Source organism: Vanessa atalanta, chromosome 2 (genome assembly GCF_905147765.1).
Source record: "Vanessa atalanta chromosome 2, ilVanAtal1.2, whole genome shotgun sequence".
Classification (NCBI taxonomy): Eukaryota; Metazoa; Arthropoda; class Insecta; order Lepidoptera; family Nymphalidae; genus Vanessa; species Vanessa atalanta.
In genome coordinates this window covers 3,754,770-3,815,717 of record NC_061872.1, presented here as the reverse complement: position 1 = coordinate 3,815,717, position 60,948 = coordinate 3,754,770, and the positions used below count along the sequence as shown (strand labels likewise).

At 32.9% G+C, this 60,948-nt stretch overlaps 4 protein-coding genes across 5 annotated transcripts in view; 3 read left to right on the top strand and 1 right to left on the bottom strand.

Moving 5' to 3' along the window:
- The first annotated feature begins 1,072 nt into the window (after positions 1–1,072).
- LOC125069054 (gustatory receptor for sugar taste 64a-like) lies at positions 1,073–8,026 on the top strand. The gene is made up of 9 exons (XM_047678438.1): positions 1,073–1,135; positions 2,212–2,398; positions 2,993–3,205; positions 3,433–3,537; positions 4,091–4,275; positions 4,709–4,872; positions 5,225–5,393; positions 7,073–7,162; positions 7,934–8,026. The coding sequence occupies exons 1-9, from the start codon at positions 1,073–1,075 to the stop codon at positions 8,024–8,026; spliced, it is 1,269 nt and encodes a 422-aa protein (XP_047534394.1).
- A 1,377-nt stretch (positions 8,027–9,403) lies between these two features.
- Positions 9,404–16,298, bottom strand: LOC125069038 (gustatory receptor for sugar taste 64e-like). Its single transcript, XM_047678437.1, has 11 exons — positions 16,232–16,298; positions 15,941–16,100; positions 15,274–15,398; positions 14,395–14,574; positions 13,331–13,476; positions 12,959–13,081; positions 12,317–12,471; positions 11,566–11,610; positions 10,784–10,946; positions 10,180–10,269; positions 9,404–9,505 (listed from the first exon to the last, which is right to left on the bottom strand). Exons 1-11 carry the CDS (start codon positions 16,296–16,298, stop codon positions 9,404–9,406), a joined length of 1,356 nt encoding a protein of 451 aa, XP_047534393.1.
- Positions 16,299–26,247: 9,949 nt separating this feature from the next.
- LOC125069023 (gustatory receptor for sugar taste 64f-like) lies at positions 26,248–33,136 on the top strand. The gene is made up of 8 exons (XM_047678435.1): positions 26,248–26,369; positions 27,137–27,255; positions 27,883–28,068; positions 28,194–28,354; positions 29,943–30,065; positions 30,371–30,519; positions 32,195–32,357; positions 33,035–33,136. The coding sequence occupies exons 1-8, from the start codon at positions 26,248–26,250 to the stop codon at positions 33,134–33,136; spliced, it is 1,125 nt and encodes a 374-aa protein (XP_047534391.1).
- A 20,295-nt stretch (positions 33,137–53,431) lies between these two features.
- Positions 53,432–60,948, top strand: part of LOC125070188 (gustatory receptor for sugar taste 64f-like) — a 12,629-nt gene continuing 5,112 nt past the window's right edge. For both annotated transcript variants that reach the window (XM_047679932.1, XM_047679922.1), the window contains exons 1-5: positions 53,432–53,657; positions 54,156–54,300; positions 54,819–54,937; positions 58,824–59,003; positions 60,356–60,504. In XM_047679932.1, coding sequence (XP_047535888.1) covers positions 53,546–53,657; positions 54,156–54,300; positions 54,819–54,937; positions 58,824–59,003; positions 60,356–60,504 — 705 coding nt within the window. In that variant the 5' untranslated portion in view covers positions 53,432–53,545. The remainder of the gene's footprint in view (positions 53,658–54,155; positions 54,301–54,818; positions 54,938–58,823; positions 59,004–60,355; positions 60,505–60,948) is intronic.

The following is a 60,948-nucleotide window of genomic DNA, read 5'->3' as shown; positions in this document are numbered from 1 at the left end:
GATGCAGATCATCTATTTTTACAAATTTATTTTATGGGCAATTCAGATGCGGAAGTTGGTAAGCGTTGTGCTCACAATCCAACAGTGAAGAGAACCATTGTCCATGAATTACAATATTTTCTTCATCGGAACAACGATTTAGTAAACATGTTCAAAATAGCATTGGATCGAATGCCATCCGAAAGCCATAGTTCGTTCGAGCTGACAAAACATCTGCCGATGAGCCCACAAGGAGGTTTAATTCGCTCACCATTGACGAAGTGGATGATGTCATTGTAGGAGAAAATTTAAATTCTAGAGATATTGTGCTTCATCGTCGGAATAATGATATAAAACATGTATCTGAAACACTCAGGACTTATGATGAGTTATAATCTCCTTTGATCGTCTGGCAGGGGGAAGATGGATACCATTTTAATATAAAAATGGTTACACAAGTAACAGGCGCTGATGCCAAACAGGTGCCCACAAAAAGTTATTGCTATGAATTTCTATTCATAAAGACTCATGATCCGTGAAGGTGAAGTAAATCTTATTATTATCATATTCTGAGGTGCTTTTCCATCAGTTTGCAGTTGACATGCATGTCAAAATTGAGACTGAACGATTGACATACATCCGTTTGAACCAAAGACAGCTTTGATCAGAAAAATACATTAATTATAAATTCTATGAAACAGTTGACCCAAAATTGCATGCAGTAGTTACCAAACACATGATACCCATGTATCTATCTGTATCTAAACTCTGCAAGGTCCTGTATCTGTATCTAAACCTTGCAGAGTTTTCAACTGTATGGTCGACGGCAAGTATTCCAAGTAATTCCCAAGAGACCTGATTACTGAAACCATCACGGGAAATGATGGATACTCATTGTATCGTCGGCGATCAGTTGCGGACAATGGTCGATTGGTAGTTGTAAGGGTAAAAGGACACAATGTTGACGTAGGCAATCGTTGGATTGTGCCATACTCGCCAATATTGTCCAAAGCTTTTGAAACTCACATTAATGTAGAACATTGTAACTCTGTGAAGTCTAAAGGACATATGTAATGTTAGCAAAGGTAGCGATATGGCCGTCTTCGCTATAACCGATGCAAATTATGAAGTGTCACAGTACCAGATGGGTCGCTATGTAGGTAGCAACGAAGCAATTTGGCGTATCTTTTCATTTGTGATCCATGAAAGACAAATGAAAGAAGCCCAAAAATAAAATATCATAATAAATTATATATGAATTACATGTGTAATATATAATTACACATGTAATTAATTGAAAATAATAATAATAAAACCTCATTTATATCAAGCATTTTTTTTATTAATTACGAATTCCTATTGTTTGTTTAAAATTTTATTTTATACGAAAGTTTAGCTTTTTTATTTATCGATTATGGCAGTACGAAGTCTGCCGGGTCAGCAAGTACATAATAGAAGTCCTGTATCAAGCAATGATTAAGAACAGACGAAACTTATGATTATGAAAAATTAAAATCAAAAACGTTCCAAAAATTATATAAGTTCTATTCTGACGGGACATCTGATAAATAAAAAAAACATCTAAATTGATGATTGTTTAAATAATTTCTAATTAAAGGAAATTTCTTGAGGAGACGGTTTTAATCTTATCCCGATACTGCTCCACGCTGCTCCAATGCGGATTGGTGGATACAGTTGTGGCAGGCTTTTATACGATAAATGCAGGTCCCCACACAATATTTTGCTTGAATGTTAAGAACAATAATCTATACATATAAAAAAAATTGGAGTGTCTGTTTGTAAGGTTAAAATAACACATTTTTAAATATTCTAAATATGTATGTATACACGGTATATATACCAAAATATTTTTTTTTTACAATTTTTGTCAGTCTGTCTGTCTGTTTGTTCCGGCTAATCTCTGGTACGGCTGAACCGATTTCAACGGGACTTTTACTGGCAGATAGCGGATGTAATAAGGAGTAACATAGACTTTTATTTTAGAATTATTTTAAAATTATATACAGAATAAAAATAAAATCACGCTACAATATGCAAATAACTTAAACTCAAACAACGCGCACGAAGTCGCGGGCACAGCTAGTAATGAGATATAAAAATGTTTGAACGGTGCCATCACAGTATGACTCTCTTACATCTAATTTAAAATATGTTCATAAAATAACCTTAGATTATACAATGTCAGATATATGCCTAATTTTAATTTTACAGGAGTTCCTGCAAACAATGACGAATATGATCCATTGGTCACGGTGGGTTGGAGTTGCTGGATCAGAAGGGGTTGTGTGGAAATTATGGGGATTTCTGTTGCTATGTCTTCTCTTGGCCATAGAGGGAGAGGCTATATGGAAGGTTATTAAGGCACTCGCTGGGTGGGCAATCGATATGCGTGGACATAGTATGTAAATAAGATTATTTCTTTTAAATTATTTTTTACACAGTTATATGGATTTCCAAAAAATGTATAGACGAATATCAGACTTAGATACTGCACACCCATAATGTTCTTTGCTGAGATTTTTTTTATTTAAAACAAGCGAACGATGAAATCTTAGTTCAAGCAGACACCAGTCAACTTTCCAAATTTGTATTTATAATTAATTTCGAATGTTAAATTTCATAATGATTTTATTTTCTAGGGGATATGTGGAATGACCTTCGAAATTCTCTTCTTCAAAATTCTCAGCAGGAGAGGTCCTCGTTTATTAGTATATGTATACTTAATTGGATTCATCTAAAATTAATTGGAATAAAATAATGAACTAATATAGGATATATGTAGCTACAAAAGAGTTATTCTGTAAGAAGAAACTCGAAACTCACTGGAGAATACGAGCGTAAAATATCAGAATGTGATATGCGATATTAACTATACTAATTATAAAATTTATAAAACACACGCATCAGGAGTGAGATACGACGTGAATTTTTACAGAATCGCACTGCAGCTGTACTGTGCAGCCATTTTGATATAATATTTAATCAATTTCAGGAAGTGTTACTGCGAGACTAGCAGGAACCATGTTTTATTCTGCATCGTTGTTATGTTTGATACAATGCTGGCGGTTATCCTGTTCTTGGAAAGAGATTTCGAAATACTGGGCGTCAATAGAATGGACTTTAAGCATTCAATATGTACCACGGGATAAGACTATAAGGACAAAAATGTATAAAACTGTTTTTTTTGTTGCTACACTTTCTTCGGGTACGTAGGTATATTTAAAAAAAAAAAATGGCTACGAATCTAACTTCACGTTTTTCTCAATACTAATATTATGAAGAGGTAAAAGTTGTTTGTTTTTATTTAGAGGATTTTTTCAGAATTCATTTTCCAACTCTGATTTATTTTCATTGCCAGAAAATTGCTTATATGTATGAGGGTATATCGACCCTGTGTGTTTGATTCCTGCAAATTTCACTTTTTGGTTTCAGTTGAACATCTCCTGGACATGATATCGTCATTTGATTTTAATTGCCAACTGTCGCTGTGTTTTCGCACGTTAATTTTAAAATCGCATGGATTTTTAATTTTGGAACGTAAGTTTAGAAGAACAATATAATTTTTTTTTTTAGATTTTTTTTTTAGAATTAATTTCAAACTTACATTATTAATTTTAACATGGATATTAATCTTTGAAATTATTCTCACGAAATTTGTAAATATTAGTATTACGATTGCCTTTTATCCTCTGTAGCTAAAGTTTACAAGTGTTATTTTAATTGTAATGTATGTTAATTTTTTACGGCTGGAAAAAATATGCCTCTCTTGGGAATAAATATTAGGGTTATTGACACAAACCTACTTTTTTGGAATTTGATAAAAGTGCTTAATAAATTATTGTTTACAAGTCTCGAGGTATGTTAAATTGAAAGTTTAATTTGAAATCCCAGCTTATTGGTACATATTTATTTATTACATATATTACATATATTTGCGGATGGGAAAATGGCCCGTATAATAGCAAGTGGCCACAACCACCAATAGACATTGACGCCGTAAGAAATATGAACCACTCCTTAAAACACAGACGGGCTTTCAAGTAAAATATGCTAACCTCATATTTAACTTTGGTAACTTATAAACTCACAGACGAATATTCCGACTGGATAGCGGTTTTGGTCTTTATCACGAGTATAATAGCAACAATTCTGTGGAACCTGCAAGACTTAATAATTATTTTAACAAGTATGGGTTTATCGGCAAGATATCAAAGACTAAATGAAGGTGTTAAAATAGTCACAACTAAAAACAATACAGAGGAAAAATCGAATAAAGTAAACAATGTAAGTGAGAAGACATAAATAAATTAATTTGTAATTTAAAATTATGAAAATTAAATGAAATATAGCAATAAAATAAAACATACTAGTAAAATAATAGCCAGATAATGTCTCACTATTGGCTGAAGGCTCTTCTCTTGAGGAAAATATTTAGAGCTTAACTAACACGCTGCTCCAATGTGGTCTGATGGATAGATAAGTGGCAGAATTTCCTTCTGCAAATAAAGATTTCCCCATAATGATGATCTTTATAGCTCAGCAAAAAATGAACTATAGACACATGAAATTTTGTGCATGAAAATTTAATGGTTTGGTCCTGTCTGGGCTAGAAACCGCAATCCTTGGTTAAGTTTGCGATATTTTTATGATGTTTTCTAACTTCTTTGCCATCTCGGCTCTGTAATAATATTGATTGCTTAAATTTCAGGACAGAGAGTTCTTGAAGGTATATATGTGGCGGAAAATCAGAGAAGCGTATGTGAAACAGTCGATGTTGGTTAGAAAAGTTGACAACTCACTGGGAACATTAATTCTGATGTCGGCATTTTTCAATTTTTATTTTATTTGCTTACAATTATTTTTGCGTATCGCGTGAGTATTAATCTTGTTATGTACCTACTCAAAGCGATTTATTTGGCTAGTAATAATTTAGCTTGGGCACTTTTTCAGTAAATGCCTTTGTTACGTATTTGTACAAAGACTTAAGGTATAGCAAATTATGAAAATCACGACTATAATAAATTCTTGGGAGCGAATTGAAACAACAGAAACATATAATTGACAACAAAATAAAATGAAAAAACCCGGTTCCACTGTATACCAAAAGATATTGTATTCCCATATATGGCAAAACTAACAAAATCCCATATAGATATTTTGTATAATCGACATTAAAGATAGTTGTGTGATATTTTTTCATCTTATCTGTTTATTTTTCTTTTAGTCCCAGTGGTCCAGCTGTATCAGTGAATCAAATATATCATGCCGTATCTTTGTCTTGGGTCTGTATTCGAACTGGATACACCGTGCTGGCTGCAGCGGAAGTCAACAAAACTTCAACACTGGCGTTACCATATTTATATGAAAGTTCTGCTCAGTATTATAACGTAGAGGTAGTTTTATTTTTCTTTATGACTTTTTCTATACCTTGTCAAAAGCTTACCGGTTGGTTTAGGGTAAATGTACATAATTCCGAGATACCTTTCTGGGAGAGCTCAGTGCAAGCCCGTCAGGACGGGTACTATCCACTCATCACATATTCTGCCACCAAACAAAAATACTGGTAAATGAGCCAGTTTATGAACAGATACAAGAAATATGCCATCTTAGTTTCCAAGATTGATGGCGCACTTACCATGAGGTGACTCATTTGTTTAAAAATAATCTGGAGCTTACAACTCAATTGTATTGTAAAATAACACATCAATAACTAGAAATGAAATATGAACAAAACAAAGTGACTATCAAATACTTTTAACGTTTCTAATAATTTTCTGAAGCTTCAAAATCGATCGCTCATTCTCCTACGATACTTTAGTTTAGAAAACGTATGATTTATGATTTTTCGATTTATAGTTACTTTTTTTAAATTTTTAGCATTAGCAGCCTTTAAATTTTCCCACTGCTGGGCTAAAGGCCTCCTCTCCCTTTGAGGAGAAGGTTTTGAGCATATTCCACCACGCTGCTCCAATGCGGGTTGGCGGAATAAACATGTGGCAGAATTTCGTTGAAATTAGACACATGCAGGTTTCCTCACGATGTTTTTCTTCTCCGCCGAGCACGAGATGAATTATAAATACAAATTAAGCACATGAAAATTCAGTGGTGCCTGCCTGGGTTTGAACCCGAAATCATCGTTTAAGATGCACGCGTTCTAACCACTGGGCCATCTTTTTTTTAAATATTTCTTAATATTTTTTTAAAGGTTTACAGTTAAACATTTAACCTTCCATAATATTAACTCCAATTTTACATAAAAAAAATAATATTTTCTAAAATTTCGACATGTATTACTAAGTTATTCTAGGAGTAAACGTTCGTATACGTTTTTTTCATGCGAATAAGCTATTAGTCAAAACTTAATGGATTAGATTTCTTTCATCTCAGTAATAAGAGTTTTTTAGTACTTTATATTATCTTTAAATAAAACTTTCGAAGGTACTGCGTTCATGTCGATGTAAATATTATTAAAATGATGATGAGGTCTTCCGGACTGATTTGGGCCACGATGGCCAATCTTAAAGGAGTCCATTCAACTACTCAGGAAATTTAGAGCACAAGGGTGTGCACAAACACAGGTGTACTCTCTATTTCCTCTCTCTCATAATCCGTTGGGATTGCAAATCCGTCATGACCAGAACGAGATCATCGCAGGACTCACAGATTAAAGTGCTTTCCGAGGCACAGTGCACACACTTCCAACTTCTAGACTTCAGGCTGTTGCTGAGTATCTTTCGATAGAAAACTCAATAACTTTTTATCGGTATGACCTGGGGTTTGAGCTCAGGAACTCGGGATCTGCGGCCTTATATCTAGCCACTAATCATAAAATATATTTCAATAATTCAATTACGTACATTAATCGAACCAGGATGTTGTGTATATTCTCCCTCCATCCTCAAACATTGGATCATTGATTTACTCTACCACAAATAATGTGACCTTGAAATTAGCAACTTTTCGTACGTACATTGATATTTTACAACCTTAACAAACTTAGGTCAACGTACAAATTAGGTCAACATCAAAATTCTCAAAAACTATTTTTTTAAATAAAATCTAATGATTTCAGATAGAAAGACTTCAGAAACAGCTAAGCAGGGATTATGTTGCGTTAACTGGGATGGGATTTTTCTACTTAAACAGAACTTTTGTATTGCAGGTAAGATTAAAACGAAATTGTTTTAATAATAAGTTTCTTGGTAAAAAATAAAATAAGAATAAAAATATTCTCGGCATCGAACGATAGATAACAGTATGAGCTATTTCTATTGATGTTTATTTTCTTTCAAGTAATCAAACCTCCGCAGACGTATTGTTAGTCTCTGGTATATATTTTCTATTGTTCTGATTAAAGTTCATTTTGATTTACTTGCATGTTATTTTTTCCAAGCTGAATCACAATTTCTCCTGTGACTTGCATCCTTACGCCAACTTCGATAGAAATATTTTATACTGAATAAGCCGCGTGGGATGAGAATTTGATGCGATCTTTTGGAACTGAGACACACGCGGTCCACTCCGTAGCGTCAGCAAACTCACGTTGATGTCCACGACACCGTCATTTGTTTGTTTAAATAGGTTATTGTTTGTGATATGTAACTGTATTATTTAAGAGATTTTTAATTTAAAGATAATATTAGGTACATTATTAATAATGCGTGGAAGGTTTTGAAAGTAAATCGCACTACATCGATATGGCAGTCGAATGTTGAAATTATGTACTAAAATTGGCTTTGTCAGAGATAATTGTTGTTCAGAACTTCTTTGCTAAAGATTTGTGTGTACAGAACGCCTTTGCTTGCTAACGTTCCTTCATCGGGTACTGTCATTTCTGATTTACTTCGACAAAGTTTTATGTCATTCTGATAGCGCGCTGATTTTATCTTATAATTCCATGCTGACGAACTGCTTTTAAGAGAACCATTTTCAGATGGCGGGTGCAGTGGTGACGTATGTTTTGGTGTTAATTCAATACGATGACTCTGAGACTGTTGTTCCAACAAACTCAACATTGACCACGTGATTGGGAGTACTGTGATCATAATATTTGAATTTATATAAAAAAAAATGCACAAATAAAGATAATAATTACGTTTTATTGGGTTTGTTTATTTTTTAATTTATGTTACAATATTGATTATAGTACCAATAGCTTACTGATAGATAGGACGTCTATGTCAAAAGGAAGTAAGGCTTTCTCTAGATTATATCAGACCAGTTAGAGTTTCATGTAAAACTATATGTATATCGCTACTGGGAACGTTTTTGCTATAAAAATATCACGGATCAAAAGCAATTTAAATTTAAGTCCTTTAAATCGTTTACATTTTCATGTCCAATAGTTTTTCGAATAAAAATATGTCTGTGAACGACTAGCTCACTGCTTAGCTCCTTTCCAAGGGCACTGTACAACACGAATTAGACAATTAGATGCCACTTGTAACCTAATTTATTGGACATCGTCCCAATGCAGTATATACAACAAATAGCGTATCTTGCCATCGCGATGTAGAAATATCAAAGATATAACACAGTCCCATCAAGAATTCTTAATTAGCAATAAACTTATTAATTACATGTGCAGTTTGTCCATTATTAAATATTTCCTTATCTTTAATGATAAATTAGTTATTAAATGTACACCTTTGAACTTAAATAAATATTTTATAATTAATTAATTTACAAGATGTATGCTATCTTATTACTGTAAACATAAACCTTCCAATTTTAAATGAAGTACACGCGAACTTAATTAAATTTTAATTTACTCGTAACAGTGCCTTTCAATTTGGCAAGGGTTTTGATTTCAGGATTTTTTATAGTTACCACGCTAAGTTACAAGTAATATGTTTAATAAATTATAATTAAGGTATAAAATTCAACACTTATAGATTTTTAATCATCGTTTTTTATTAATTTATTACACAAAAACATCCTGTTCTACGGCAGAATATTTAGCATGTTAAACCGTGCAAGGCGTTATCGTTTTAGCGATTTCTTCCAGGTCTTTCCGACGGAAAGAGCTTTTAGAAATAATAAATAGACATAAGAATTGAATTTAAATGATATATTGAGCTCTTATAAATGCACATACATTATTATTATGGTTAAAACATAATTTGTTGTTGAGCCTTAATATCGACATGCTGTTGCGCCTTAATGCGGCTTTTTTTCTTCTTTTTATAAAACGCTAAATGCACCAGTAAATAGATTAGCAGTCAATTAATTCATATTAAAAATGTTTAGATATATCTCAGACTAATAATCTTAAAAAAATACATCCAAGGTCGTATTCGGGTGCATTTTATAGTATGTAATGTTGGTGTGAAATTATTCTGATGACAAAAAGATTGACTGTTGTTAAATGTACGGAATTGAACGTGCTTTCTGTGTTTTTTTTTTAATCTTTGTAGGCAAGGTCATCTTGCAGTGGCGCGACAGTTGGTGTGATTCCAGTGAACTGGAGCAGAACAAGTTCGTAAGTGACTATGGTTCCGGCGATCTGAGGATAGAAAACGTATTTATGTTAAAAATTAATCGTGCGTCGGTTCGACTTTAGATAAACAACCTATTTTCCTGTTCATTCTTTTTTCACGATTTATTTACATGTATTAAAAAAATCTTATAAACGAGACATTGATAAATATGTATCGGGAATACAAGTTACAACATTTTGATATAGAACTTTAATTTTAGGGTAAGGCTGAGTTGTGGCCGAAAACGGCGTGATACTCTCTTATGCCGTCTTGGCCCCATTTCACGGCCGCTCAGGTATAAGCATACCTTGTGTGTGCGGCGAGTATACTATATACTTCGTTGCTACCTATAACTACTACCTATAAGCACTAATTTTGATGATTCACATTGCCAATCGTCTCGTGACGGCAATATATATATATATATATATTGCGCCACCAACTTTGGGAACTAAGATGTTATGTTCCTTGCGCCTGCAGTTACACTGGCACACTCACACTCAAACTGGAACACAACAATACTGAGAACTGTTGTTTGGCGGTAAAATATCTGATGAGTGGGTGGTACCTACCCAGACGGGCTTGCACAATATTTACAACCAATGTTTGTATTTTTTTTTTATTATAGTCATGATTGAAAATATTGTCCACGTATGAGCCAGTGAAATAAATCATAGAATACATCAAAAATATATCTTACAGCTAAAACTATTCCTCGTTTAACTTTGAAGAATTGCAGTCCAGTCAGAGCAACTGTGTCACCATGGATCTGCTCAATAAATCTTTGTACCTGAAATTAAAAAAAGACCTACGCGTAATGCCAAAGGTATTAAGTATTTTTAATTATCAATTCCTCTTAAAATGTGTCATATGTCATCGCATTCCAAATTTAAATAATCATTTATCAATAAATGATTTTTAAATTATATCTTTTTTTGCAGTAATTGTAATTCAGTTTATCGAATAACTAAAGAGAAAGTTATTCTATTAGAAATTTTGGAAAAAAAATGTTTAATTGGCAAGAAATTAAATTGTCGATTAAAAGTATTTCCATCATATAAATAATCAAATTGTCAATTGTCAAAAAATATTATTATTATTTACTAATAAATGCCGAGAGAGTTTTCTTGGAACGCCTACTGAAATACTCACATAACCTAAAACTTATACCAGAAGATGTAACACATCTTGGAGATGGTTTTAATATAGAATACAGTGGCCGCTGTTTATTAATACTATTGTCGTGATAAGCGTGCATTTTATGATTTTGTTTAAAATATTTATATCATAAAATATAGGGCTACCTCAACACAATAAACTGCAGACGGCACTTCGTACAAAGCATACGCTGGCTGGCGACTAGCTGTGTGAACTTGAGCCGCTACGAGAGAGACGGCCAATGACCTCACTACGAGGAAAACGAAGGAATACGTGAAGTACAACGCTTGCTCGTAACCTTGCAACGGTCTAAAATTCAAATAAAACAGAAATGTAAAAATGCTTAATTTTTAATCACTACTTAAATTGTCATGTAAGTTGAAATCGTGCCATTATTCAGAATAAAAAATTTGGTTTTTTTGTTTTTACTTTTCAGTGTGCAAAGCATGCGCTATTCTTACTATTTTATGATACTGGTAGACTGACGGGCAAATTGCCCACCACATCACACATAGACATTGGTGCGGTAAGAAATATTAACCATTCATTAAAACACCAATGCACTACCAAGCTTGGGAGCTAAGATGTTAAGTCCCTCGTGCCCTTAGATACACTGGCTCACTCATATTTTGAACCGGAACACAACAATACTCAGTATTGCTGTTTGGCGGTAGAATATCTGATGAGTATATGGTACCTACCCAGACGTGTTGATCAAAGCTCTACTACCAAATTAATAACTACAATAGAATCTAGAACTACAAAAAATCCAAAGGATTTTCTAGTGTCTTTTACGAATAATAAAATGAAGGTCAAGAAAGGAATTGTTAAAATGTTTAATTAATAATAACTTTTATTGCAGTACAAAATATATTCAGCTCCAATTATTAATTTATTGCTATAATTTATGAAAAACTGTTTACCTCACCTTTTATCAGGATTGTGACAACTCGGGACAGCTTTTATGCCGTTTCTGAAGTAAAGATATTGTTATATCAGATTTTAAATTAACATGGTTATTTTTATTACTAACAGTATTTAAAACGGTATATTTACCATGTTTTTTTATTTTAATTTGTTGGAGCTCGATATTTCGACATTATCTACGAATGTCTTGTTCACGAGTCTCGTGCTCCAATAAATGAAAATAAAAAAACATGGTAAATATCCCGTTTTAAATACTGTTAGTAATTGTTATATCAATATGATACTATATATAATAATAAAATATAAATGTTTTATATATACATAACATTGCACGTATAACTCTAGAGTAATTCTCAGTATGAACTGAATTTTCTGCGTAAAAAATGGGTGTCAAAAAAACCATTGTCTGAATAAGAAAATGGACTTCAAAATTGTAGAAAATACATCAAAAGACCATATACAATTCAATTGGACTTTTGTTGAAAGGTTATAGGTATATGTTCTACGAAATTGTTTTAAGGGCGACTTAAATTTGCCAACGACCAAGCCTAATAAAATTACCATATATTTCTACTTAGTAAATTCTTTATTTATTTTTAATAAAGAAATCATTATAATGACATAATTTCAAATTAAATTGTTGAATAATAACGTAAATATATACAAAAAAGGGCTTTCGTAGTATATTAAAAAGTAGAGCGTTGATATAATAAAAAATATTACTTAAATGATCATTCTATTGAAATACTCACGCGAACGTATGCAACAACTGCATACATATGAATACGAGGTTATTTGCGAATGCTAAAAATATAATGCTGCCGATCACCTCGTCCACTCGCCTCACCAGATCGGTTGCTCTGTTGTAATCCTCGCGAACACTCCGCCAGAATGTTGTTGGGACATACTGAAATTCAATTATCTTTTATGTTGATGTTAGAAGAGAAAGATATCACGAAATTTACAAAAGTTTTATCTCTCACGAGTCCAGTGAGATTATTATTTTGAAGGCTAAAGTAATAGACTGCAGATGTTCCATGGCCACTAATGTCACCTTCTAGGACGTATAGGCTTAGAGTTTAATATTAGGTAGGGCATTGTGCAGGCTCGTCTGGGTAGGTACCGCCCACTTATCTTTATTCCACTGTCAAGCAGCGATAGTTAGTATTTTGGTGTTGGGGATTAAAGGTACAAGGGACGTAATATTTCACTTCCCTAGGCTAGTAGTGCATTTATAGGCAGCTGTAACCACTCAGCATCAGGCAGCACATTCATCCCACTGGTACCTATGGAATCAAAAGAAGATACAAATCTGGCAGCATTGCAGCCAGTTGTCAAAGAATAATTGATAACATAATTAAAACTTAGTTTTAAATAAATATTGTCAAACGTACCTTTCCTCTGACAGCGGCAATTTTCTTATTAACTTGCTCCAGTCTTGACGTCAAATAAAAACTGATGGTTATAATGAAAATATCCCCGAAATTCCAATTGAACGTACATAGAATATTAAGAATCTATAATATAAATATAAAAATAAATTTATTAAATATACATGTCCAACACGTAAAAAACTGTAGGTACAAGTATGGTACATCTATCCCATAATGGTATAAATACGTAAGCAACCCTGTATGTCCGTTCGTTATCTCTTCCGGAGTAAACCAATGAACAGATCACAACTAATTTGATATAAAGATAATGTGGATATGGAAATAACGCACATGAAAGCTATTACAATTACACGAATAATAATAATATTCGACCTGTGTTATGAAGCCAAGTGAAAAAGTATAGTCCACGTGAAGATTTATCCAAGGGAAACTATGTTCGACGTATGACTCGTATACTTTGCCGGGTTGGCAGTCTGAAGCCATAACGAAACCAGCGAATTCTGCCAGTCCATGTTCCACTAAAATGAAAATTTATATTTATTACAATACCAGCTACACATCTTCATACGTAAAATTCATACAAAGTCAGACCTCCCCCTTAAAGTTGTCTTATAAACCTATGTTCCAAGTTTCAGTTTCCTAGACACAATAGTTTTATCGTTAGTACAAACGATTTTATAAGAAGATTGTTATTTTATTATCATTTTGCTAATGTTAGAAAAATTCCAGTTATGGACTTAATGTACTGAGTGCTTTAGTGCTATTCTGAAGGCACTCACTTCGTATGTCACTTGTAAAATATTGAAAACCAACTTAAGATAATGTGCTATTTTGTTACGTGCACATCTTTCTCATATTTCACAATCGTGAACTACGGAGAACTTCGAGATTAATTTTACAGAGTAGCTTTATTCTTCTGTGATTTTATTAATTTAAGTCCATTCTTATTAAATGCCATGCAAAATGTTCTGGAATCTGTACCAAATTGTTCGTGCAAAAATATTTGAAAAATTTAGTGTTCAAATACATTAAATACAAAGAAATAGAGGAATTCTTCCTAATAAAAAGTGAAATTCTTTGGAAGTTGATTTGTCAATATTTGTTAGTATGATTTTTTTTTTTTTTAGATATCGGTAGGCGGATTAGCAAATGGGCCACCTGATCGTAATTGGTCACCACCGCCTATAGAAAAAGGCGCTGTAAGAAATATTAATCATTCCTTATATCGCCAATGCGCCGCCTCGGGAAATAAGATGTTATGTCCCTTGTGCCTGTAGTTAAACTGGCTCACTCATCCTTCTAACCGGAACACAACAATACTGAATACTGCTGTTTGGCGGTAGAATATCTGATGAGTGGGTGGTACTTACCCAGACAGGCCTGCACAAAGCCCTACATCAAGTAATTAATAATTTATCAAATGTAAACAAACTCACAAATAGACATGATAAGAATCACAATACACGAAACGTTGCATTTCTTCACAAGTGTTGCATCATTGACAGGGTCGGCGGCCTCGATTTTCATTATGTACTGGCATAATTTAGGCCATTTTTTCGCCATTCGCAAGAATAAAATTGTGGTTAGCGTATTTGATGCATAAAACACCAAAGTAGCTGGAATATAAAAATGTAATTTATCGCTTGAAATTAAATTTAAACAATTCTTTGGATAAACTTCTCTTGCTAGCTTTACCACTAATACGTGCACATTGTAACGCTTCGTCTTCTTTTTAAATGACATTAATAATGGTAAGTAGTTACCATTATTTTGCAATAAAAGAAATATTAAATACTCTTGAAATCATCAATGCGCCACCAACCTTGTGACCAAAGATATCGTGCTTGTAATAATTCTGGCTTGCTTTACTTTGAAACCAAGACTCAATAAACTAAACTATACTAAGTTATGAGTAGATTTTTTGTTGTAGGTTGTTTATTTGTCATAGATACTTCATGAATCCAAATCCGGAGTAGTGTTTCTATGTTTTCGTGAATGTACGTGTTCTTAGATAAAATATCTCATATTATAAAAAACAAATGACAGACGGAGCGTTCGGATCATTTTAGTGAAGTTAATAAATAATTGAAATGTCAGCATTTTTGACGTATTAACAAAAAGCTGTTTCGTTTCGCATTACTGGAAATTTGTATTCGCTTTAGTTGCTCCACTATGATGTTCTTACGTGCTCCACCTGTCTTTTGTTTTAAAATCTGAGGACGCATATGTTCTTTTGTGCTTATAAGAATTATGTGTATTGTGGTACGACAGCAAATAAAGGCTCAATCTTTCTATAGGAATATTAATAAACTCACAATTTGATGTCACTGAAGTTCCAGATTCGTTAAAATATTTGATCAAAAAGAAACAGTTCAAGAAAATAGTCTGCCCGAAAATTGCTATTAAGGCGTAGACGCAGCGTCCTGAACAGTAGGTAAACCTGTAATTCAAAAATATCCCAACCGTTATGTTCATAAATATATAAGATATTCACCGAGAAAATCTTACATACTGGGTTTTAAGTTCCCTTGGAGTCAAATCCTTCTTAAGGACTTGCTGGCAAAATCTAGGTTAAGCAAGTAACGCTTTGAAGATGAAGAAAATTAACTTTAATGAACGAAATTTAGCTCTACCTAATGAACATCTAATTATTATTACAGAAAGGGTTGAGTCATATCGTCTTAAAAGTAAGAACTCAATATTCCAAGCTCATATCGTTCAGTAACTAAAACACTTCACATTAAAACCGAATGTAAAACACTTAAGATGTGGGTTCAAATCCAGACGTGCACCGATAAATTTAAGTCCTCTAATTTGTACTGATAATTTATATGGTATTTATATTTTATCGACGGTGAAGTAAAAAATCTTGAGTAAATCTGCTATGGAAAGCTTCAAATTGTGTCTACAACGAATGCAAAATATTTTAACATAATTTTTATGCAAATTTAAAAAATAACTTAATATTTAAAATTTCACAACCTTAGTTTTGAAGAATCAGTATCACAAATTCCCAGTACAGGATTTAGGCCAAAGCATTGTCCCACGATAAGGGTTAACCGCATAGCCCTTTGGAAAGTTGCTCGTTGTCCTTTATATTGTCCTTCCGATGGAAATGTATTCTTTGTTGTTTTTACTGAAACTGGTAAAAATATAAGAGATTCAAATATAATAATAAGCATTAATATGACGTAAGATCTATAACAGTAACAAGTCGTATGATAAACTAAAAACTTGAAAATAGATAAACTATTGACTTTCTTAATATCTAACAGTCTGCTAACAGTCTGTCAGTTGTCATTACGTTTTCTTGGAACCAAGTGGAGCTATGTAACTTCATTTTTAAATGTAAGACATTAATTCTTAAAATTATTTTTATTTATCAGATTGCCACCTTATCGGAATATTAGAGTGAAGTGATACAGATTGAACCTGTATTTATGCACTCTCTTGTATGATACCCACTGCCCTATTTATTAGTTCATGAAATTAGCCGCAATGGTCGAAAATTCAGTGAAAATAACTTTATTGGAATAGTCGTTCCAGTTTAAATGTTGAGTGAGCTACTGAAATTCGACAAAAGGAAGCGTATCGTGTCATATTTGTCCTAATATTTAGATGCTTATTACGAATGTATGGCATGATTTAAGCTTCTTAAAATGACCAATTTTTCTCCCTATCTTTGTGTTTGACTGTCTTAATACTGTGAATAAAAATTTTAAAATTTATCTTCCTTTTTCCGTTTAGTTTTTTCTTATGTTTGTTTTTTAAATATAGCAGTGAATCTAAGTACTGAGTTGTATGTGATGAAATAAAATATTAGCTAATAGGATAATTAAACAAGTCAATTACATTGATAATTTAATTAAAGAAACTCTTACTTACAGGATACTTGTTTGTTCCTTCCAGATTTATGAATATTAGGAAAATGCATTTTGTGTCAAATCTATGATGACATTTCGTGATATTCGATAAAACTTCTCGACGTGACCATCATGCTGTCATGTTTATTATTTTCGTATCGTGTTAGTAAAATACTACTGTTGAACGTTGTTTGTGTTTCTAAGTATTAAAGCAATTATGATGTTGACACTAAAAAAATAATAGGTTAATTTAAAATTTTAACAGCTTAGTCGTTAGTATTTAACTATAAATTAAGTTCTGTAGCCACGCTACAAACTTGTCAACCTTGGAACGAAATTGAGCAACGTTCGAACATTATTTGCGATGAATTATTAATGTCAATGGATATTATGACATAGTCAGCACCGCTATTCTGTAAGAACCTTAATTTCTTCTACAAAATATCTCCACGTTTCAATTTGCTTTCTAATTTCAATAGAATTAAATCATTCCTTGGTTTGGCTTTGTGTAAATCTGTATAGGTACTATCCACAGTTGTGTTCCGGTTTGAAGGGTGAGTGAGCCAGTGCAAATACAGAGACACGAGATCGTTCCCAAGATTGGCACCGCATTGGCAATTTAGAGGATGATTCTTGAATTGAATATTTCTTATAGTACCTCGTTATGAAGGAACTTCGTAGACTATTTTAATAATAGACTTTTCAAACATGGAAAATATTTCTCTTGCAATTGTTCTCAAGTATTTTTTTGTACGATTTAAGTTAATATGTTAGTTTGTGTTTGGCTCAAATCATAAATAATTACAGGTTTGTTTAAATATAATTATAAATATTCTTAGATTTATTTTAACCATATAAACTTAAAATTTTGATAATATTTATTCTAAATTTTGGCATATCATACACTCTTTGTCTTTGGAACATTAAGCCCCGTAATCTATGTTCCTTGTAATACATTTGTATTGATTAATAAAGGATTAATGGTAATTAACTCTCGAGGTGATGCATGGATGGATTACGGAATCGACTGAATGACACTGTTTATGAAATGAACTTGTATTTGATGATAAATTAAACATAATCAAGATTTGCAGAGCGTCAAACCCTTTAAAAAAATAAAAAAAAGTTATAGTTTAATTAATTTACTCATAACTCATTGCAAGAGATACAATACATATGTTTAAATATACATTAACTATATTTTAAAGATGATAAAGGAGTATGAAGTTTCAATTATTTTTATTAAGACAGTCCCGTATTAAGAACCACAAGCGCCCGGGTCTATATTGGCGATCTGCCCTTCCCCAAAAGATTGAAGAGATGGGATACCACACCGACAGTCTCAGTGTCATTATTGGCAAGGACCCACGAGCAACGCCCAGGTTTGCAAGCCCTGACTTTCGAGCCGACTATTATCGTTTGAAAGATCATATCGGAATGGTTACCACCATACCTTTTACTTTAAATTTAATCTTAAAACTTAAAATGTTTCCTTCACCGTCGAGCACGAGATGAATTATAAACACAAGTTAAGCCCATGTTTCAAAATTCAGTGTTGCTTGCCTGGGTTTGAACCCGAAATCATCGGTTAAGATGTACTCGTTCTAACCACTGGGCCATCTGGGCTCTTGATATAAGACTTAGGAAGCAATAGTCTCAATTTCTAATAGAATAACCTTTTCAAGTTCGAGACAATATTACACTAATTTGTTTGAAACAAGATCAAGAGCCGTGACGGCTTCATGGTTACAAGACGCGAATCTCAACCAATGATTCTGCGTTCAAACTTGTGTGGATTTCTCAGAGATATATAGACGGAGTTATATGCGAGCACATGAAAATACTCTTTATTGCACTGAGAAATTTTACATAGTAATTTTACTCATGAAATTATTGTTCACAATGGCGGGCTTATTTCTAAAAGAAATTTCTTCCAGCCAACCCACAGCTGTAAGAGATAGTGTTATGTAGCAGGTATAAATAGTGCAACATTAGATACTCTTAATATTATTATATAAAAGAAACAATTTTAATATAATATAATATAAAACATACAAAATATTGTTACTATTAATTTAGTTTATGATCATACGTTTGTGATCATACTTAAAAAATAGTATTATTTTTATTTTTTAAATAATAGGTAGGCGGACGTTCCAATGGCTCACCTGATGGTAAGTGGTCACAATCGCCCATAGACTTTGACGCTGTAAGAAATAATAACCATTCCTTACATTACACCAATGCGCCCCCAACCTCGGGAGCGAAGATGTTATGTCCCTTGTCCTGTAGTTACACTGCCTCACTCACTCTTCAAACCGGAATACAACAGTACTAAACTATTGTTGATTGGCGGTAGAATATATTATAAGTGGGTGGTACCTACGCAGACGGGGGTTTACAATGCCCTGCCACCAAGTATCATCGCTTCATTTGAACGTTGAATGTCTGTACAAACAAGATAATATTCACTAAATATTCTAAGACAACATTGCTTTGTTTGCGAGGCGTAATTACAAACACAAAGACATAGAGAATAATAGACAAAATTATATTTAATTACTTCTATACCAAACTGTATTAATAAACATATCGACGTTACTATATTTAATATGTCAAGTAAGCTTAACTTCTCCGTTCTCGTAAAGAGATGAGGAGACATTTGAATGTATAATGTATATGGAAAATATTTTATTTATCATCTAATGTTGTAGCAGCCTTGCTTCAGCCAGGGGAACTGGCTGACTTATGAACAACCATTGAGATTATAGTAAAACTAACCGCGTTACTCCACTTTTGGCCCTAAGCGATAATTACCACTATCACAAACTCATCTATAATAAAATATATACACGTCAGTTTAATTATGTATTAATATTTATTATATAATATTGATATTATATAAAATATATTATAATAGCTAAAATATATTGATGATAAGAATGTATGGGATCAGATCATGTCGATGTTTATGCAGGAAGGAAAATTAAATTGTAAATAGTATGAAATTAATATCCGTAACAAAAAAAAAAAAACTATTAATTTGGATTTAATCGACAAGTTATTAGACATAGAAATCTAATTTCAACGAAATTCTCCAACATGTGTACTCCACCAACCCGTATTAGAGCAGCGTGGTGGAATATGCTCCTCAAAGGGAGAGGAGGCCTTAGTTGGAAATTTACGAGCTAATGTAATAGAAGTTTTACGATTAATTAATTTTAAAGCCACTCAATTAATCTTCATTAATATTCAAAGCAAAAAAAACACATCAGAACGTACAAAACCGCGCGAAAAAACGCCTAATAAATATATCAAATACATATTTTTACCTGGTTTATTTAGACGTCACGTTTAAACGCGATGAATAATATTCTCAGTCCTTACCGTTTACGTCTTGTCGAGACAAAACCATTTATCTTCTCGCGCAATTAAATTAAAATCCTACACCTGAGTATTACTAAGGGAGGTAACCCTGAACGGAAAACTTTGGAAATGACACGCGAATATTTTCATTTAACTCGAAATTGCATTAAATCTACGAGTATGTAAATTGATTATAAGAAAATAATGGTAGCTTCAGATAAATGAAATACTACTTGTCGCCCGCAGCTTTGCTCGCGATTTTGGTATTAGTCGTCAGGTGCCATGCATAAAGTCCTTCTTTGGGTTTCAAGCTTGCTTCATACCAAAATTTTATCAAATTTGGTCGTGTGGTTTCGCCATGAAAGTGTAACAGACAGACAAACAGAGTGATTTTCGCATTTTTAATATTAGTATAGATAAAATGTTCAAATCAAATTAAAATATACTTTATTCAAGTAGGTTTTTACAAGTACTATATTAAGTGAAGCTACCATCGGTTCGGAATGTAGATTCTACCGAGAAGAACCAGAAAGAAACTTTGTAGTTACTCTTTTTCAACATATAAAAAAACATGTTAGTTAAATACAATTATTCCGTAACAAAGGTATGTAATTATTTTATGCATAAAGGATAATAAATGCAAAACTCACATGTTAATAGAGTACTTTCTTAATAATAATAATCAGTTAAAGGCATACTTATTTTGCATCCTCCTATATATAAGGTAAGTAACATTTGTTTTAAATTGCGTCAATAAAAGAAAATATTATATAATATTATTATTACAATTACTAAACAGAAGTTCTCGCAACAGCGTATTTGAATATAATTAATATATTAACAATATAAATAATAATAATCATACCCCACAGCAGCTGATATGGCTCAGTGGTTAGAACCCAGGCAGGCACCACTGAATTTCATGTGCTTAATTTGTGTTTATAATTCATCTCGTGCTCGGCGGTGAAGGAAATCATCGTGAGGAAACCTGCCTGTGTCTAAATTCAACGAAATTCTGCCACAAGTGTATTCTACCAACCCGCTTTGGAGCAGCGTTTCTCCTCAAAGGGAGAGGAGGCCTTAGCTCAGCAGTGTGAAATTTGCAGGTTGCTGCTCTGTTGTCTTGTGTCGTACCTACTGTATTAATATATTGCATTTGATGTTTTATTTTATTTATATTTGATGGACCTGAACGTTTTTATTGCCAGACAGTATCATAATTTAAATTTAAAGCGAATAACCGTCGTATAAAAATAATACAAAAAAAAAAAATGAAGTTGCCAGACTTTATTTAGTAAAAATTCTACCAAAGTACAAAATAATAGTACATTACACAGACAAAATTCTACCAAAGTACAAAATAATAGTACATTACACAGACAAACTTCTAGAATAACAATAAGGCTGTATCGCCGGATACATAGCGCATCAAACAAACAAACGGACGAAAAAGTAGTAGTAACAATTCCAAATGATTTATTATTCTGAGGCAAAGAACTACAAACTGTTTACATCGTAGTTTGTAATACTTTAGTTCAAAAACGATTCAAAAGCCACATTTTGACACAGCGATTTCGCTATTACTTCACACTCGGCGGTATATTAAAACCGATCAGTTTTGTTCGTACTGTAAAATGTTGTACGTCTTTTGAATTAGAGTAGACTAGTGAAATCATCGTGACATGTTTTCATTAAGGTTGTTTTGGCAAGTCAGACACATTTCGAATGAGTTGCAAGTTTTAGAACATATGCAATTAGGTCGTTGCGAAATTTTGTTTTATAGGTTTAAAGTTTAATTTTATGGAAGGAATAACGCTGATTGATAATCGTTTACTGAAAATCGTTAGGCCGCAAAGAACATGTTTATTCCATGTAATTTTCTCAATATATTTATTGAATCTAAGTTAATTTCCGTCTATTCTAGGTTAAAATTAGGATTCATCCGATAATGTACCTGTATAAAGAGATAAAAAAATTATTATTTATTGTTGTAAAGCAATAAATTTGAGTTTAATAATTCAATGTTACGATGATTTTAAGTATTCATATTGAGACGATTAATTCAAAGAAATTATGTAATACAAAATATTCACATAAACAATATACAATAATTATAGTAACTTTTTCAATGTCAAAGAAAAAATGATTACAGATTCGGAAGAACAAACACCTAAAATTGAGATAGACCAGCGTAAAAAAAAAACTCTTTTTTTGGCATTCGGCGCCTATCCAAAGCGGTAAGTGAGAAAACGGCGCTAATGGCATATCATGTATTCGTGGTCTCGTCGTTAAGATAAGGACTGGCCATATAGGGCAACTCAGTGGACATAAAACCTTTATTTATTGAACAGACGAAGTATATGAGGGTGGTTTTCGGAGCCAGTTTTGAAGGAACTGACTCCGTATCTCTTTCAAGAAATGTTGCAAACTTAAGATGATACGCTCTTTTGGTGCGTATATGTTTGAATGGTATACAGTAGAAGCACATTATCATCTATTAATTTAATTCAATTATTTTCTTTAAATTTTATAAATAGATTATCCCGACAACCAAAGAAACTTTATGAACCAAATTAATCGTGAGTCAAATCAATTAGACATTTCAGATATTAGACAGTCTACCCACTACGCCATCTTGTACCAGTTCGAGCTATGTATGTATCGGCAACATCAAAAATTTTTTGTCGACAGTTGTTAGAGCTTGTGCTTAGCCCGTGACGGTGTCAATGGGTGATGAAACAGGGCCACAAATCAGTCGAAACAAAGTCGTAACCGTTCAGCCGTTTTCGTACAAACGCATCAATCCAGTTGCGGTTCGTTCAAAGTTGGATTAGAATCGGAATCATATCGTCACTGATATAAATAAGTAGGAATAGGTCCTCAGTTACGACTAGGCTGAGATTGATTTTTATAATTTATAAAGAGAATCGAAAACATTACCGTCATAGATTTACCCTACCCTAAAATTGGTACCCTAGCTTGTGATCATAGTCGTATAATTCTTAATATCAATTAGAGAATATTTTTTTGGGGCCGTGTCCTAGTGGTATGATACAGTTTAGTGGTTAGACACCTTTAAGGAAAATTTTATCAGTGATCAAAAGTCTATTCAATCCGTCGTCTACTACGATTAATCAAAGTTAGTATTGAAATTGCTTCCATTATCGAAATGTTTTGTACATTTCGATATTAATCATAATATTTGTCGCGTTTCATTTGAATAATTAAAGCGTTCTTAATAATGATTGTAGTATTACGTTTAGTAATTATGATTATTGAAATCAAAATAATAATAATAATTAATTATAATAATTAATTTTTAACTTTACTTTTAGTTCATTATTTAAATTACCATGTGTCTCCATTGTGATTGACCAATTATAGATGAATGAGAGAGAGAGAGAGAGAGAGAGAGAGACATTTATGTTAACTGAACAGTCGCTAAGCAATAATTATATTAAATCTTGGGGACTACGATGCTATGTTCCTCGTGCCTGTAGTTCCGTTTGAAAAGTGAGCGAGTCAGGTTATCCTGACATGACTGTACATATGTCCATGTGTGAAAAGTTCTATTTCTACGGCGATTATTGTTTTAAATTTACATGGAAATAATTAGTTACAATAAAATAATTATAACCTACTTATTGATACTAAAATCGTAATTATAAGATGTGGTGTGAAGTTGTCTATGTGCGACTTGACACTTCATTGGTGGTTTAGCAAGCAACTTCATCCTGTACACGTATCATGTGTACGCGCATAATAAAAAAAGAGTGGGTTACCGCGAAACTTTGCGTTTATTCAAGAGATTTTCTAGGAATTTCAAAACCTATGACACGGTTATGTTTTTATTTCATTTCATTGTAAACTGCAAGTCACTCGTCTACATTTGGCGGCAAAATGATGAAACATTACTTAAACGAAATAAAAAAACAAAAGTCAAATAGTTAGGTTAGAATTGGAGTTTGTTGATAACAATTTACGTTAATTTTGTTTTTCTTATACAGCCGTAGCACCGCTTGCAATCAACTTGCAATCAAGAATCCTCTTTAATATTCTGCACATCTATCTTCAAAATCAGACCACAACCGCTTTTTTTATATGCAGCTATCCTCCCATAATCACTGGGACCAAAATCGTCTTACGCTATTAATATATAAGATTCACTTTTATCATTTTTTCATAAGGCGTCAAAAGAAGTACTAATTTTAAAAAATACACAGACCTTGAGAACCTATTCCTTACTTGAGGTTGGTCAATTAAACGTCACGAAATATTTTTTTCAAATATATGTTATTGAATATTTTTTTTTTTCAATTACATTAAAATATCCAATTCCAGACTTTGAGATAAGAAGCTTCAGCTGCCTCTAACTTTTAATGTATTTTTCTTATACAGTCTGTTAAGCCCTTTAGCCATCTTCGCAAAGCTTATGATATCTTGGCACATTTTTTTATAATAATAATAATTTAAAATACGTTTAATCAGAATAAATTTTACCAGATGTTCGGCAAAGCATATAGTAATATAGATCCAGTTATGCGTCTAATAATGTAATCATCATAATGATTCAATTCGCTTTTATTATGTGTATGTTTACGTTACTTTGGTATTTAAACTTACATCTGTAAGATTTAATCTAAGTTTAGAAGGTAACCCCATAAGCAAATAGACTGCATTTTAATTTGTAACCTTCCCCTGTGCTAACACCTCGTAACTTTTAAACGGGGACACAGCACTATAAGATATAAAAGTTTGCCAGTGAAATAACCGATGGGTGCTACCTACCAGGGTTGTCAAAACCCACCTCTGTTTCAATTTATACAACTGGCTCCATGTTATATATTTTGGCTTACTACCAACTAATAATTGGCGCAGTGGCATACTATCAATATTTTGATATTTGTCACGTATTACTAATTGGTAAAAGTCGAGTTAAATAGACAAATAAAAAAAAAACGCACGTGCAGCAACATCCCCATAAATGTAAGTATTTCTATCTTTCTTGGTAATATCCTTCTTTTCTCTCGTTTAACGATATTTGACTAAACGTGACGCATCCTAAAATACTCTCAATTCTTCAATCTATCGAGTATCGAATCCACCTAAAAAGTTTAACTGCGTATTATATAAATCAATATGCTAAGTTAATATATGACGAAGATAAACATAAAAAAATATTTTGTAGAAATTCCAATTTTTTTTTTCAATTCATTTCTTAGTACGTAAATATGAAATATCAAAACACTTCATAAATCAAGACGGGCATGATTTATGAAATCAAAAACATTCAAAGTGTTTACCGATTGTCTTGATAAATATTTTTTCACGAAATAAAAATGACACGTCAATGAATTCAAAATTGAAGTATGTAACATATTCTTTCAATGGAAAATAAGTTTTATTTCCTTCCTAATAAGGTGTCAAATCGTTTTTGCACATTTTTACAGTCGTTTTAATCATGTAAATTGCATTACATTTCTTTTTACGTTATGAAGTGCTTGTAAGCACATGTGTTAGTTACCAAAGCATCGACAACTACGTGAATACATTACTTGTAAGTATTAAATTTCGATTGTACTAATATGTTTTTTGATTGTATTATTATTTGATTGATTGATTGTACTAATTATACTATCTTTCTAACCAATTTTGACGACGCCTTATCTCAATGGAGATCAGACGACCACCGAACCAAACATAGGTTGATTTGAACCACCCGAGTCACAGGTGTCATCCTGAAGGAACAGCCTTAAAATCCGAAGAATGGAAAAGATCATACGAGAGGAACAGCCTATCGTAATTTACTAGTCAAGAGCGCGTTACATTGTATTTTCGGACACTCTTCTACGCCACTAATATTATCATGGGTCAAAAATCCAATAAATTTTACTAGCTCGACCTGCTAATTGCACCCACAATCAATCAAGATAACGTTACTAAAATACACATAACCTTTGGACATATAGGGCATATATAAATAGTACCATTTACAGACCTATTACTAAGCGACATATTTCAATAATTTCAGCTCTATTGCAGATAAGTGTAAATATTACAATGGAGGCAACTGTCACAAACAAACGTTTGCATATTATCCTCCGACATCCAATGCAACTCTGTCGTAGAGCCGGCCTTTTCCCCGTAGAGGGCTTAGATAAGGAAACTATTACCAAGTTAAGGTACGTAAAGGCATATGAGCTTAGCTAGTTATCGAGAAATTGTATGAGCTTTGAATGTGGAAATGAACTATTAAAATGGAACATCATTTATGTTGATCAAAGGCTTATGGTATTATAAGGGAATGTGCACCCGGAATTTACCTGATCTAATTCTATTGGATTTTAAACTCATTGAATTTTATCTCATGATGCAAGCACTTGGACGAAAATGTAGTAAATTCTATTGTTTGCTCATTGGCTCATACGTTGTATGGAGTAGTTCATTTGTCGATTAGTACAAATCCATTTTTAACAATAAAATCTCGTTTTATTATGTTTAAACTTTATTCTTTGAATTATGTTAACAACGATGAATTTCTCAATAAAAGAAAGATTGTGTACAGCATTACCAGCTTAGAACGATTGGATATGGACTTTGATTTTATGAATTACTAATAATAGAATTTTTGCTGTATTCTAGATTCTTTTTTCTTTTCTGCTCGTGTTATATATGGTGATATATTTGTTTAATGAGTCGCCGAGACAGGTTTTTCTAATTTATTTGATTGACATTTAATAATCGAACTTTAATACTACATTGTTTTTTTTTTTTTTCAATAAATGTTGATTACACCAGCAAAGACATCGCATATAGACATTTTAATATTAAGATAACTAATAATAAGTTCTTAGTAAATATTTTATGGTGTATCTTAAATAAACGAACTGAAGAAAAATAAAGCAAATTTAAAGGTTAAAGTCAAACTTCGTTATTAATTTGATTGCAGATTCAATATGAGCACGGTTTATGCTTTGTATCACGTCGCAACGCTAGTTTCTCAGATGACATTAGCATGTTTAAGCATTTATTATTTCTTCAAAAACGATCTTAGGCTTGATAACTTAAGTAAGTTATTGATTTTAATATTTATTATTGCATTAACAACTACTATAAACCGACGTTGGCTTGTTCAAAATCTGTTTTCCATATTATATCCCTATTACAATAGCCATCCAGTTCATTGATATAACGTAGTTTCCTCAAGTCATATTTTTAGATCCCCGAAGGTTAGTTTATATTTGAATAGTAAACAGATAATGAGAAACTTTCCACCAACCTGCATTGGAGCAGCGTGGTCGAATATGCTCCAAGCCTTCTCCTTAAAGGGAGAGGAGGCTTTAGTTCAGCAATGGGAAATTTACAGGCTGCTAATGTAATGTAATGTAATTGAGAAACTTAACAATCAGTTATCAGTTTTACTAAATCTAGTATTAGACTTAAATCTTAATAACATTCTGGAAATGTCTTATTATATGAGCACATCCTGCTTTCCTTTACAGCAGAAGGTTAACGATTATTCCACCACGCAGCGCTATGGTACGCTTCCAGGATGTTAACGTTTGTAACTTTTAGGCAGATGGAACTCAATAGTGCTTTTTTGTTTGAATCCGCTATCTTCAGTTACTATTCAAGAATTCTAGCCTCTGAACCGTTTCGATTTGCGACTTTTCAAACCCAAATCTTCTTTTGTAGAAAATCTTTTATTTTACATAACCGGTTTGATATCCGCGTTTCTTCTATTGAAACTGGCGAAAAATTGGCCACGACTCATAAGGCGAGCTAGTCACATCGAGCAGCTTGTTGCTGAGGTTCAACAGGACACGAGCAAGGGCTGGAAACAGGATAAAATTGTTTATGGTGTGATGCTATTTGCATTATGTAAGTGATAATAATTAGGTAATTCAATTTATAAGCTAAAATAATAATAGAAAAAGTACATATTTAGTTGTATAATTTACAATTCTTGTATACAAGTTGTATAATTTAAATTTCTTACTTTCCAGTGGAACATATTCTATCAATAACATTCCAAATGAAACTCGTTATGCATTGTAACCACGATTTCAAGATTGATCTTAATTTAATAAAGAATTATTTTATAAGAACGACACCTGTCGTTTTTGGTATAACAACATACACGGAATGGAAGGCAATTTTGTACGAGGTATTGCCATGTTATAATTTTTTAAGCTATAATACCAACCCACTGTTTTTTTTTAAGTTTGATGCCTATGTTTGTCTTAATGTGAAAATATAATTTACCAACGGACCAATTTTTAATATATATAGCCGAGTCGGTTTAGCATATGCCCTTGCAAAATCTCCGTCGGCGTATTTATTGTTTCGACAGTTTCGGTGCTAGTCATTTCACGTGTCATTACAATCAACGGACATTACGATTTTTATTATATTAAAGATAATCAGACGATGCAGAACTTCGTTTACAGTTTCCAGAAATCCATGCAATCTCGAAAAAACATCTTCACTAAATAACTTTATAAAATATAAGTTTTCCAAAAGTTCAAACTTCCCAATAAATCCTCGAAATTAATATTTTATATAAGTCGAAAGAAAGGATAAATTGAAAATAACAGCAACGAGTCATAATTCTAGTTACAATATAATAAGCAATTTATATTTATATTAATATTCCAAAAGACTTATCCAGTGAATTCCGGCTATTTTCTAAAACATCTATTTCAAATTTTGAAGAAGTATTTAAATTTTACAAGGAAACGACAAATGTCCAAATTTATTTAAATAATCATTAAAGCATTTAATGATGATAATCTCTTTAACAATACTCATAGTTTAAAACAAAATGAAAGTCAACTGTCAAAGATAATTTAATCAATAGGTACTGGGTCATAAAAGTTTTCATTCCAATTCAAATATCAAGGATAGCCGTAATTTATAAATTATGTTTAAACATAACCTTATATGAACTTGTCAAAGTCTAATGACAGATGACATCTAATTATCGAATTTGTCGATTTATTTAAAAATAATGAAATAATATAGCGTGCGCCAAAATTATTATCACTTACTGCGCTTATAGCTGGTATTTTAAATGGGAAATATAACTTTGTAAGCCAATGAGATTTGGATGGGATGATTTTTTAATTATTATCAAACCCACAGAATCAGAAATTTTTAAGCTGCCTTTTATCCTGTAATTAATTCAAGATTTATGAACTTTGATGTCGAGAAAATTATACGATCTGTTTTATAAAACAGTTCATTAATTAATTTTAAATATGAATTGAATTACCGACAATACCATTATTCCAGCTAGTAGAATAAAACGTTACTCTCAAATACTGCACCTATTATCTCCACTGGCAAAAATATCTTCACCGTATTATTATTACACTCATGCGATTATTTACTTAATTTCATGAATACATATAATAATATATATATATAATAAAAGGAGGAGGAGATAGAAGTGTAAGAAAATTTACGATACACCCAAAACTATTCAAGAATTTAAAATATATGGTGAAATAAAGCCATATAGATCTGAACTCGGCAAACATAAAACGCATTTTTGAGGCAGTCGTCTAAAATAATATATACAATACATACAAAGATCACAACAAAAATAAATCTTTTTGTTCAATCTTTGTGAACAAAAAGACAAATATAACAATTAAAAAATATGTCTAGACCCTGAATTAAGAACGTTCACATGACAATCGCCTAACCTGTGACTCTTCTGAATAAAGTATATTATTTGTTTATTTTAAAAGATTGCGAATTTACAAGCTACTTTCCTTTGGAATATTACCGACGCCATCACAATGTGTACTAGCTTGTACCTCGCTTCATATTTTCAAGATTTAAACAAACTCATCGAACGACAGGAAAAACAGGTACCATTTATTTTTAAACTTAATCAAATCGATAATTTATATACAGTACAGTCTCTGTCAATCAATTAGCACTGAAGTACATTAACCCTATCTTATTACTTACGAATATTAAATGATAACGCAAATATCAAGAAATCAAAGTGCACTATATTAATAAAATCAATCAGTTTGTGCCAAACGACAATCCCAAATAAAAAAGTTTTTATATTTTAAATCAAACAAACCTACTTTCTAAGCCATACACATAGTATACAACTGTTGTGGAATTAAAAAAAAAAGAAGTTAAATGCCGTTCTATATTTCAGAATGCTGTCAACTGGAAAGAGATACGGGTGTTTTATTCGTATTTGGTGGAACTCGTGAACGCAGTGGACGAAAACATGTGCTACTTGATTCTGATGTCGTTCTTCACTAACCTTTTTTTTATTTGCATCCAATTATATTATTTGACAAAGTATGCTCTACTACAGCTGTTTAAATATTATCACACAGCACATAAACATCACATCCGCAAACATAAATCCGCACTTCACGCTCTCAGAGTATATTCCTAACCTATTAATACAGTTTCGTCCCTATGGAAAATCACGGATCCATTGTTACGAAAGCCGATCTTTCTTAATTTTTTTAAGATTCCATCGAATTAAAGGTTCATAATAAATAAATTCAAAAATAGAACCTGCCATTAACTTTCAAACCGGAAATGCAAACAAAAATTGTATTGTTATGTTGTATCTAAAATTATTCTGGTTTGATAGACTAATTAAAGATTATGCGTATACTCTAAACATCTAACCTCTGTGATCCTTCGTTGACCAAAACACATTGGATTAATTTCCCGCTTAAAGATAACGATAATGATAACATATTTTTTATGAAGTGACTAACATTAGATTAGCAATTCTTCGAGAAACTTTGACAATTGTTGAACGATCGTGGAATCTCAAGACCGACATACGGTGATTGGCTATTTTGATACTTGTATCCAGAACATATTATTATCATTATCCAATGACATACACGATCGAGTTTTGAGTTTTTTCCAGTTATTCTGTAAACTCCGATAGACTTTTATTGTCAAGGTTAAATTGTCAATACTGATGTTTATCTTAATTAGAAAGAAAAGAAAAGAAAAATAAGAAAAAAAACTCTTTGAAGTATTCCGTATGAAAAGTAGTATGAAGTTGATTTATTTTCGTGTACATTTATAATCATTATTTCTCATAGATATGATGACTCTGTTTTCGAGGGCTGTGATATCCATCATGACCATAATCGGATCAAATTGTAAGTGTGTTTTATTCAATTTATTAATATTCTAATAACTAATTCGACCTTACGAAATGGTCCTGCTACTTTACCATTGTCTATGGGCAGTGGTGACCACTTTCCATATACCGATACTGATATTCGGTTAAGAACTCACGTCGTGGTTTCCTAGTTAATTATTATGATTATATAAATTGTTAAGGATGAAAACAAGTCGTTCAGTGTGTTCGGCGGTGCGTGTTGCACGAATGTGGTTTACTACTGGAGTAATGTTCAAGCATTTGTTGATCTTGTGATAAATTGAGGGCGAATTCTTATATATCTCGTACAAATTACATAATATATTATTTAGGAGTTTATGCATTTGTCTTCGTATATCATTAGAATATGTGATAAAGTAATAATCATCAACAAATGATATCGTATCACATATGCAAAATATTGAAAACGGATCTCCAGTGACACGCTATTTTGATTCTGAAATTTTATACAATATTAGTTTAGGACATTCAGAAAATAACTATCGTCAAACTTATGTAAAAAAAATACGATACAGTGATAACTCACTTCTAGACTCTTCCTGCCCAAGGCAGTTGACACAGAGTAAAAATAAACCCAAGTCTAAATTTAAATCATCTGTACTTAGCTTATACATATAGCTAATATACATATATTGCCTTTCTCTACAGACGTGTTGATCGTGCCTTTGTTGTGTGTGTTTTCTTTTATTTCATCGAATTTATTAATCTGACGTGCTTGCATGTTTTTAATGTCCAGACAGAATCACAATCAAAATATAAGTATTGTAATTTTTGTTTGGTCGCCATCTTGCAAATAATTTAATCATCTTATTATTTCAGGGTATTTGACAGTTGGGAACATACGCTGTACTACGCGTTTTCTTTCATTTTCTTATTTACCAGAGCAAGCGTCACGTCACTATTGGCTGCGAATATTAATACTCTCGCCCAACAACCGTTGATCGTTTTGCAAAACGTTTCGCCATCGGAATATACTATTGACGTAAGTAGGATTACTTAGCCGCTCTTAAACATAAATTAAAATTTATTAGCTGCCTATGGAATTCACAAACAATGCGATTTGTTTTCATTTCTTTGGTACAGCAGTAACGGAACAACATCGACGTGACTTTATGCTTAGTTTAATAAGGTCTTAAGAGTCCAAACGGCACAGTGATCGTGGCTTTAAACACGAGCAAGCATCACTGAACATTGATACGCTTAGTTTATTTTTATAATTTATCTCATACTTCGTGGTCAAGGAAAACTTCAAAAAACTATAATGGGTTTTATCTCTATCCCCAATATATAGCAATAACATAACAAACCATAAAATATTACTTAATACTCCAAATGATATAAATATTACAGTTATATTATATAATTATATACTATTCATAATTTTTTTTTTGGAAGATTTTCGTTATGCGAATTCACATTAGACACATGGCGAATGATAAAAAATAAGTGTAAGAATTCGACTGTCAGACACTTTTGCTAGAGTAAGTGTTTATATGTGTTGCAAGCGTATATCTATTTTCCATTTAATTACTCTCCAATAATAATCATTCATTCCTTGGCTGTTATTTAATGCATATCAAAAGGAACTTCCCGATTGGATGTCGTATGGAAATTCTTTGTTTTTTATTATTAGATATTAATTTCCGAGTACATTTTTAGGTGCAGAGATTCATCCGTCAAATCCGTTACACAACAACAGCATTAAGTGGATTATTCTTTTACGTAACCAGAGGAATGATTATCACGGTATCTTATTCTTAATATTATTTTAATTTAGTCTATAAAGAACGCTGCCATAATAAACAACCCAATGATTCTAAATGTTCACTGACACATAGACATTAGCTTCGTAGATATGACATCCTGTCTAAAAAAGTCCGAAAATAACTGTGAAGGATAGTTTTCGAGTGAGTACACCAGATATACGTACTCTCTATTAACTCACTTTCATAAATCAGGACCCACAGCGTTAAGTATTTCCAAGTCAGATAAGTGTTTAGATATTGCTGGACCAGTGCTTTTGATGCTGACATAAATTCAGAATGAAGCACCTTTGAGCCGATTCAAAAACCAATATGTGAATAATTATGAAACAGTATGATGTTTCAAAAACACCCTCTGAATTTCTTTCATCTATTCCTTTCAAGTATGAGGTATTCCTTTCCGAATTGGTTTATGGTTGACAATAAGCAAATAATGTAAATTACAATGTTTTATTTAAGTTTCAATTTAAATATGTACGGGTGAAATCTTGCAACTCAATTTGGAAGCAGATAACTCGTAATTATCCGATTATACACAAGATGGCGGAACAATTATTTTTAATGCACTCTTACAATATACGCGACAAGTTTTTATATCATATAAATTATATCAAATATATCGAATGTGGCAAACATTATAAGTTATCAATGTAAAAGTTTTTTTTTTTCAGCGGATTTTGAGCGGATTTATGTATTCTAAATTTAATTAGATTATTTTAACTTTGACAATGCCGAAGCACCTGAGTATATTTACCATTATCGTTACAAGAGCCAGCTCTTGTGACAATCGTTCATGGAATCGAGAATCGAAGTTCGGAAATTAACTGTCAAAATGTTTAATGTCTAACGTTCGATTTCAGAATAAATAATAGATCATACTGATAAGCTCAATGCGGTTACTGTGTTTAAGAAACGATTCGTTTTGCCTAAATAGAATTGGCTACGAGACTTTAATTAGAAACTATGGATGAGACATGAGAATAAAGACTAGTAGCGTTATCAAGATGTTATCGTACATTTTGATTATGTTACAGAATTACTTATGTTTGCTTACTTGATAATGAGTTGCTTGTTGTCTAGTAAGTGACATTTAAATTCTTATAATGGAATTGAGATGCATATAATTTTTGATCTTCGTTTCGCGAATCTTAAATGCTTACCAAAAAAAACAAACAACAAGGCTTTTATTATATTTTTAGCATTAGCAGCCTGTAAATTTCCCACTACTGGGCTAAAGGTCTCCTCTCCCTTTGAGGAAAAGGTTTTGGAGCATATTCCACCACGCTGCTCCAATGCGGGTTGGTGGAATACACATGTGGCAGAATTTCGTTGAAATTAGACACATGCAGGTTCCCTCACGATGTTTTCCTTCACCGCCGAGCACGAGATGAATTGTAAACACAAATTAAGCACATGAAAATTCAGTGGTACCTGCCTGGGTTTGAACCCGAAATCATCGGATACGATGCACGCGTTCTAACCACTGGGCTATCTCGGCTCTCGGTTTTATTATATTGAGCTCTGTAATTCATCTCCAAAGATAGACTTATTTGCAAAAGATAACTGCTAAATTTCACCTAGATATACATACATATCTCTCTAGATATATATATATATCAGAATTTATACTATTTATGTATGTTATTATTTTTATTATCAGATCATATATTTTTTTTTAATCCAAAGAAACTAATTTTTAAATATAATTTCTTAATATATAACATAAATCTCGAAGTGTAAAGAATTATTGATTCACCGGTGCCTTCGCTCTTCGACAAGCTACGTCCTTAAGAACACCTTGACTATCCCATCAAAATGCTCTCATATCCACTAGACATTGATTTAATTATGAATCACCTAGAATTGACGAAGAGAGAAAATAACTTTAGATAAGTATATACACATATAAATAAATATATATATATTTTTATGCGCGATAAGTTATACCTTCAGATACATTACGCATTAACCAACTGAATTTTTCATTTAAACCTTTTAGATAATTCAAAAACATCTGTATTTTACTCATAAGCAAAATGTAAAGCAAAATGTCTGTCACCAGGCTATATCTCATGAGTGATAGTTAGACAGGTTGAAATTTTCATAGATGGTGTATTTCTATTGTCGTCTATATCAACAGGTACTAAAAACAGAACAAAATAAATAATTAAGGGGTCCCATAAAAAGGGCATGATTTTTTGCCGTTTTTATAGAAAATGGTACGGAACCATTCGGGCGAGTGTCCTACTCGCACGATTTTTTGCCGTTTTTATAAAAAATGGTACGGAACCATTCGGGCGAGTGTCCTACTCGCACATCCGGTCAAGTGCGAGTAGGATTCTTGCCTTTTTTAAATTTGACGGGTGAAATAAAAAATATTCTGCCTAACAAACTTCAATACTACATGACCACTGCCACAGATTCATAATATTACATTTTCAAATTGAAGCTTAATTCGATTGAAGAAGAAGAAGAAGAAGCTCGATGAAGATATATACTATTAATTATAAATAGATTAATTCTTTTAATAATAAAGTTTTTTTTTTTTATTTCCAGGTCATCAGCACGGTGATCAAATATGAGTTAGTGATGTATCAATTCAGTTTAAATAAAATTTGAATATTTCATTAATAGCAATTAAAAAATGGAAAAAGATCAATTTTTTTAATTATATTTTCCTATTCTGTTCAAAATGAGAATAGTATATGTATATTTAACATAAGTTAGTTAAACGTAAAAATGCCAATGGCGGGACCAAACTGGATGCGGAAGTTGGAACTGTGAATTTTGTTGAACTTTGGAGACGCCTCCATTGGCCAGCAGTGGAATAAGATTGGCTAATAATGTTGACGATGAAACGTAATGGAAAAACTATGATTGACGGCGATTTTTACAAATTCAGGATAAACATAAATGACTGACTGATTCAGTAGTAATTCTTTTACTAACTCGGTAAATATATTAACTCTATCCGTCTGTCTGTTTGTTGCTCTTTCACGGTCAGACTGAACCGAATTTAAAAATAAGAAGTAAGTTAGAATTCCAAGGAAGGATATAGGCTACTTTTTCCTTAACATCAGACGACCAACCCCTACAAAGCAGTGAGTACTAGTACTAGTCTTTATTAAAGATTTATAGTTTCTTAGTAAAAAAAAAAGATCATATTTTCGGTATTTTTTTCTCTAGCGTCTTCATCAGAATAAATAAACAGTTAATTATATTATTTAAATATAATGTAAATCATTAGTTAATAATCTTTGACTTTTACTAAATGTTTAATACAAAATCGGTACTAATAAAAAGACAATATAAAATTCAGCAAAACTTCGTGTACTAAACAAAACAATCAAGAAAAACATCTAGTACTAGACAAAATAATCAGCAGTTCTCAAAGTTGGTGGCGCATTGGTGATGTATTTAATGGTTAATATTTCGTATAGCACCAATTTCTGTAGGCGCTGGTCACCATTTACCATGAGGTAGTCCATTTCCATTAGATTATTTTTTTTCTTTGTGCCTCACGTGAAAACTACTGCACGTATTCCGTTGATCCATCTCACCTATTTCAGCTTCATTTAAAGCTCAGCAAAGCGGGCGGGTAAAAACTAGTTTATTTATATTTTGAATAGCGTCTAGCCAATCATCTAAAGATACGATTATGCGACTTCTCTATTACTCTCAAACTTATATCGCTGATACCGAGCTGATACATGAAGTTTGAGTATCTTGGATTGTCGAGACACAAATGTGTCTGGAGATGTAATCGAGTACATTCGTCTTTATTACCTCTGTATGTTCGTAAAATGGTCTTTTAACTTAAAATAACCCATTGATCATTACATTGTAAGATGTTCGATGTATATGTTACTGTAAAAGCTTGAACTACGGTAAATCTTAAGATTTTCCAGTACCTTAGTTCGAGCTTTTACAGTAACATATACATATAATAAAGTAGAAGATTTGTGTGTCCGTACGTAAAATAAACTCATCGAAGTTATTCGTCTGTTTGTACGCGCTTATATTCGAAATGATTTGATTGTGGGTTTTCGCATATAGATTAACAGATTTTACAGCTTAGCTTAGAGCAATATTATTAGAAAAACAGGGGTTCGTGATAAACATAATATTCGTGAGTTTCCAGTTAAATTTTGCTGATTTGTTTAAAATAAATATTGTATAATTTAATGTTTAATTTATCATTACATGACTGGCATCCAACTTTACACGTTTTCATTATAGAATACAGTTGTGATCTTAGTTGAAATAAATTTTATTATTTTTACTATTCTTAGCTCCAGACTAAGTTGACTTGACTAGGTTATATGTAAATCATGTTAGCGTTTTCACTGTAGAAAACTATATCCTTTCCAGGAAGATGGCTGGCACACAACATGTGCATCAATAAAAAAGGCACACAAATAAAATAACAGCAGAATACAATCAAGTTACTGGAATTTAGATTGTATTGCTGCCTTGTAATAAAATCATGCAGGTCATAACAAAATCATCTCGATTAAAAAAACGTTTGTGGATAAACGAAATTTAAAAAAAATAACCACGTAAATGTATTTTCTATCGTGTTATTTTTAATTGATTCTGGATAATGACCTGGACATGTTTTCCTTTATCACAAAATATTATTTTATTAGTGCGTTTGTCGCAATAGTGCAAAATCTGATCCAAGCTAATCTGATTCGCACATTTCATTCCAATCGAGTTTTTATATCGACAATATTCACACTTACACGAAATCCACACACACACACACTTAAATTAAAGCAAGGAGCTTCGCTTAGAAATGGAATCCAATAATTTAAATTTTCTTAGATATATAAATAGTCAAAACATCTTATTTTATTGAATGTGAGTGATGGCTGTGACGATAATACTGAAACTTCTTAGAAAACGTCCGCAGGGAACAGCTCAACTCAGCGCTGGATGAGTGGAATTTATTGAATGAAGGCGTCTGTTCATTCAGGCAGACTACTCTCTTTAAGTGCTAGTGAGATACACGGTGTAATATGTAAAAAATATAAACGAATATTTTTTGTTCATGTCATGGTTGATGGATGGGCAAATGGGTCATCTAATGGTGGTCACCCAAAGACCGCCGTAAGAAATTATAACCGGTCCTTGCATCGCCAATGTGCCTCCAACCGTGGGAACTAAGCTGTTTTATCTGTAATATCTGTCCTGGCTCACTCATCCTTCAAAGTCTCTGTTAACGTTTCGTGAGTTTCGAATTCGAAAGCATATAGTTGATGTACAATAACGATACATAAAATATACGTTAAATTAAATTTTTCATTAACTAGACGAGAGAGAAAATCTTTGACTGAAAATTGGTACATAAGTCTTTATGATTTTGTGCTCAAATATTTATCATATTTTCTCGCTTATATTACCTTAGAAACAAATTAAATTTATCAAGTTCCAGTGCACCTTTATATCATAATCTTGAACACAATCCTCTCATAAAGCGCGTAAGGAAACCATAATTCCCAGGAAGTGTTTTGCTACATATCGGTTGAAACATTGAAGCCTGAATTTGGATGTGGCATAACTACATTTTACAAAAATGGGCAAATGTTCTACCTGATGGTGAGTGACCCCAAATTTGCTCGTCCGCCTTTAACCATTGGCACTGTAAGAAATATCTGTTACTTGCATCGCCAGTGCGACGAACGCGTTATGATACTTTTAATCAGTGTCAAGTTTTGAAAAAAATCATTATATACAATTATTAAAGTGGTAAAAATAGTTTAATTGAATTGTCCTTACCTGAATATATACCAAGAATAAACATACATTTAAAGAAATGCACTACATTAGAGTTTGAAAATATAAATAAAAAAGTTGAACATATTGAAAAAGATGTCAAGTCTTTAATATCTACTAAAGCGATTATCGGTGTGCTAAAGGATATAACAGATAAAATTCAATGTGATAACAATGATCGTGAGCAGTGGGGAAGGCGATCCAACATAGAGATCTATGGAATTACAGAAAAGAAAGGCGAGAATCTTTTTCATATCTTTAAGGACATTTCAGACAAGGCAAATTTAGTGACCTAGACTTTATTACTCGTGTAGCATTCTAAAAAGTGTAAGCCGATTGTAGTTCGTTTCTTGGCACGCTACAAAAAGGATGATTTTTTGAATAATGTGAGGAAGCTGAAATTAAAAGCATGCGACTTGGGTTTCAGCAATGTCATTACACCTATATTTAATAATAGTGTAACTTGTCTTAATTATCTGTTCTGAGTTTGCCGCCTTATCCATGTGGAAGACGCCAGTGTCACTGTCATTGGGAATTTGTGTGTAAAGGTTGTGTTTCATATTGAAATAAAGGCTTTAAATGTTTTTTTTTGTCCTTACAGGTGAGTTAGTAATTTGATATAAGTGAAAACCAATGTATTTTACTCAAATTGTTGTCAATAAAAAACATTTTTTTTCTTTGTTTCACTTACAAATACTATACATATATGAATATATCAAAATTCTTAAGATAAATTTTTATAGGATGTACTAATCACGATAATATTTCGAAAGACAGTCATGTGATATTCTAAAACTAGTAGATAATTTTTACTCTATAAAGTAAAAAGATATATCTTAGCGTATTTAATCTTTTATATCCGACTGAACGCCGAGATACCGTGTGACTGCGCCTTCAGAACTTCGAAGATATTGAAACTTATCTTTTAGAAAAGTAGACGTATTAAAAATATATATGAATATAAAAAAAGGTTATTTGAACATGTACTGAGAAGTTTTTTTTCTGAAATGAATCTGTCAATAATTATATTAAAAACGAGTCGCCAATTTTAAAGAAAATACACAACAACAATTATGTACTACTCATACAAAATGTGGTACAAAGGCGATCGCCCTGCAAAGAGCAGTCTCTTTCAGACTAATTACGCATAGAGTTCATATAATGCATTTCTTTATGAACAAAAATTTAATTGCGAAATTGAAATTAGCGTAACGGCTTCTGATATCGTATCATTAGCGTATAAAAAGAAATAAGTAGTTTATCGCGTGCCAGGCGTCGCTAAAGTAACAGCCTCTTAATATTCCATTGCGGGCAGAGGCCTCCTTCTTGAAAATGTTGCGAGCACATGCTTCAATGTGGGTGCAAAAATTCAGCCCTACACACGTGAAAGACTTTTTTACAATGCATGAAGTTTCCTCAGAATATTATAAGAGAAAGATTTATAAACACAAATAAAGAAATTTTTTCATGTTTCTTCGGATTTAGAACCGCAAACGTGTCAGACTTTAGTAATATTAAATAACATGTCGAGTTAATTATTATAACCGAGCTGAAGCGATTCAAGGTAGAAATTCGGCTCGTAGGAAATAGGCTCCATTAGGAATTTAAACATCCCAAGAGAATTCTGAGAAATTCTATATCCAGTGGAATAAATAAAAAAAATAATAAAAACTGACTTCAAATAATATTATGGAAAATAAATTATGTATAAAATTCGGGCCCACGCATAAGTTAAATATATAATATCCGCTATTCGTTCACGCCTAGTGGACGTATTTTTTTCTTCAAATTAAATGGGAATCAAATGGGCCTTTGCAAATGCAACATATTTTTTCAAATAGGTTCATAAATAACGGAGTTCTAAGGTTACAAATATATATAACAAAATTTACATTATACAATTTTAAACCTTTTCTTGAAGTCGTTTAATAAAACAGAAGTTGAACGATCGCATAAGATCTGTCGTAATAAAACCTAAAACCACGAAACTTATGATTAACTAACTATTTAATTATTACGTATTTTGCTTATAGAAGCAAATTATCAAGCGTTAGAAGTGCTCTCCTAAATACATATGAACAGTACGAAGTCGCTTCCGATAACTTAGTTTTCTATAAAATTCTCGAATTTACTTGAAAAGTTGTAAATACTTAAAACAAATAGCTCTCAGTTCGAACGTCTACTTGGAACGTCTAACTGCTTCTGAATTAAAGTTTTTCATTTCCAGTTTCCTCTGAAATAGACTCAGCAGTTTCGTGTTAAAATGTCTGAGTGTTGAATGAGATTCGTGTTTAATTTTGAGTCTCTCTTTCAATTTTCACTAGACTGGTATTCTGTAATATGAGCGTCTTAAAATTGATTAAAAGTGTGTGTGTTTTTATTTGCATAAAGCTTGATTTGTTTTAAAATCCTAGTTTGTCCTTAATACCTATTTCGTAAATTACGAAATTTTCAAATTAAAAAATTTAAATGAATAAAATAAAAATGCATGTAATCGAACTATAAAATAGAAAATAAATTAAATTTGATACAAATATTATTATATTGTTTAAACTATACTTGAAAAAATGAGTACCTTGTCACTTAAATCACACTTTTTTATTTTCGGTTAAACCAGAGATCATCTTTGTATTACCATCGTTCGTTCATCTGCGGTTTCCAAGGCACCTTATAAGATCTATCATTAGTTTTTTCCATTTCTCTGAGTAAAGCATTTTCGAGACGAGAATCTGAAACCTTAGCAATATCACTTTCAATTTGGATTAGAGCATAGAGCATTCAATTATGATAATCATGAAATCCTACTGAGCTTGTAACAGTCTACTAAAGTATTATCTAAAATCTCCTTCTGTTATTGGCTTGATTAGAGTTTAGGCTAATACTCATTATCATGTTATTGAGGTGAAAAGCACAGATTTTTGCGTAAACTCTGAGTACATACGCCTCGATACGATCTCCATTTCATGGGGTGATATTAGGTTTGGGGTACTTCAGGGAGTTGCGCTATGTGCTCCTCTTATCTATGGAATTTTTATAATTTCTTCTCTCTACTATGCAGACAATATCTTGTTGCCAGTTTAAGGCACAATTTAAGGGCTTATAAGTGTTAGGGCTTGAAACATTATTTTATTTATTATTTATTTATTTATTTTACTCTTTTTTGCACACCAAACATACATAAAGATAAAAAAAAAAAAATATATATAGTCTTTAAAACGAAGTTGGCCAAGCAAAAGGCGGTCTTATGGCTTATAAGCCATTTCTTCCAGACAACCTTTGGGTTAGAGGAATAATGTGTATGGAAGACGGCAATATGGTAGTAAAAACTTACATAATGGAATAATAACAAATACAACTCAATAAATATAGCAGATACATAAATACAAAAAATACTAATAAATAAAATATAAAACAGATTATAGATATTTATAAATAAATCATATATACATACATATATCTATATAGTATATGTAATAAAAAAAAAACACACAGTTAAACAACACACAGTACAGAAGAGAGAGAGTATGCAAGTTTCGGCGACGGCGTATAGGGAGCCACTTGAGCTTTGAACGAAATTCTGAAACATGGTCATACTTTCGGAGACCGAAAATAAACCGGATAGCTAGATTTTGTAATCGCTCAAGTTTATTAAGCTGGTCCTCGGTTAGATTAAGATAGCTTGCGTCCGCGTAATCGAGAATAGATAGTAGAAGGGAGCTAGCTAACATAGTTTTGGTAGGAATTGGTAATACTTTTTGTAGACGTCGCAAGGAGTTCAATGACGCGTATGTTTTTTTACTAATTTCAGTTAGATGTTCTGACCAGGAAAGTGTTTGGTCTAGATGTATGCCAAGGTCTTTAACTGTTGAGCAGTAAGATATATTAGTGCCGTTGTAAACAACTTGGGGAATGTTCGCCCAATCAATTCTTGCAGTCATACCTGGGCTGCCAATAACGATGACTTGTGACTTGGTAGGATTTATTTTAAGACCATACTGATTGCTCCATTTAGAAATTGCCACTAGATCTCTATTAATAGCAGCAATTGCGTTAGGCAGGTTCTCAAGGGTTGAGTGTTGATATATTTGAATATCGTCTGCATACATGTGAAAGAATACATACAAGAGAAGAAATAACATGAGTAATCGAGTTAATGAAGATAGAGAAAAGTAAGGGAGACAACACGCCACCTTGAGGTACCCCAGCACGGACTTCATGACCATGACGAGAAAGTCTCGTCGATACGAATTAGTTCAATTATTGACATTATTACATTATTATTTGTGGCAGTATAAGAATGATCTTGACTACTGACTTCCCAAGTTTGAAAACTATTTTGTGAAACGGTACTATCTTAATTTGTCTGAGGATCGAATATACTTGAGCGAGTTTAAAATCTCGCAATCCTGTTTAAATTCTTTTTTAACAGACCTTGTTTTATGTGGCTCTCCGTGCAGATAAGAATGATCGTGTAAGTTGACAAACTTACAAGTTCATTATTTTTATGTACTTTTTAAAATTCCTGGACAAACTATTTATTTTTTAAAATATATATATAAAGGAGCGTTAGAAGGAGCCTCATAGCGATCCTGGGTGTCGTTATCCATAGTGGGTGTTGTAACGGCAGGAATTTGAAAATAAAAGCGCACTCGTATTGTATAAAGTCTTATCGTTTTATTGTTCTACAATTTTTCACAAAAGGTACACAATTAACACTTTATTATAATTGGATTAGAGCCAATAGATTAGCACGTGCGCACCTCGTGCGGCAGCTGTCAAACGAATGCCGGCCGCTCTTCCTACTCTATTCGGAGTACCCGCTCATATTTTTAATACTATAACACAATTAACTAAAACTAAAACATTATTAAAAATCGTAAATAATAATATCGTAATTTTTATCATTAAAATTAATCAAAAATCAGCGCGCCGTCACGGCCGTCCTGCATTATCACACGTCCTCGTGTGTCCCATCTGTAAGCCAAAGACATCGTTTTTTTTTTTTTATAGCACACTCCGTTTCGTCACCCTGACTCTTCAAGTAACTTCCTTAGTTAATGTTATACAACAACTCACAGTGATTACAAATATTTGCGTCCAGATACAACTAAATGTTTCGTAAATTAAATAAAAAGTACACATAGTATAGGGTCACACATGGTTCATACGTTATTCAATGCCACACAGGCCATTTGTTGCCACACAGGCTAGTCGTTGCCACACAGGCTAGTCGTTGCCACACAGGCTAGTCGTTGCCACACAGGCTAGTCGTTGCCACACAGGCTAGTCGTTGCCACACAGGCTAGTCGTTGCCACACAGGCTAGTCGTTGCCACACAGGCTAGTCATTGCCACACAGGCTAGTCTTTGTCACACAGTCAATATCACATAGATCAAAAACACAATTGAAAGAAAATGTAATTACTTACTATGGCCGTCATCGGCACATTCTGTCACAATTTGGTTGGTTGGGATTTCTAGTCCGCCACTTAACTCTAATGGAACATAACATTCAGGCATTGCACGAACACGATCGTGTGCATACTTATATGTCCTATTAGAGTTAAGGGCCCGCAGTAAATACCGGTCACCATCCAACAGCTCAACTACCTTATAGGGGCCTTTAAATTTTGGGTCAAGCTTGGTTTGGTTACGCTCGTGATTTTCAAGAAGCACATAATCACCTACTTGAAATTTTTTTAAAATAGCTTTACTTTTATCAAATCTTACTTTCTCCGAGGAAGCGTTCATTTCTATTGCTTGTGTCGATTGCTCTCTAATATGATTTAAATCTATTTCTATGTCATCGGTTTCTAATGACATTAAATTTAGGGGCCTAGCAACCTTTCCTATTAACAATTCCAAAGGACTTGCCTTTGTAACCCTACTTATAGTACAGTTAATGGCCAGCTGAATTTCAGGCAACGCATCTTGCCATGACTTATTATTATCTACCTCAACAGCAGTTAACATATTCTTTAACGTGGACATGACTCGTTCTACCTGCCCGTTTGCGCGGCTTGTGCCGGTAGCTATAAGATGTAGGTTAATGTTGTGTGTATTGCAAAAGTCCCTAAACTCTTTTCCAGCAAAGCATCGACCCTGATCAGCTATGACGCGTGTAGGAGCACCAAACAAGGAGACATTGTATTTTAATGCCGAAATGGCACTGTTTGCGTCTATGTTACGTGTATGGTGTAATATGACGTACTTGGTAAAAGCGTCTACTGATACAAAAACATACTCTTTTGCGTCTTTCTTACCGCTTAATTTACCTGTTGCATCCATGTGAATGGTATGCCATGGGATTGGAGTTTTAAGGATTGGATGTAGTTCAGCTTGAACTTTTCCCGAATTAGAATTTGCAGTTCTGCAAGTTATACAGTTTTCTACAAATTTTCGTACGTACTTGTTCATATTTGGGAACCAATAGTGGCAATAGGCCTTTTCCAATGTTTTCTCCCACCCTAGGTGCATGATATTTTCGTGCACATGATTAATTATAGCCCACTGAAATTCCCTAGGCACTATTGGCAACCAATAGCTCTTGTTATTCCTGTCAATTTTACGATAAAGAAGACCGCGCCTAATTTCGTACGTTTTAGCGATATCACTACTAAGCTCATTTGCTTGAAGTTTTGTCATTATAGAATTAATTTCATTATCCTTTTGTTGTTCAGCCTGTAACCAATGGTCTGAAATCATAGTCAAATGGATACGTTTTTGTTCAGCTTTGATGGCTGAACGCACTGTGTTTGGCAAAGGGTTACGGGAAAGGAAATCTACGTGACTCATTTGTTTCCCCAGTCTATATTCGACATCAAAGTCAAAAGCTTGCAGGAAACACCACCACCTATGAACACGAGGTGTAAGGTCAACCTTCGACTTAGAAGCCTTGACAGCATTGCAATCAGTAACGACAATAAACCTTCTACCCTGCAAATAGTGACGGAAATGCTTGACAGCGTTCACTACTGCAAGCGTTTCCAGCTCGTATGAGTGGTATTTTGATTCAGCGCTGGAAGTTCGGCGACTGTAATATTCGACTACATGCAGTTTGCCATCAACTCGCTGCATAAGTATTGCACCATAGCCTTCAGCGCTGGCATCTGTATGTAGCTCCGTTGGGAGTTTAGGATCAAAGATCATCAATACAGGTTTATCAGTCAAAATGTCTATTATATCCTGACGAATCTTCTCGAGTTGGGGATTCCAATTGATTTTACCTTTTCCCGAGGTAAGCCCATAAAGAGGAGCTGCCTTTTGAGAGAACCCAGGTACGAATTGCCTAAAGTAGGAAGCTAAACCAATGAATTGTCGAAGTTGAGTGACATTTTGAGGTGGTGGAAGCTCAGTAAGGGCTCGAATTTTACGAGGATTTGGTCTTATTTCACCGGCCGACACCTCATAACCCAAAAATTCAACCCTGGTTTTAAGAAAACTACATTTTTTTATATTTAGCGAAAATCCAGAATCAGTTAACGCTTTAAGAACTAGCTGTAATCGTTCAATGCCCTCGCCTACTGTTCGTGATGGAATGATGACGTCATCAATGTATACTACAGCAAAAGACTCAGTTAATGCCCCAAGGGCTTTATTAATGGCACGTTGATACACTGAAGGTGCATTGCGAAGCCCAAAAGGCATTGACAAATACTCAAACTGGCCATCCGGTGTAACAAATGCCGTACGTTCTATAGAATTTTCTTGGACAGGAATTTGATGGTAACCGCTAGCCATATCTAAAGAAGTAAAATAGTTTGCACCCACTAAACGCTGTATTTGATCCAAAATAAGTGGCAGAGGATATCTATCAGGCACCGTATTGCTGTTCAGTTCCCTATAATCTACGCAGAGCCTATCGCTCGCGAAGGGGGAAGAACTCTCGCGTATGATGCCAGCTGATAATAGTTCTTTGACTTGACGGCGTACTTCCTGTCTTTCGTCTGGACTCAATCTATAGGGTCTACGTTGAACCGTGAGATTAGGGTCTATTAGTTTAATGACCAGCTGACCAGTACTAACCCTACCAGTGGGTGTACCCTCAACTAAAAAACTAGAATGATTTTTCAGTAAGGTTATTAATTGCTCTTTCTCACGATCGGATACGTCGCACTCTATAGTCTCGAATTTGTCTACCTTTTTACCTATGTCACAAATAGAAACTACCCTGTTCTTTTTAAGAATAAGATTGTTTTCAGAAATCTCAATTGAAAACCCTAATGCAAGCAGATCCCTTCCAATCATTATATCGTTGGAAATACAGGAATCGGGCACTACGTGAAACAGTATCTGCACTGAATAACCCTGAATTGAAACTGTAGCGAGAATTTGGATATTGCAATTAAGGCAAGCGTTACCTATACCCAATAATGTTACTGCATTATATTGTCTTTTACCTGGAAACCTATCTGATAGAACTTGTTTTATCAAAGAGCATTCGGCACCCGAGTCAAAATAAAATGAAAACATCTCACCGGTTTCATCTACGAGCTTATCCATAGCTGGTTGGATGGAACAGACATTCACTCGCCGTTCGGTCCGTGAATCGCTGCCCTTGACATCCACACTGGAACAGCGCGGCGCGATGTGGCCTCGTTCGCCACACTTGAAGCAGGTCGGAGTGATTGTCTTCTTCTGCGCGCCAGCTTCCTTCGACTGTTGAGAGGAGGTTGTGTCTGATATCTCAAGTCGCGTATTAGTATTACTGTCACGACTACTGTTGCCTCTACAATCACTAGATACGTGACCCATCTTGCCACAATTATAGCATCGCCGCGTATTCTCCATACGTGGCTTCTTCGCTTCCACTGGCGTAGTAGTCTTCTCATTAGGCGGAGGCGCTCTTTTTCTAAAGCTAAAAGCCATGAGCTCTTGTTGTAATTTATTACGAGTGTCAATCTCGGTAGTAAATGTTATTCTTTGCAATCGCGGCTCAATTTTTGAAGCATGTGCTAGAGTAATCGCGATCGCAATCTGCTCTTTCGATAAAGATTTCCACTGCACTAATAAAGTACTCATAAATCGTCCGGCATATGCAGACAAACACTCGCCTTCCTTTGGAGTACTATTCAGTAATCGCCATAAACTCGCAGCTGGAGTCTCAACAGTGTCAAATCTAGCCAAGAACAGGTTTTTTAATTGCGGCCATGTAATTCCCGAAAAACTAGATTGGGCTAGCCATGGTGACGCCGATCCCTTGAGTGCCTTGCTCATAGTGATTATCAAATCAATGCCAGAAATAGGTTTTTCTTGTAAACATATGTCCACCGTCTCACACCAGGCGCGAGCGTCGTGCTCTGGAGTATCAGGATTAAACTCAGGCAACGTAATCATGCTGGAGACACGTGGTTCTCGTATAGCACGAATTAACTCCATCATGTTTTGTTGCTGCATTTCAAAAAGATTTTTCCAACGTTCACACTCATTTACTTGTGAAATATTATTACACTGGCCTGTATTCTGTTCCTGATTCGTCACAGGTAATCCCACTTCTGATAAAGGAGCGTTAGAAGGAGCCTCATAGCGATCCTGGGTGTCGTTATCCATAGTGGGCGTTGTAACGGCAGGAATTTGAAAATAAAAGCGCACTCGTATTGTATAAAGTCTTATCGTTTTATTGTTCTACAATTTTTCACAAAAGGTACACAATTAACACTTTATTATAATTGGATTAGAGCCAATAGATTAGCACGTGTGCACCTCGTGCGGCAGCTGTCAAACGAATGCCGGCCGCTCTTCCTCGAGGCGACACTCACTACTCTATTCGGAGTTACCCGCTCATATTTTTAATACTATAACACAATTAACTAAAACTAAAACATTATTAAAAATCGTAAATAATAATTTCGTAATTTTTATCATTAAAATTAATCAAAAATCAGCGCGCCGTCATATATATATATAATTATTTACATAATAAAACTGGAAAAGACTATATATTATTCTAGTAGAAATAATTATAATTTTTTTTATGTCATTGGTTGGCGGACGAGCATATGGGCCACCTGATGGTAAGTGGTCACCACTGCCCATAGACAAAGGCCCTGTAAGAAATATTATCCATTCCTTACATCACCTATGCGCCACCAACCTCGGGAACTAAGATCTTATGTCCCTTGTGCCTGTGATTACACTGGCTCACTCACCCTTCTAACCGGAACACAACAATACTAATCATTGCTGCTTGGCGGTAGAATATACGGTGAGTGGGTGGTACCTACCCAGAAGAGCAAGTAAATTTAGCTACAAGTTTCGAACTTAAAGTACTCGACATCAAGTAATAGTTTAATTGATTGAGAACTTTGAACACGATGCTCAACAGGCGTCCAGCAGATTGATAACTTTGAATGTAATTACCGAATTTCCAGTTCAACTATTCAACAAAACGAACGCATTTATTTTAAGATTTCACACGTTGTCTGTCAGGTAATAAAAATATACAAACTTCGTATCCGTAGTTGTAAGCATCGTTACGTATATTTTTTGTTCGTCGTATATTATAGTCCATTTCGAAATTGTTCTCTCTGTTTATTTCATGTAGAGGTATAATTTCTCGGCGTTGCAAGTTATCGTTAACAGAACCGCCATAATACTCGTATCCGTTATTGACACCGATAAAAATATAAATAACGTGAACTATAAGATTCATGTTTTATTGTCAGCGCGGAAAGCATGTCTAGCGTTCGATATTTAAAATTGAATTTGTATATTCTATTAAACTTTAACGCATTTTGTGATATTTCGCATATGCATCGTAAAAATGGTAGCTGAAATCATAAATTAAATGTAAATTGAAAACTCATAAATTTTATATGTTAACAGTTGGAAATTTAACTAGGTCTTTTTTCATATCACCATTGTTTTTAAACGACTTCAAAAATGGTCCTCCTTTTTTGAAATCGTTTAAATTCGCTTCCAATTCGACTGTATTTTTTTTTTATTTACATTATTATGTTCATAGCCCATTTTTATTCGTACTTATAAAATATCACTCAATTGTTTTCTTAATCGACTTTTGAATTGAGTTTTATAAAACTCTATAAGTTAGTCGAAAAGGTTTTACTTCTTGTATTCAAATGTATGGTATACTATCTAATCAATGGAATGCAAGTCAAATATTTTACAAAAAATAATTATAAGTTATTTGGCATTATCTAATGCACTAATGTATATATTTCAGAAATCTTTAAACAAGTTCCAGTAAAAGTATTTTCCCAGGATTCCAATCTCGATCCAACTCAATTCTATGTACAAAAATCTAGAATCAAAATCAAAATATACTTTATTCAAGAAGGCTTGTACAAGCACTTTTGAATCGTCATTTAACAAACTATTTAAAATAAAGCCACCACCGGTTCGGGATGTAGATTCTACCGAGAAGAACCGGCAAGAAACTCGCTAGTTACTCTTTTTCAACGTCTTAAATATTTTAAATATTTAACGCCATCTAGTGACATGCGACGGAAACATGTTTAACTCTTAGCACATTATTTTTACGAAAGTTAATAGACGCGAAATAATGACAGCGACAAATGTTTTTGAACAAAGTCCCATATTGTATCGTTTGCGCAAGGGGTCATTGACTCATGTTTAAGACGATATAAACTAAGGGACGATAAGGTTTATAGTAAATGAACGCTATGATATTCACGTCATTTGCTTATCAACTTGTGTCACTTTATAACAACGTATGCGTATTATGTCTGAATAATATATCTCAGTGTTTGTAACGCCTGTCTGTCTTTATCTACGACGCGGACAGGAAAATTAAATTGTTACATGAAACAACGCGTGATTATTTAACAATTGGTAAGCGACAGTACAATTATCTATGTCTAAGACTCATATTATTTGATTGGTGTATATAATATTTGACAGTACGCCAGAAGTCATATCCGATCTATGTCGGAGGTCTCTGTAGTGAGAATCAGTAAAATATAGTGAATAAACAGTTAAGTAAGACTCAATTAACTCATAAGTGATAATTATATAAGTCATCCTTTCTACATATAAATTTATTATACATACAGTCAATAGAACACATCAATAAAACCTTTACAAAAAATATAGGTTCTCATCGCTCTGTTGCATGTCCTGGAGAAAAAACAAAAAGTGAGACAACCTTTTGTGTGAGATGACGTCCTGTGTATCCAGTACTTCTGACACCGCATTGCATGGAAACATTTAAATGTACATCACGGTACTTCATTTTGGTAAATAAAATACACCAAGAGCATTATTAAAAAACTGTATCCTATGTCTTACCTCGATTAAAGTAGATTTTAAGTTTATATAAAAATACAAAAATAAATAATCAATCTTATAATATTGGTGTTCAATCAACATCTACATATATGTTTGTATAAAAAACATATTGGATAGTCGATGGGTGATATTGATCAAGTAACATTGAGGACAATTATTGACAATCACGCAATGTTCAGTTTTCCCTATATGGAATAGCGATTAAGCGAATACCTCCTAACTCAGAACACAAGTTTTGTGGAAGAGGTTTGTGTTTTATAGGCTGTTTATTTTTTTAAATTGATATACTACCAAATGGTCCAATAGGTGGGTAGTTACACACAACACTGTAAAAAAAGTAAACTATAAAGATCTACCACCAAAACGCCTTCATAAACATTTTTTTATAACTAGCTTCCAGCTTTCCACGGATAAAATAAGAGTAGATATTATGGGACAGAGGTACAAAGAAAAATAAACATGCTATTTGGGCTAGAAACCTTTTCGGCGAGCGTAGAATATATTACCCAAAATTTCATCACAATTCGATGAATGGTTTAAGAATCTATACAACAACCCAAGCATCAAATGTTTACCATAAGATTGGGTCTCGACCCTATCAAAATTAAAATATACTTTATTCAAGTAGGCTTTTACAAGCACTTTTAAATCATCATTTTACAAACTATATTAATTGAAGCTACCAACGGTTCGGAATTGAGATTCTGCCGAGAAGAACCAGAAAGTCAGTAGTTACTCTTTTTCAACATTTAAAATACAAAGTTAGGTTAGTTAAATACTATTATATACAAGTATTAGCTCCACGCTTTTTTATTATCTATATAATCTTCTATTAAATATTAAATTGGTACCGTAAGAAATCTTGAACCATCCCTTACATCGTGAATGCGGAACCAATCTTGACAACTACAGTAACTTAACAATATCATCTTGACCGATTTCGGCTACGTCGTCCAATCTCTCAAAAAATACTAGCCAACAAATTGCCTAACGTACTTCTATACTGGCTAATTCAAGTCAGAAAAATCGGTGGGGTGCCTACCACCAAGTAAGCATTTGTTTTTGATGGTATCTATCCAGGCCGGAATAAATGAGACTAACCACAATGAATTCATAATAAAATTTACATTAAATTTAAGTCCAAATTATGCAACATATACTGGAAAAGAATTATCACTTCCGAAGCATTTTTAATTCTTAACACGGGCTGCTACATGAAACATTTATCAAAATTATCGTTAATGTTTACAAATAAACAACACACGGATCAAGTGAGACTAATTTTCGATTCTACGAATGATAATATTACATTGTCGATCGGACATTTGATAACGATCAAATTGATAAGTTGCCCACGCAGTAAGTTAATTGAAAAAAAAAAACGTAAATTACTAAAACGGTTTTATGCTTACCTTAAAACTGCAAAGTTACCTTCCGATTCCGAACTCCTCAATAGAATAATAATGAATTGACTAGCTATTGGCGCCAAAACTATTTCAAAAGGAATTGTGGTTTCCATTAATATCAATAAGAATAAGGGCATAGAATTATCAATCGTTCAGGTATGTAAGATATGTTTTATTAAAAACACAATGCACGCCTTCATATGTGACCTTTAATTATTAATAAATAATTCGATTGTCATTAGAGTTCTGGTAGCCTATCTAGTGGTAAATTTCTACCAGTGGTGACATTAAAATAAATTGTACCACGTTGTATAATAGGTGAAATAATTTGGTGATGAATCGTGATAAAGATATCTATCTCTTTCTCTTACCAATAATTATTATTGACAAAAAGGAATACCAAAAGAGAGCTAAACAAACGTTAATGTTTTTAAAAAAATTTTACAAGTTTCATGACGTTTGGTTTTTTTTTTTAATATATCTATATTTTTAAATAAAATTATATCGAAAACCAGCTTGCAGTTTTAAATTTGGAACGATAATTGTTGTTTTCGTATTGATAAATGTTCAGTGTTAAATCGTTTTTCTAAATCAAAAGAAAATCTGAGAATAAAATTAATACTTTAAGTCACATTTTTGATTTATTTAAAAAAAAAAACAAAAACCCTGTTAAATCAAAAATCGTTCACTTTTGCATAATTATCGCAAATAGTCACCCCTACCACCTCCTAACGGAAATACGTCGAATTACCAATAACCCTGTATAATGGCGGAGCTGACATGACATTATATAATGATTCATTGAAATCACAACCCTAGATCGGTCAGTTAGTCGACAACCGCGGTGTTTCTGTCTTTTATAGCCACATTCAAGGCATCATTGCTACCAGTTTTATAATCTTACTGTCAATTTTTTATATCTTTCGTTTAACATTTCTAGTAGTACAAGAAGCATAGATGACGGTTGCAAAGGAAACTTTTAGTGTCACTGTTGTCCAAATCGACCCAAAACAAATAATGAAACCGAAGAATTACAAGCGGAAAATACCTTTTATGATACCTAGCAAAAGTAAGCAACCTTTAGACTACGATTTTAAAGCTTAATGTATATACACATAATCACTGTAAACATAGTATTAATATTAATATATAATAATGCTTACCAATTTAATTTATTTACGTAATTATTTACTGGAAAAATTCAAAAATTCACAGTAACACCAATAGTTACGAATAATGATTGTTTTTTTTATGGCATTGGTTGGCAGATGAGCATATGGGCCACCTGATGGTAAGTGGTCACCACCGCCCATAGACAAAGGCGCTGTAAGAAATATCAACCATTCCTTACATCACCCATGCGCCACCAACCTCGGGAACTAAGATGTTATGTCCCTTGTGCCTGTGATTACACTGGCTCACTCACCCTTCTAACCGGAACACAACAATACAGAGTACTGTTATTTGGCGGTAGAATATCTGATGGGTGGTACCTACCCAGACGGGCTTGCACAAAGCCCTACCACCAAGTATGTTTTTAAAACTTTATGACACATTTTATTTTTAGCCAACAAAGTCGGTGTATCAGATTTAAAAAAAAATAAAGCTCCTGCGACGTTCCAGAAATCATTACGAGTCACCTTGATAATCGGACAAATGTTTTCACTGCTGCCCGTGGAAGGAGTTTGCAGCACATCGCCGATTGATGTTAGGTATTTGTTCCAATAATAGTTTCATGCTTTTCTTGGAATAGTTTCAACCAGAAATTAGCAAATAAGTTATCTCCCCTCAAGGGGAAAATTTTTGGAATATATTACACTACGCTGCTCTAGAAACTGTTGAGAATTGTTTTCCTTTTCTGCTGAACATAATATGATTTATTAGTATAATTTTATTACTTTGCAAACTGAGCGGTTCTTGCCTTGATGTGAAACCACGATTTTGGGTTTAGGTGCGTTTTTTTTATATTCTGTTTCATCTCAATTCCTAAAAGTAACTACTAAGTTCTTGTAGAGGTAATTTCTAACACGAGAGTTGATAATAATAAAATTTATAGGATGCACGTATCAAAAGGTCGAATCACTGTATGACGGCTGTTACCATTTCACGAGTTAATCGCACAGTTGCACTGATGTTACTAATATATCCGTTTTGTTATGATAATTATTTAATCATTGTATTTATTGTAAAGATGTTACTACTACAAACAAATGCATTTTTATTTTTTTAGATTCGTATGGTGGTCATTCAAATTTACTTACCTAATCTTGTCGCTGATTGGACAATTCTTTATCACATTTATGTGCTTATACAAAATTCTTCACAGTACCTCTTCATTAAATGGAACAAGTAAGTCTTAAATCATTATAATATTTTATTAATTATACTTTTTTCACGATAATTGTTCAAGTGAAATATTATACGATACGATAAGCTTGGTAGCTCTATTGATTTTACAGTTATTGCTCATTTTATTGCTAAAATTTAAGCTCCCACGAATGTGATAGTCTTCTTTTTTGTCTTCTATTTTCTTCTCTGGATTTTGTGTTCTGGTTCAGTAATTATAAAAATGGTCATTCCACAGGGATCAATTTTAAGTCTTTTTCTATTTTTAATATACGCAAATGACCTCAATGTCTATATTAATTGTATTTATGATATTGTATTATTTTCTGATGATGTATGATTAATTTTAAAAGTTACAAGATAATACACTAATTATTATAAGTAATATACGTTGTAAACAACGTATTTTCTGATTGGATTACAATAGATAATTTCGTTTTAAAAGACAGACGAACAAAATGTATTGTATTTACTTCAACAAATGTAAAACAATGAAATGCTGTGCTTCTCGTAACATAAAACAATAGATATTTCAGAGTGAACGATACCAAAGTATTTTAAGTAATTACTTTTGTCGAAAACTCCACTGTAATTCTCATTTGTCATCCAATAAAGCACAATTAGCTAGCAGCTATATATTACTTATGGTATATTTCAATAAGGTAATACTTCAGACATAAATCGTAATCGATTCGAATCTTATTCGATTCTATAATAAAATCCAGCAGGATATCTTACATTTATCAAATTATACGATTCCAATTTTGCTTTTTATTACGATTTTGATATTTTACGATTACGAGATCAGACACCTAAGATTTACAATCATTCTAAACGTCTTATACACCATCCCCTTATCCCACTAGTTACCTTCATGCGATTGTGAAGATAGAGAGAGTGGTAAGACTCCTTGACCAGTTCCTCAGTGAATGTCGATCAAAGATCTAATCGCTCATAAATATTTCTTTATGCTATATGCAACTTTAATTTTCAGTTAGATGTTTGTTTTGTATTTGATTTCAATTATATATTTTAGTTAGTAAGATCATTTGCAATATAATCTAAATTCAACTATTGTTAAAATTCAATAGTTCATATTTTTATATTTTACAATTTGTACATCGTTTAAAATAAACTGCAGGAGACTATTGTGATCAAATTTAAGTCCACTGCGCTTTGAGTTATCTGATCTCGTTAATTAAATAGTTCTCAGCTTGATGCAGCTTCGATTCAGGAACAAGATTCAAACTTGGGCTTTAAATAATCTACTAAGTGATTTGATATATAAGGTTAGAGTTTGTTTAAATGTCTGTTTACGAGAATAAATTGAATTCTACAAAGTGCGAGCTCGTTGTTTTAGTTTCATATTAAACAGTTTTTATAAAATAATTATAGAATATGACATATATATATTTTTTAATTAAGGCGCAGATTAAATTGCTTCATTATACGTATTGATTATCTCATACAATATAATAATTTACTTTTTTATTTGGTACATACATGAGATTTATGTATGTACAAGTAGATGTATAATAGATAAACTAAATATTAAGATCTCGGTCAAGTGACCAAAGACATGGAATGAAAGTCAATATTCTTGATTTTACCTTTGTCAATAGGAATTAATAAAGATTTTTTTAACAATATCTTAAGGGGCTCCCTTTGTTGCTGACACAAGGGTCTAGAGTACGATGTTGCTTGACGGAACATATTTTACGTTTCTTACGCTGGAGCCTCAATTTCCGGTTGCGAGTGTCATGGTTCCCATGAAATATATTATATTTTCTCAATTTATTATTTACTAGCTTTTCGCCCCGGCTTCGCATTTGTGCAATTTAATTAAGATATATAAATATAATTTACATCTTACTTTAATTTGATATGATTTCTTTTTATCTTTTTGTCTTTTTTAATTTGAAACAATCAAATACATTTAAAACCATTGTAAGTAATCTTCGCTATATTATAAGCTCACCGTCTATTTCAATTCCGAGATGGCCCAGTGGCTAGAACGCGTGCATCTTAACCGATGTTTCGGGTTCAAACCCAGGCAGGCACCACTGAAATTTCATGTGCTTAATTTGTGTTTATAATTCATCTCGTGCTCGGCGGTGAAGGAAAACATCGTGAGGAAACCTGCATGTGTCTAATTTCAACGAAATTTTGCCACATGTGTATTCTGCCAACCCGCATTGGAGCAGCGTGTTGGAATATGCTCCAAACCTTCTCCTCAAAGGGAGAGGAGGCCTTTATCCCAGCAGTGGGACATTTACGGGCTGCTAATGCTATTTCAATTCCGTCTATCAATATAACACAAACAGTTAAGTCATTAATTTTAATAAAACAACGTGACTATGATATGTTTTGTAATGTATTAAGTCCTTTGATATTACAATTTTCTAGACATTTTAGGTATAAATAATTCAATTTACTCGTAGCTCATGAAAGAGAAATATTACAAACTAAACTGAACAAATTTTGCATTTATCAATGAAAGTATGATATGCGGGTGGCTAGAAGTTTAAAGAAGACGATTGATTTGAATAATTTTATATTAAAAATGATCCACCTTCAGAAAATTGGCACGAATATTTTATTTCACATTTTTATTAGCAATTCAATTCTATTACTATACAATTAATTTAACAATATTTAATTTGCTTTTCGACTGGCAAATATATTTAATAATATTGAATATATATAAATTATAGCACGAATTGAATAATATTCTGTTTAGAAATAGACTATCAAGTAATTAGACTATTAATTAACAACATCAAACCTTTTTTAAATCAGCTAATAAACGAATAATAATTATTACTTGAACAGAGATGACCCAGTGGTTAGAAAGCGTGCATCTTAATCGATGATTTCGTGTTCAAGCCCAGGCAAGTATCACGGAATTTTCATGTGCTTAATTTTTGTTTATAATTCATCTCGTGCTCGGCGGTGAAGGAAAACATCGTGAGGAAACCTGCATGTGTCTATTTTCAACGAAATTCTCCCACATGTGTATTCCACCAACCCGCATTGGAGCATCGTAATGGAATATGCTCCAAACCTTCTTCTGAAAGGGAGAGGAGGCCTTAGCCTAGCAGTGGGAAATTTACGGGCTGTTAATGTAAAAAAATGTAATTATTATTTAGTGCAGCGGTCATCAATGCAGAATGTTTAAATCAAAATTTAATTCAAATATTTAGTTGCTTTAAATATTCGATTTTAAGTCGATAAATTTATTCAAACTTAACATAATTTCAAACTACAACAAAGCACACAACTACAAAAATTCGAAAGTACATAATTATGTATATAATTATAAAGATGAATAATTAAATTAAATTAATTTGCATGTAAAACAACGTTATATACTAATTTCACGCATTCATAACTTTGTACAGGTAATTCTCTGTTAATGAAAGTAAATGAGCTTATAGTCGTTACAATGGAATCAATCAATCAAAATGTACTCAATTAAAGTAGGTTCTTGCAACCATATCTGATTAAAGATTCAAGTTAAAAAAGTATCGAACAGATGAAATGCTGGCGTATGTATATTTAACTTCATTAAATGAAATGTTTAACGTCAAATAGTATAGATACATTAGTTCAGTTAGAAAAAGAGTTTTATCGAAAACAATTTACTTTAACTTCGTTTACGTGTTCCATTTTTTTCTTATACAGCCACTTGTCCGCTCTCTAAAATTTATAATTAGTTTAACAATTTAGTAAATAGCAGTCAGGAATCCTCTTTAACTTTCCGCACATCTACGGCTGGAGCTGTTCAAGATGAGATTATAGCCGATTTTTTACGAGCAGCTATCGTCCCGCAATCTCTGGGACAAAAAGCGAGTTTCGCTATTAATATAGAAGACTATACAAATTCCAGCACCACTGATCTTCTACGGAACAACTTGTATAACAACGACGTTATTCCTTCGTGTCGCCCTTCGTTGGCCGGACTTGATTCGACACATAGCCCACGTGGAAGATCAAGATTCATATTACGATCGAACTCTCACTCTTAAATGTAACGCTACTTGTGGCGGCGTCTTGTTCTTAGCTTTAGGTAAGTATTCATTAAATTCTTTTTTTTTTAATTTGTCGTTTTAAATATTTCGAAATTCTGACTGATTGATTTTTATTTAACTTAATTGTTTTGAATGATTTTAATGAATTGGAATAAAAGCAAACTATATGGTTGGCAATTAAGTGTTTGCCGATTTAAAAAAAGAAGGAAAATTCAAATCGAGTTTCTTGATATATTTTTAACATTTTTTAAAAAATTTCGATACATGTATGCGATACATTAAGCGTCTCTACAATATCACGTGTTTTACTATGACGAAGTGAACCAATAATGGCTTTTGATATGGGTTGCATTGACTTCGACTGGAGGGCCAGATTCTTGCGCTTTTTCATCACCAATCACCAGAATGAAATCTGGTAAACCAATTTCGACACTACCTTTCTTTCAAGGCTTCATTACCATATATGGTACATAACTTATTTTATGCTTGCGATGCGTTTTTGAGTTTTCGGAAGTAATACAATAAAATATGTCAGAAGTGCACGTCCTGTTCTTCCATTTTTTAATTGGGATAAAAACAAAACTAAAGCAATAATCTACATAATTTTTTTACTTAATTAAAAGTAGAAGTCCAAACAATACTAAAAATGTAGGTTAGATGTTTTGACCACGTTAAGAAAACAAAAGAAAGTGTAAAGTCTACCTACCCAAAAAATCGGCAATCACTTAGTTGCCAACCCAATAGTACATGAGGATTAAAGTTGAGGAAACAATTAACTATTTCTATCTAGAAATTTTCATACCACCTTGAAAAAATCAACTAATGCAATACATCATAATGCACGTTTTACAACCCATTTTATATTTCGCGGACATAATAATCTTTGAAAATTTTCGGTTTCAATGATTCTGAGTATAATTGGGCAAAAAATAAAATTATCTAACCTAGTTGCTGTCATTTTTTTCTATTGCTTAAACAACCCACAAATTATATACTCTACCGCCAAACAGCAATACTCAGTATAGTCCTACACGAGTCAGTGTAACAGAAAAAAGACATTTACAATCTTAGCTCCCATGGTTGGTGGGAAATGGTATGACATTGGTAATGTAAGGAATTGTATATTTTTCGTACTGCGTCAATTTCTATGCGCGTTGGTGTTAAATTAAAATGCGAGTACGTGTAAAGAACATGCAATCTGTCTATCCAAATCGGTGATACAAATGATGAGTGGATGTTACCAACCCAAATGGTCTTGCACAAAACCCTACAAGCAAGTAAAAACGTCCAGGTCACAACAAACTCCATACTAACAAAATGAACTAACGCCATAAATATGATCATTCTTTTTAAAAATATCTGTTTTAATCATATAATTTTATTATTTTAGTGGAACATCTGTTATCATTGTTATCAGCTTACACGGGAGCAATGGTATGTCAGAGCGAAGATATGACACACGAAAGCTTCGTGAAACATTTTTATCCATGGGTCTTCAACTATTTGCCTTATTCATTTGGTTTGGGAATATTAACGCAGGTGATTTTATTGATATTTTAACTCTCCTCCGTCTTTTCATTTATCATCATCAGTCATTCTTACATCAAACGTTATGTGAGGATTTTATCATATTAGTAAAACAATAATAAAAAAAATCTTGTCTAAATCTGGTATATATGTTATTATTTGAAAGTAAGCCAAAAGGCTATATTAGAGTATATGCATATACACCGGAGAAATCTGCAATAAGAATCAGTATAATATAGTGAATAAACAGTTAAATATTACAGTCAATCAAATGTTCCTGCTCATTTGAATTTAGCAATAAAAGTTTTTGTTGTAGCTTATGTTACTCCTTATTACGTCAGCTATCTGCCATTTAAAGTCTCGTAAAAATCGATCAGATTAGCCGGAACAAGCAGACAGACAGACAAAAATTGAAAAAATGTTATTTTTGGTATGTTTGTCGTGTATATATTACAT

What these genes read in the sequence shown, in the direction of transcription:
- LOC125069054 (XM_047678438.1), top strand. Translation starts at nt 1,073, where the DNA reads ATGGCCGTCTTCGCTATAACCGATGCAAATTATGAAGTGTCACAGTAC. An exon ending in AATCGATATGCGTGGACATA is followed by an intron (nt 2,399 to 2,992) that starts GTATGTAAATAA and finishes AATCAATTTCAG; the next exon opens with GAAGTGTTACTGCGAGACTA. An exon ending in TGTTGCTACACTTTCTTCGG is followed by an intron (nt 3,206 to 3,432) that starts GTACGTAGGTAT and finishes TTTTGGTTTCAG; the next exon opens with TTGAACATCTCCTGGACATG.
- LOC125069038 (XM_047678437.1), bottom strand. Translation starts at nt 16,298, where the DNA reads ATGAAGTTACATAGCTCCACTTGGTTCCAAGAAAACGTAATGACAACT. An exon ending in GATTCTTATCATGTCTATTT is followed by an intron (nt 13,477 to 14,394) that starts GTGAGTTTGTTT and finishes TTTTCATTTTAG; the next exon opens with TGGAACATGGACTGGCAGAA. An exon ending in CTGCAGTTTATTGTGTTGAG is followed by an intron (nt 10,270 to 10,783) that starts GTAGCCCTATAT and finishes TTTTAATTTCAG; the next exon opens with GTACAAAGATTTATTGAGCA.
- LOC125069023 (XM_047678435.1), top strand. Translation starts at nt 26,248, where the DNA reads ATGGAGGCAACTGTCACAAACAAACGTTTGCATATTATCCTCCGACAT. An exon ending in GAAACTATTACCAAGTTAAG is followed by an intron (nt 26,370 to 27,136) that starts GTACGTAAAGGC and finishes ATTTGATTGCAG; the next exon opens with ATTCAATATGAGCACGGTTT. An exon ending in TCTTAGGCTTGATAACTTAA is followed by an intron (nt 27,256 to 27,882) that starts GTAAGTTATTGA and finishes CTTCTTTTGTAG; the next exon opens with AAAATCTTTTATTTTACATA.